Raw genomic sequence first — 55,159 nt, forward strand, 5'->3', positions numbered from 1 at the left:
AATTATTCTACCACAAAATAAACTTGAGTTATTTGAAAGTTCAATGTATAAAAGAATTTTATTATATATTTATTAAACGAGTATTAAATAATTATTAGATATCACTTATTTATAGAATGCTATGTAAAATAATAAATAAATGAAACATAAATTTAAAATATTTAAATGTACTTTTGCTGAGAAAAGACAATAATAAAACCATTTAAAATTCAATCTTTGAAAACAAATTCTTTAGATGGAACAAAAGTAATATAAATTTAAATATAACTAATTGTAATTATATACACTTTAAACATAAAATTAATAAAATGGTAAATTTAAAAATCGTCATTTTTTAATTAAAAATTATATATTGTTATTCCATAAATAATTATAAAAATTAATTTCTTATTAAATTCGTAAAAATTATTGTATTCTTTAAATATTTAAGTTAAGAAGATAAATTGATACATTTTATGCTATTATTTTCATTTATTTTATTTGTAATTACTATGGCCATATTTTAATTTCAAATTCTATTTGTATTATCCGTTATTTGTCAATTACTTGAAAAATTACGGAAATTACGGAATATGTGTTATGAGGGAGTATATATTTAAGTTACCATTATATTTTATATATACATTTATCGTTGAATACTTTTATGCGTATATATCTCTTTTAATCACAATTGAATATACACTTAAATACTTTAAGAGTTTCGACTTGCATTTTTCGCATTTCACTTTTATCATAACTAAATGTTTTATTAATATGTAATTTTTACATTTAATTATTTATTAGAAATGTATTTATTATACAATTACTATATTTATAAATTATTAAACGATGAAATTAAATTTACTTTATGTAATCAATATTACATTCTAAAATGATCTTATTTTATTCTGTTTTACATATATTAGGTTTTTTACTATATATTATTATTATATATTATATATATTATAGTTTAATATAAAAGATTGAATACGTAGTGCATTCAGAATAATTTAAATAACATTTTTCTAAAATAAAATAATTATAATTATTATTTATATTTAAATGATTATCCTTACATTATTTAATATTTACTGCATATTTGAAAATAAAAAATGTACGCATACCCTGAAAACGAACATAATTTGAATATATCAGGGATGTATGTTCATAAGGCATTCTACGTCATATTTTTCAAGGACAGTTATACGTTCTTATTCTACCAAGATTATGATCTATATATACGCTATAATCAAATTTTTACATTATATTTTCAGGCATTATAAATTTAGCATTAGTATGAAATTTAGTGGTTTGATAAAAAATACTACTTAAATGGTTAACTTAAGGAAAATATTGTATGTCCACATTAAATTAACTGCTTATTAAAAAAATAGAATTCATAATTAATATATTCAATTAATAAATAGAAGATATAAATATATGTTTGACCTAAAAAATTAATCGTCATAATTTACATACATTATAAGCCAAACTTACTTTTGCTAACGTTGTACAATATTATTAGTCACTTGAATAAAACACAAATAAATAACTTCATAAATTAAATAGGCAGGTATGTCTTAATAAAAATTTATAAAATATACGTAAAATATAAATTGACTTAAAATGTCCAAAAAGGAAGAAGTTCTACTAAAAATTTATTATTAAATTATTAATTGAGTTACCAAATTATCAATTACAAATTTTAAGTCCAATATGTTAAATCTCTTATTCTGATTTTTAAGCACTTTTTTGCATTTTGTCATTTTCATAATCCTTACATTGTTATAACATTTAATTAAATTATACTGGTATGTTTTATTGATTAATATAAAACAACTATTATATATAATATTAATTACATTTTATTACATATAATACGGAATATATAAACATAAAATTATTGAATTTACATTTCGCTAATATCTCTGTATTTGGTTGTGGACATTTATTTTGCTTAGTTGTACTTATATTATTATACATTGCGTAAATAACAATAGTACATTAAATCTACTAAAGTTTATTTCACTCCTTCGGTTAATAACAGTAATATATTATAACTAGGATTATGTTGGAACAAAGGATCCTAAATAAGACTAAATCTTAGATGGTTTTATTACAATTTTTAATAAGAAAAGCATTTATTCTCGAATGATAAAATTAATTATTTTTTGTAATAAAACTTAATTTTTTAGATTTATTTATTATTAATTTACTTTCTATTTAGTTCTGGATGATTCGCAAAGTTTATTATATATATGTTCTTAAATTTCACAAATTATAATGATAAATTGCTATGTAAGTGAAATTTATCAAAATAAATTTTTTTAGCGTAAAAATTATCCTAATGAATAATAACAGAAAATGTTTGAATAATATAATTTTTACGTATTTCTATACTCTAGACAGTAGCTCTTGTGGCGGGAAGAGGAATACAATTTTTTTTCCATTATATTTTATTGAAATTTCTTAAATGATATTTAAAGGAAAAAATAACTCAAAAATTATATTTCGAAAATTAAAGTGAAAAATAGATTTATTTGCAATACATTACAAACTTATTTGCAGATAGGCATTAGCAATGTACAAAATTTTAATTTTTACTTATATGAAATATTCTTATAAATTTGAACTTTTAAAATAATGTATAATAATAAAGTTTTATTTTAGAAATTGACGCGAAATAAAAATACTGCCACTAATAATTGATGTTAGAAGTTTTCTATATAGTTGTGATCTTCAAATTTTACGTATAGTTTAAATCTTGCTGAGTGATGCATAACGTTATAGTATCAACTTTTAATTAGTATATACCCGTTTTCATTTCAAATTTCTTCCTCTTGTTGCACTGATTAGAAAATTTCATTAAAAAATTTTATTCATATTCAATTGAAAATAACTGTTAGATTTAACAATTAGTAAGTCAATACAACGAGTATTATTAAAGTATTTAATTTTTGAGATTCATAGACAAGTTCAAAATTTGTTATCTTATAAATTATTCGAATATAATTGTTTGTTTTATTCTACCGCTAGAAAATAAATGTAGAGATATTAATTTAATAATAAATTGAGAAAAACATTTTTCATGTTAAGCGTGATTGTTTGGTTAGTGAATACAAAATCCTCGAAAGCTTACAATGTTACATCTCCCGATTCGCTCTTAAATTTCAAAATTATTCACACTTATATAACGTTAATTTATAATGATTAAGATATAAACAATAATTAAAAATAGTGTTATCGTTACTTCTAATTTACTGTAAATTTCATGTATTTAAAAAAAGAAAAATAAGCTTCAATGGTAATCTTTTTCACATTATGAAATTACTTGGTTCAAACATACAACTTTTTCTTGTTACTACCATTATTAAAAATCTAAAATGGAAAAGATAGGTCATAATTTTACACATAATAAAGTTTTAATTATTTGAAACTGTATACTGCTGACTATATATGATAATCACTTAGGCATCGAGTATTTCAATATTTATTTATGTAATCATAATATAAAACTTGTAAAATTATAAATTATCAAAGTATTTTATCTCGTATATTTATTATATATTAATAAAAAAACTGCCAAAATAAATATGTAATAGTCAATCATCATTTTGCATTCTCATATTAAGTATATACATTAAAATAATATTCATTAAAATTATATACATTAAAATAATACTTAATAATTGAAGAACATAAATAAATAAAATACTAACAATATCCTTTTTATAAGAAATTTAAGATAAAAATAAAATATAGTTACTATTACGTACCAACCAAAATTTTACGTGGAAATAATTACATTGAATATCACATTAAAAGCTAAAATATACAATATATTAAATTATGAATATGTTTATATAATGTGAAGGACTTAATTTAAAAAAAAAATTTCAAGTACAAAAACATTGATTGTTAGTTGAATTTGTTCATTATAATCTATAAGTATTTTCAATATATTATAATTTATTATTTATAATATATTTTAGTAATATCCTTATTAATTTTCATTTGTAAAAGTATTTAAAAAACTATACATTATTATTATAGGACTATAAAAAAGAAAGCTAATAATTAGAAATTTTATGATAATATATATATATATATATATATTGGAAATTTTTATTTTCTTAGGTAATTTTTATTATTTCACTTTTACACTTTGCAGTTTCATTATATATATAAAAAAGAGATAATGTTACTGAAGAATAAATGAAATCTCAAGAGCAGTAGAGTCGAAACCAAAATGCAGAATTACTGTAATTTTTATTTTATTACAATACCGAAGTATTAACAATGTAGTTTTGTTAAATTGAATTTTATAATACATGTTTTTTCTTTTGGAATGCTTCAATTATATATTTCATTTTTTTTAAATCAACATGAGAAATTAATCTCATTTTATATTTAGATTTATAAATTAATGTATTTTAATTTAAATGTAAATTATTTTTTATAACATACAATTTTAATAACATGTAATGTCAAAATTTTTTAATTAATGTCCTTCGAAATCTATTCGTTATTTGTATACATAATGATCTATAAACTTGTATGATTGTAGATATATATACTTTTATATATGAGAAGAATAAAGTTTTATTAGTTTTTATTTATTTTATTAGTTTGAATACTTTTTGAATAATAAAAGAATAACAACGAAAATATTAAAATAATTCAGATCCTATGTCATAATATTTAGAAAGACGAGTCAATTATCTAAACTAGTACACATAAAATTTAATTGTAAGTCATGTATGCATAATTTATTAATAAACAATGTACAATATGTTTTTATATTTTCTAATTTCATAAGTGATGATATAATAAATGTAATATTTGTATGTAACAACATTTTCAACCTTAATATCACAATAGTTTCTAATAATAATATTATGCAATAGAGATGCAGTTAAAATTTAAAAAAATGAATAAAAATGCTAAAAAATTTCTTATTCAGTTTACTATTTGTGCCTCTGAAAATCACAAACTTTCTATTACAAAAAGCTTATTTTTTAAATGTACGTAATTGATGTGTATTTAGCAATGTTTTGTATAAAAAATAAATCAATATTAATAAATATAAAGTCTACAACATAAAGTAAAAATTTTTAAATTTACTTTTCCAAAGTAAACTGAAATTTCCTATAAAATTCATGTGTAATAAACTATTATTCAAAAGAGAAATATAATAATGACCGATACCTTAACAATTGTTTATTAAAAAAATTAAACCACAGTAATTAATTTTATATAAATCTAAATATAAAAATTAATCAAATACATGTATATTGGTATTATTGAATTTGTTAAAAAAAAAATTTTTATTATTATCTAAACTTTTCATCAAATATTAACTCGTATGTTAATTTTATTAAGATTAAATAATACTTTTATTTTTCCACATTAAATGAGGAATAATTCAAATATTTTTATGATTACATACATTATATATATATATATATATATATATATATATATACATACATATTGTATGGAGAATGTATAATTTCATAAGCGTAATCTGCAAAGTTAAAGTAGTAGCTAATCTCGTTTCTTAAAAAAGAGATCGAGAATTGATATAATAATACATGGAAAAAGAAAAATTATCATTTTGAGAGGAATACAGTATAAATGAAAAAGAAAATTTTTATTGAATATGAATATGTAATGATAATATGAAACTGTATGCGTTAGATAAAATAAAAAAAGTAAATCGACAATAGTACAGAAAGTTAAAATTTGAGAGAATGATAAAAAGATAAGATGATTGCCAAGATAAAGAAAAATAAAAAAAAGAGAAAAGTATGGACTTGGATAAAAAAATTAATAAATGAACACTGTGTTACGGATATATTTCAAATGTATCTCTATTCTGCACAAATTATATTTATCGTATTATAAATCTTTTGTTCTCTGTGAATTGACAATAGGTTTGTAAATTACTGAATAATAAGATTTTTCTATTCCAAAATATTTTTAAAATTTCATATCTTCTAATATCATTCTCAATTATTAGATTAAAAAGATTAAGCGTTAATATATATAAACATACAAATAAATATATATATATATAATTATTTATAATATTTAACACTTATTAGAAATTAAAAGAAAGTAATGACTTTGTAATATAATATTATGTAGTATGAGAAAATTTAATCTATAAACAAATATATTAAAATTATATGTTAAAGTTCTTTTCTTTGGATTTATTTGAAAATAATAGAACTTTGTATTTAAATTTATATAAATGCACTAATATATAAAATATTAATATTTGCATCGTAAAATGTAAGAGATATCATTGTGGTGATGGTATTATTCATATTACAATAAAATCAGTAATCTGATATATCAGTAATCTGATATTATTATTTACAGAAGCAGGAGGTAAACAAAAATAAAAAAATTAATAAAATAAGTTTATGAATATGCAGTAATCAACAAATGATTCCAACAAAAAATCAAGAATTAAAATATGGAAAATAACTTATATCTAAATCAAGTTTGATAGATATTAATTTATGTCTCATTGTTTTTTATATTTTATCAAACATGATAATATTACTTTTTGTGATTTTTAAAGAAGTTTTTGTGAAAATATAGTGTTGATATCAGAATATATTGATATAATTTCTTTGGTATAATCATATAAAATTATTTTAAAAATACATATATTTCTATACTATGGTGGCTTTATAATTAAATACGTAATTAATTATAATATAAGCAGTCAATAGTTTTATTTTCGATATACAGTAACCAATTATTAAATTAAACATTCTTTTTTATTTGCACATATGTATGTTTAGATAATGTTATAGAAATATAAATGATGGTTTATATAATGTATATTATTTATTTTTGTTCTAATATATTTTAAAAATAAAAATATTTTTTTTAGAATCATTCATTTCACCTTTTCTACTTTCATACTGGCTTTGCATTTCAATTTTAAACCATTGTTTTTTTTTTATTTTAGATAAATACTGAGAATGTGAATACTTTAAGCTTATTATTATACTTTGAGCTTATTTTCATCATTGTAATATTACAAAATACTTTCCATTTTAATTTATAAAGTTATTATTCTTATAAAATTGATTCTATGTATTTATTGAAATATATTTACGGTTATAATAAATAAATAACTGAACTAGCCTAATTTTTATTGTGGATAACAGTTCTTTTAAATGGTTACAGCCTCGTATTATACAAGTGTCATGTTGATTTTCATTATATATACATAAATACGTATAATTTAGTTTAATTGAATTTATTCCTCGAAATTATTCTAATAAATTATCATATTTAACACCACCATAAATTAATAATTTTCGAAATATTTTTTAATAACCCTTTGATTTTATTCATTTGGTAACGTGTATGTAGATTATATAAAAACAAAAATTTGTTGTAATAAATTTTAGACTCATGCTACCGAAAAAAATGTATTGTTTAGTTTACTTAGTGATTAATCAATCCAATAAAACAATAGCGGTTCATTCAAATAAAGATATTTAAATAATTTATTTCATACACAAATTGTTTAGTTTTGATATGCAAAATGTGACAATTTTAACAAAAAATATGTCAGCTACAATTTAATCATTCAAATTATAAAGGTTTACGAGTAGCTTAAAACTTAAACCTCTTTTAGTGTTGTTGAACAATTTTTTTTTCCAAAATAAAAAGTAGAGATCGCGATTAAAGTTTTAAGTTATGTAATATAACTTAAACAATATAATGATAAATAATAGCATGGGGTAATTAGAATTGATGGTATAGATATATATGATACGATGATTAGGTACAACAATTACAAATTATTTTATGTATACTTATATAACAATTTGTTTAAAACTTTTCTTGTAAATATATTATATCAATAATATTTACTAAAATTATTAAATTACTTCTAATACTTTGTGAATAAATTTTTATTCATTGTTTAAAAGAAGTATATATTTAATTAAATTAAAACTTAATTTAAGATAAACATATTTAAAATTTTTAATAATTTACTCATAGAGCAATATTTATTTATCCTTATTTTACAATTATTCTGTAGTTTTAAAAAAAATTAACATCGACTACTCATTTTTAGCTGAATTTTTAATCATCTAATAAATTTTAGACCTCCTGTTAGTAAACATTTCAAAAATAGAATGCAACGCATATTAGCATCTAATGATTCACAATCTACCTTTTGATAACTTATTATTGTATATTTTGATATTTAAAAAAGATTATAAAATACATCTATAACATTTAAAAAAGCTATTTCTGTTCAATGTTGTAAAAATTGGGTTCATTGTATTATAAATTTGTTTTGTGTGAATGAAAGTACTTATTTATTATTATTTAATACATTAGTTTTCACTCTTATAATAGAAATGATTAAGTTGGCCAGTGTCGATAGGGCATTTTTAACATGCATCTTTTCGTGTGCCAATAATTTATAAGAGAAAGGTATTCATGTTTAATTTTTAATTTTTTACTAATTTCATTGTTGATTTAATAATCTGTTTACTTATATGTTTATATACTTCTTTTCTTCTTTCTCATATATATGTTACATACGAATAATATAAACTTATTATTATGAATCATTCTATGATATGTTTTATTAAAAAATATTTTACATTGTAAATCTTTCAAGATCCTTTTGTAATGCGGTTATTTATTTATATTTTATATACTCGTCTATATATTTGATTTTTTTGAATGTGTAATTGCCTGTAATGAAACATTAATATTAATAACTTATAAATTAATACATTTATATGAAACATTTCTTAACTTTGTTATTTATAATATAATTTATTACATATTAAAAAACGAGAATGTGACTCGAACCGTAAATGAATAAAATGTGTGAAGAATAAAATGAATGAAAAATGGATATGTACATATGTATAACAGAATAATAATAACATTGTCTTCATTTCATTAAGTCGATTCATTCATCATTAATATATATATTTTTAACATTATAATAAATATTCATATCATTATATACTTATATACTAGAATTCTGTACTTGTTTTTAATCGTTGATGCGCATGCTTTTTCCTAAGTTTTAATGTTAGTAGTTCAATAACAAAACGTATAGTCTATTGAAAATATTAGAGGAATGTATGGTATACATTAGAAATTTTAAAAGAATAATTAAAAGAATTATGTACATTAGAGGATAAATAATATATTTATTAAAGAAATCGTGTACACTACAGGCTAATGAAGAAAGTTCATAATAATTTATAAATTAAAGCTTTAAATAAGCATTTAATTACAATAGCAATATATAAGGTGCCATTGTATCCACACAAAGCGAATTTACGATTTTCTTGTAAAAAACATAATTTTTTATTTAATTCTACTTTACCGTTTTTCTTCTATGAACCACCACTTTTACTTTGTTATCAATTCTTTCTCTTTCTTGTTTTATTCTTATTTGACATTATTTATTTTTATTTTTACATTTGTTATAGCTATGCTTGATGATTCTTTTTATTTATAATATCGTTGTATATTGCATTGCAAAGGAACCTTCGATTCGTCCTCTCAATCTTTATATAAGATCAATCTCTCATGTCAATTTTTCTATTGTCTATTATATTTAATAGATGTTATGTTTATGGCACATCATACCTCGTTATAAAAGATTCAAATTACTTTCTTCTGATATTTTCTTAACTTTATTGTTAATTTTCTTTCTATTATATATATATATATATATATATATTGTTTGGGATTTCCAAGACGGTTGGCTCTCGGCATCGCTAGTCTCTCTAGCTCTCAAGTTTCTGTAAAAACTTCGAATTTTTACCAGAATTTTCGAATACTTATTATGTTTTGGTTTCAAATGTCTTACAATGTTTTATATGGTCTTCGCATAGTAACGTCGCTTGGAATTCTCCAAATTTCTTAAGCCTTGTTTTTTCTTAGAATTCTCGAAACTTCTAGAGTATTCTTTCTACGTCTTATGTAAGATTCCAGTACAACAACAACGATGTTTTGTTGCTAGCTAAGTAAGCTGCCGCGCGGATATTTAAGGGCAGCACACTATGCCTAGACGCTCATTGTAATTTAGTCCGTCAAACAGTTATCAGTCAATACGCTATTCAGCCTGTGTTTTCTACCATATACCAGTCGTTCAGTGACACTCGCACAATGAAGCCATCGCAAGGAATATACGTTTTAATTATCATGTGTGCTACAACTCACAAGCAGTCAAGGGTGCTGATTGCATTACGAGAAATTATACTGCTACACAAGCATAGTTTCAAGGTATGTTGTCTGGGATCAGACTAAAAACCTCCTTAGATGTTGGGTAGAGGTGTTGCTAGCAAGTGGAAGGGGCAATGCAATTATACAATACTACATGCAGTGTTTCTTTTCTTTCCTTTATTAAATGGACTGGGTTTTTCCTACTTTTGTGTCGGTGCGTAAGAACTGCTGCTGTTGCACCTAAGCTTTCTAAAGGGGGACCGCTGCTGCTATCTTAGGGTCGGTGTAATCCGTTAATATATGTAGTATGCTTCGATAGTTTCACTTTTGATAAAGCTAGCACTATCGCGTTATTCGTTAAGTTTGATTAGCGGATTCTGAAATGTGCTTCACTATTGTATAGTCAAATTGCTTACTGTTTGAGCAATAACGTACGTGTGTATCTACTGTGAGTGATGACTGTAGAAAGAAGCTTGAAGACTGAATAGTGAGCTGCTGTGTTACTGCGTAATCATTATTACGCTAAGCTGAGACAAAGACTGGCAAGGGACAGACAAAGACTGACTGGCGCGAGGCACGCGCAGTTCTTAAGTATTCTCGTAGTAATTTTTAGGCGCCGGTGGCGATCCGGTGTCTATTACTATGCCGGTATTTGTCGTGACGTCAATAAGCCTAGTTTTTGTGAGTTTCATTGTTATAATTCTTCGAAATTCTAGTCCTATATTCGAGTTTCCGGTGTAGAAATATTACTCGAGTTCGTTGGCTAGTGTTTATAAACAATCGTTCGCGCATTTAAACCTCTCCCACTTTTGTCTTCCGCTTTCAACTGTTCAATCCGTAACATATGTCCATACATACATTTCAAGGTCACACATCCTACACAGGAGTATGAACATATTATTGCTAATTCTTGACAATATTAGCAGAAGCTACTTTATTGTACACACTTCCAAGGCTCATGTCCTATACAGGAGTGTGAGCATACTTACACTTTGAGGGCACACGTCCTATACAGGCGTGTGTGCATACATACTTTGAAGCCAAACGTCCTATACTGGAGTGTAAGCATATTTCTGCTAATCCTTACAATATTAGCAGAAATCACGACATCGTCACCATTAAGGAGCAACCACATCATTGAGATAATACAGAGCTTACACTCTTCTATGAGAACTGAATGCTGCTTATTATTAATGTAACTTTTAATAAACCATATCGTAACGAAATTTACACATATTACACCTTTCTACAACCCTTCCACATGATTCCAACCTAAGTATTTGCTAAGGCTGGCGGCAAAATATTAAAGCTATCGAAACATTGGCAGCTCGAGCGAGGAAATAATACGACTTTGGAACATATATATATATTAAAAAAAGGATTGAAATAATAAATATAGTAAGAAATGTATTCAGTGTATGAACAGCAGTTATTAGGCGGCCTGTAAACTATTTAAAAATATTTATACTTCGTTGTCTCCTTACATATTTAAAATAAATATTTTATTCTTAGTGCTTAACTAGATATTACATATGACTCCTGTTATAATTAATTGATTTTTAATATGAGTGATAATTTGTAATGTTTATTTTATAATATTTTGAGCAGTATTTATTACTTAATAATATAGCTTTTATAAGTAATTAATTTTTAATTCTGAAATATATATAGTACAATATAAATAATATTATTTTTTCAAATTATTTTACATTAATATAATAAAACTACGAATAAAAATGAATGCGTTTCACTTATGTTGCAGGACAATTACGTTTACCCCGTATAACCGAGCATCCATCGGATATTACAGTAGCAAAACATGAGCCGGTAACACTGAACTGTAAAGCTGAGGGTAAACCTAAACCGGAAATTGAGTGGTACAAAGATGGCGAACTCGTGCAGACGTCACCATCAGATTCACACAGGGTTCTTCTGCCTACCGGGTCGCTTTTTTTTCTTAGAGTTATCCACGGAAAAAAAGAACAAGACGGCGGCATTTATTGGTGTGTTGCAAAGAATCAAGTTGGAAGTGCAGCTAGCCGTAATGCAACACTTACTGTAGCAGGTATTACTTTTTTAATTTCCTGAATAAAATTATATTTTTTCCTTTAAAGCACTATTATTGTAGGTAATTTTTTCCCCAGAAACTATACAATACTTGGATTTCTTTTTATATAATCTTTATAATATCTACGTGAGTATTTAATGATATGAAGTATGAAAGTAATATATTTTATTAGTATATTAATTAATCTGAAATTTTTAAGTAATACAATCGAACAATTAAAACAGCTAACGCATACTAATAGTATATCGAGCCATTTTAATTTCGGTAACAATGTAAAATGATTTCGTTAAAATATCTAGCACGCTGTGAATTCAAAATTGTATCACAATCCTTGCTTCCAAAATGCAAAATAAAACTATTTATAACTATATTTGATGGTTTTATTATTTAATGATTGTTTATCCAATACATTTACTATTTTAGTAATTAAAATTCTCTTAATTTCACCAATATTAAAAGTAATTTTATTATTTATTTTAATATAAAATAAAAATATTTTAGAATATTATAATTGTTACCATAGTTTATGGAGCTTATATTGTTAAATATATTATATTGTGTACAAGTTGGTTTCTATCTTAAATTTATCTATTCATTTTTTTATAAGAAATGTTTTAAATATTTTTGAAAATTTATTTTGGAGCATTGTTATAAAACACTTAAAAATTGATGATATTGAAGCTCAATAATATTGAACTTTGTAACTTTTCTAAAATAATTTGTACACAAATTTATACGTATGACAGTGTATGTTATTTGTAAATATTTTATGATAAATTAATCTCATACAGAATCTCGAACTTTATATAATTGAATCATTATTCTTATTAAATAATGCTTATTCAAGAATTTTGTTATAAAAGTACCATCACAATGATAGTACAAAGTTAAGAGTTGTTATTTGGACATTGAATTTATTGAACTACTTAAAATCATTATTTTGTCTTAATATTAAAATATCAAAAACTGTAATATGATAATAAAACATTTAGTTCAATGTTTTTATCGAATATGAATAACAAATATACATTTTAATATGTTTTAGTTGATTTGTAATCTAGTAGAGATAGTTCATTAATGAATTTTATATATAAAAAATTAAAGATATCAATCAACATTATTTATTCATAAATAAAGTTATTATTAATTTTACAGTTATAAATATAGATACGTCAATTTAGTAAAAACAAATCAAACGAATTGTTTTTGAATATGTAATGAAAATAAGATTTTTAATTTAGAATCAAATATTATTTTATAGAATGATATAGAATTTTATATAATTTTTATATTACTAATCCTTATATTTATTATAATTAGATAATAATTATTTAATTTTTTTAATTTATGTAAATATAAAAAAAATAGTGAACCAAATTATTTATACCGTTTCCATAGTATAAACTAGTACGGTAATCTGAATTCTCCGCAATTAGATATAGTAGATAGATTGGTAATCTGGATATGTATTGAAATATATTTAAATATTCTACTAAAACGATAAAATGAGTAAAATTCTTAGTATTATAAAAACAAATTTCTATATATATAATATTTTTATAGAAAAGTAACTTAAAATGATCTGAGACAATAATTATATATATAATATATTAATGTATATAAATATATCCCAAACATATATATTTTATATCCCTTTTACTTTTTCTTTTATTTTTTTATTTTTTATATTTTACTCTCTTTTTTGTCCTTTTATATTGATTATAGTTACATAGACAAATATGTATATATCAATACATATTTTTATTAATAATAATTGGACATTTTTAATTATAAAATGTTTTTCATATCTTTGCTTAAAAAAATGGATACTATAAAGTGAGCTAAAATATTCTAAAGTAGATGAGTTCTTCTAAATCCAATTATTAAGCGAAATAAAATAATATTCTACATATGATTTGACAATCTCGTATGAAAATAAAAAATAACTTTAAAAAACTGATTATGAGTATGTCTGAGTGCAATTGATTGAATGTTTTTAATATTTTGTGATTTAGCTTATCCGATGAATGTGATTTTTTTATTTCGGTTCCCTATCATGAATTTATCGATTGGAAAATGAAAGTTAAGACATATATTTAATAACAGATATATTGGTACATTATTAAATTATATAAACATATAACATTGATATTTCTAAAATTATAGACAATAATGTATATGCTCTTAAATATTTTATAAGAATCTAAAAAAAATAAATATGTTACTGTACTTCTTATGTATTTTAGTTGTAGTTAATTTACTGGTTGTTTGTTCGACTTTTTGTATAATCAATAGGCGAAAAATATAAACAATTATTAGCTGCTTGATAATAGTCACGATATAAGCATATTTTAATATTAAAAATAGTAAATAATACTTGAGAATAATTAATATTGCAAAGTAAAAGATTGTAATTATTCTACTCCATTAATCTGAAGGAACACCCCATTATAACTTTATTATTATCCCATAATAATTTTTTGGAAGTTGTTGGTACGATTTTATTATTCTTGATCATTTATAGTGTCCATTATGTATAATTAGTAATATCTATTTAAAATGAAAGTTTTTTTTAATAATGTTAAACATATATTTGCATTATTATAACATTTGGTCATTGCAAATAATCAATGTTATAATTAAATAATATTTTTAATGCTATAGATTTCGATAGAATCAATTTATTTTGAATTAATAAAAAAAAAAACTAAAAAATTGAATAAATAGGTTTAGTAACAATTATAATTTTAATATTTATTAACAATTATTATGTTTAAAAATAGTGATAAGTGAATTAAATAATAAATTTCCATTCCTACCAATGTTAATTTAAGACACTGTCAATTGTGTTATTATTACTTTAACCAATTTGGTTAAATTAACTTGAAATTCATTGACTATATTCTGATCTTAGAAAAACTTGTAAGCTATCTACGTAGTATTTGCAAGATATTTTATAAAATAATAGATATATTTATAAGTTTGTATAAGCTTGTTAATAGATAATTATTTGAATTAAATAAACTGTTAATAAACTGTTCCTGAAATAAATTATCCTACATTCATTATCCTACAGTAAACAAAAGGCGTACAAAGTACGTAATTTCTGAATCATCAGCCATCTGTAAAACTGATTTCTTTAAAATATTTTTCTTGAAAAATATGAGTCCTTCATTTCTTCCTTTCATAATATTTCATCAATATTGTTGTTTTTCGGTTGAAAAATTTTTTTTAATAACTTTGAAATAATTCCTCATATTTTATTCGATTTTTTTCACTTCAATGTTTGATAATCTTATATAGAAGCGCAATAATTTTATACAGGTGTATAGTAATTGTTAATTGGAAGGTACTATTTAAATAAATAGATAATAGTAATAATTAAAAATAAAATAACAGGTGTACTGTATTACAGAATTAAAGAAGATTGTTTTGATTGATTGAATTGAAAAATTTAATAAATTTAATATTATTGGTTAAATTAGTATTCACTTAATTATTGTTTCAAATTGAATTTGTAATTTAAATAAGTTAAGTACCATATTAATTAAGTTTGTTGCGATTGGGATAAACATTTATTTCCTGAAATTGTTTACTATCAATAAATTTGATACAAAAAATCAAGATTTTATTCATATTCCTTTAGAAAATTGTATTATATTGTATATTTTCAATACCAATTCATATACGAGAAGTCGAAAAATAATTATTGTAATATTTAAAGTTGAATTAGAATATAATTTTCTACATCTATATTAACCTATATTAATCATCTTAATTTATCTAAAATTGCAAATTTTTACTGAATATTGTATGTACACTCTACAAGAATACTTGTATTTTATTTGAATTTTTTTTATTTGTATTTTATTTGAAATTGAACTAAGGTTAAAACTATAAGTAAAAATGGCGCATGAACTATTATAGAGTACATTTCAAAAACTTAAAATTTAAATTTGAATTGATAATTATTATTAAAATTACTTTGGTTTGTTATAGTTATATTCAATACAGCTTTTACCAAAAGAATTGAATCTAATTTAAAAATTAGTAGTATTTTAAAATATAAAGATGCGAAAAAAATGATGAAATGTAATGGGAATATAGTTTCGCTATTATTAAATAAAATTATTTTATTAAGTAACTTGGTTTTTATAATTTCCAGTAATTCAAAAAATTGTATATAATCAGATCAGTTATAGAGACATTTATTTATTAATAGAACGAATAAAATATTGATTTGTCAAAAAGAATTAATAAAAATAACTTGAGTAAGTTATTAAGTTTCTCACATAAATGAACAATTATATGAATCACTATATTTATTAATTTGATCGATATTAACAATCTAAACATATCCAAACAATTTTATTAACAAATTACCATTACAGTAACACATACATTATTTCTTTTTTTTACATATTTTTTTTCTAAATCTCTTTTTAACTATCTACACTTTTGCACGAAAATAAATATAAAAGTATATTTATTGAATCTAGTAGACAACGTAGGCGTAAGTTATCTAAAATGTTATTATTTATAAACTATTTTTTATGGTTTGTTATATTATAATGTATTCTAATGTAGAATTAAAAATGTTCTTTGTGGTAGATATAATTTCATGCCCTCGCTTCATTAGAATAATTCTACAATTTACGATTACATTTTTAAATAATTAGAAATACTATTTTAATATAATAATAATATAAATTATTCCTTGTCAAATAAAGATAACATTAAATTAAAGTATTTAGATCATTTAGATATTTATATGAATTTATGTAGATAATGAAGTTTAATGGAATGAAAATGAGAGAAAAAAGTGAAATATTTAACTATAAAAATAACGTTCGAATGAGTGACTTTTTGGTTTTATTCAATGCTTTAAATATTATATTTGTTTAGTATCGACATAAATTATATTATGTAATATCAATTATTTGTGTAATAAATTGAATTTTTATATATTTATATAACAGCATATGTTCGAAATTATAGTGATGTGGCTCGATTATAGTGATTATAGTGATATATAAGTATCGAAATAAATTATATTATGTAATATCAATTATTTGTGTAATAAATTGAATTTTTATATATTTATATAACAGCATATGTTCGAAATTATAGTGATGTGGCTCGATTATAGTGATTATAGTGATATATAAGTATCGAAATAAATTATATTATGTAATATCAATTATTTGTGTAATAAATTGAATTTTTATATATTTATATAACAGCATATGTTCGAAATTATAGTGACTTGGCTCGAACTGCCAATCCTTCAATAGCTTAGTTTGCCGCCCGCCCTAGCAGACGCTCGGGATGGAGTGAGATATAGGGGCTATACAAGAGTCGTGAGAGTTGGTTAATTATACTTTTGTTATACAATTTATTACACAATTTACATATGGGTGTTGTAGAATTGTCTTAAATCTTATGTGAAGATACGATTTCTTGAATGGCTTCTTATATAGGATGAATTACTACACAAGATGCTTTGAAATCGTTGAATTGATGTTGAATTGAAAATTGCACAGGTAAATAATTACTGCGCACTTCTTGCCAGAGTGTGAGATAATGCTAATGGTTTTCTTGAGCCGGTTTTGCCGCCGGCTAACAATAATTGAATAGATAAAGTGTATTAGCGTACTCACAGCAATATCGTAGTTTAAATCTGATCCATCGGTGTGTTGGACACAATTGCACGCGGCAAAGCTAGCGCCCGCGGCGTGACTCTTATACTCACAGGGATGCAATAATCTTCATTTGATCCAGCGGTGAGTTGGACATAATTGCACTCGGTAGAGCAAGCGCATGCGGCGTGACTCTTATACTCACCAGGATGCAGTAATCTTGATCTGATTACTAGCACTTATTTTTTCGTTGAATGATCTTTAGACTTGGCTTCTATGGACATTTAATTTCTATTACTTGACTTTTCTTAAGATAGCCCTAGACTGCCCACTCGAGCCTTTTCTTGATTTATCTCTGCGGACAGTACTTGGCTGCCCACGTGGACAGCGTGTTCCAATTGTCCCCCGCGGAAAGCGACTTTTCGCTGCCTTGTTCCCATCTTTAAGGGCTCTTGCCATGTGTCCCCACTCAAGGAGCTTCTGGTCTTAGTTTTCCAATTAGGGCGCGCCGCTTTTCGGCGGGATGGTGAATGTGCACGCCCTTTTCCCACTTACTAAGTGTCTAAATACAAAGTCTAAATAAGAAATTAGGCTTAGACAATGAGAATATCGAAGGGGTATCTCTGGCGGCAATGCGTGAAGTGGAAGATTTGCCCCTCTCCGGGACTCATCGCGGTGGGGGTGGTCTTTGGTCATGCGTCTTCGCTTGGTCTATGCAAGCAGCAATATTTGACAACTTGACAACAATGCATGCTTGCTGTTGGCATTGAAGGCACACGTGCGACGCAGATTGTCGAGCGTCGCGCGTGCCGAGTTTCGGGTTGCAACAGATTTTAAGAAATGTTTTTCATTCAATTGTTTTGAAATATTTTAATCCTCAAAATATAATCTTGTAAACAAGCTAGTCGGGTTTTGATGGTAAGTCGCAAGGGTCTTCATTGCATTCAAAACAATTACTACGTCTTTAGTACAAAACGCAATAAATGGCTGTTTACGAGTTCACAGATGTATAAACCTTTTCGAGTCTCATGCAACCTTAGCGAGACTTTCTTAGATTATTGTATCCGTTCGATAATTCTCTTTTATCAGCTGTTGAAAGTTTTTCTAGTAAACATAATTCGAGAGATTTTATTTCCACTCTCGAACAGCATATGTTTTTTAAAACTTGATTCTTACAATAAAATCAATTAAAATTTATATGGTTTAAAAAATCCAATAAATGGGATAAGGATAACTATGTATTAATCAAATAATCATATCTTACTTCAGCACAATAGTTACTTCGCAACAATAGGTTGATATAAGTATTTGATTATATCAAAATAAGTATTTGATTTGAAATGAAGTTTAATAACGAAATAAAAATCATAATAGACAACAAAATAGACGGAATCATATGAATATGTTTAATAATTCTAATGGTGAAAGACTAACTTATTAACTAAACTAACTAGATTAACTTATATTGAGAACAAATATAAATAACTAATATTTTTATCGACATGAAAGCGTCAGATTTTATTCAAAACCCATTTTGTCTGTATAGTTTTATAGATTTTTACAATTCTTAAAGTACTTATTCCATATAAAATTAATCAAGAAATATAAAGAAACCAAAATTTATTTATGAAGCTAAGCAATAAAATACCTAAATATACATAAAATTAAAAATAAAAATTGGACACGAAGAATATTTTGTGAATTCATACATTTTTGAAATTGAAAATATAGATAGAAGAAACACTACCCGCTCTATAATTGATGTTAGCATTCGTCAGTGTTTTTTTTATTATACTTGTATATATATATTTTTTTTTTGCAGGTCTTGAAATTTCTTTAACAAAAAATTTTATTTTTGAAAAATATTTCATTATGCTTTATTGCATTGCCAATGATACAGTTTAAGTTTTTTTTATTTAAAATAATTTAATTTAATTTTTAAGATTTAACTCAAGTAAATATTAACTTTACAAACTAAATTAAAATTAAAAAGTTTTTATTATAATTGAATATATTTATTATACAATAATGTAACATAAATCGTTCGTTTCTTGTTCTTAAATGTGTTTGTCATTTAGACTTGTTTTTAATATTTATATATTTATTTTTGAATTATCAATTAACGGTGCACTAAATTTTGCAGATAACACTTTATGATTTTCTCTGGGATATCGATTTTACCTATGTTTATTATAGTGATAAAATTTATAGTTTTTAAAAAGTTAAGAACAATTATTTAAAAACATATAAGTATATTGTTGCTTAATTCGAAAATTAAAATAAAATTTATGTAAAAATATTACTCTGCTTATACTCAGAGGAATCGGATGTAACTATACAAATAACATGTTTATATGTAATATGTAAATAATAAAATTTTTATTAAAATAACTTTTATGTATATTTAATCAGACTTTTATATTTTAGATTTGTTACAATCAATATCAATATTGTATTTTTTAAAAAATATTGAGAAACAAATTCATTTTAATTAAAATTTTTTTATACTTAACACATTGATTTGAAAACTTGAACGTATTTTAAGTTAATTCTACATATGCCTACATTGAATGAAACATAAATATATATATAGATTAAACCATTCTTTTTATAATTGGTGTAGTATTGCGAGATGAATTTCGCCAAGAACCTCAGAATACCCGAGTAGCTGCCGGAGAGACATCTTTGTTAGAATGTAGTCCACCACGAGGACATCCCGAGCCTATAGTACAATGGAAAAAAAACGATCATTTTATAGATTTTGATAGCAATAAACGGTAAGCTGGAAATATCGCTGTTACAAATATCATTAGCAACATATATTTTTGAAAAATATCTTTTTATTCTAAGTAACATTTTTGTTCATATGATTATGATTACATTTTTACTCTTATTTAATACAAAAATGAAGTCAATAAAAAAAAAAGTAAGTTATTCATTTAAATATACAAAATTAAATTGCATATATAAAATTGAATAAAATAAACAAAATTAAATTGAATATATAAAATTAAATTAAATATATTAAATTAAATATACAACATTATCAAGAGGTTTTATAATATTTCAGTAATATATAATTATATATAGGAAAAATAAACTAATGCTGGATTAAAATTTTAAGAATATAGTAATTTTTATACTTATTTATGGCTTTATTTATATTTACTATATCTATATTTATTTTATATTATTTAAATAGATAATATATGTAATATTTAGAAAATGTATTTTATTTAGTGTAAAAAATTGTTTTTTATATATGAATACTTAATATTTATTATAATTCACAATAATAATAAGAATAATTCAAATTTATATAATATATTTTATTTTATTATTATTAGATTATTAATATTATAATTTATCATTACAATAGAAATATAACTAATAGATAACTAATACATAATAGGTTAATTTATACTCTTTAGGATGTCACTTGTTGATGCAGGAAATCTTTTAATGTCTGATGTTAAGCAATCCGATCAAGGACAATATCAATGCATTGCTTCAAATATTGTTGGTGTTCGTGAATCAACTATTGCAACACTAACTGTAAATGGTAATTACCATCACACTAATTCTGAAATTTAATTATATTAGGATTCTTCATATCATTAAAATATTTTTATCTATACCAAAAATAACTAGGAAACTTCTTTAATTTTAAAATATATGCTATAAAAATTATTCTGCATTATTAATTGTAATAAAAATAACTTATTTTCTAAAATGTAATTATTTTTTAGTGAAACCATATTTTATAAAAACGCCATTAAGCCAAACGATCTTATTAGATCAAACAGTAGAATTCGCATGTCGAGTTGGAGGTGACCCTTCACCAGAAATACTTTGGCGTAGACAAGATGGAAAAATGCCGATTGGACGAGGGCATATTCTAGATGATAAGAGTCTAAGGATTGATAGAGTTTTGTCAACAGATCAAGGCACATATATTTGTGAAGCTGATAATGGAGTTGGTACCATATCTGCTAATGCTACTCTCACTGTATTCTGTAAGTATTTGTTAATACATGGAATAATAGACACATAAAAAAGTATAATAATTATGGATTTAATTTTTCATTTTTAATTGATAATGCAATATTAATTTTCAAAATAATCATTTCAAAGATAAAACATTATACAATTGATTGAGATATTTCTTATTCATATTAACAAATGATAGATAGTATAATAAAAATATTAATAACTATGCAAAATTATGTAGAAATCCACAATTTTTTAAATAATATGATAATACAAATACTACAATAAATATAAAAAGTTTCATTAATGGATAAAATTATGTAAATTATATTATGTATATCTACTAATTGTATTATATTAAAGTTATATTTGAAAATGAAAATGAATAATAATAAAAACCGAAAATATTAAAATTTTAATTGTAAAGTAGTAAATAGAAAAATAAAAAAAAATACATTTGCAGTTTTAATATAAAAAATGTTAATTGAATTACATTAAAAAATGTAAGAATTAATTTATATAATTGATAAAAATATATTTTATAGCTCGGCCGAGTTTTATAAACATTCCAAAAGATGAATCGGTAGCTCAAGGTGCAGATGTGACATTTGCGTGCTCGGCACATGGTGTTCCATTGCCTTCAATTTTCTGGACACGAGAGGGTTCCCAAGAACTCATGTTTCCCGGTCATTATTATCAGGAGCGATATGTTGTTAATGAAAATGGCAGCTTACAAATTAAACAGATCGTACGTAAAGACGAAGGACACTATGTCTGTAGTGCCATCAGTCAAGTTGGTGCGACTACTGCTACTGTTTTTCTCTCAGTTAGTGTCTATTACTTTTTTAAATTTTGTTATTTTAATTTCAAAGATTATTAACTATATATATTTTGAAAATAATTTATATTATTTATAATTTTTTCAACATGTAATATGTTTTACATATTTTTTAAAATGGTATTTTAAAAAAATTAGAATTTTTGTATTAAATATTTTACAGCTATATAATAAAATTATTCTGGTAAAAAAATTAATTAAATAAAAATTTAAATTTTATAATTAGTAAAAACAAGTCTGTTAAATATATGCTAACATTTTTTAGCGTGAGTTAATTGAAATTTATTTATTAACTTTAAAAATATTACAAATTTAATTTAAAATATTTTTAAAAACTTGATTGGTTATTAAAAATATTTGTATTTAATATGTTCTTACAACAATATTTTATAAATTACTAAAATGAATTTTTTTAATAAAATACATAATGAAATAATTAGTTTAATTACATTATAGATATTTATATTTCGACAAAGATGTAAACAATACAAAATAATTTTTTGAAAGTAATATAAACTAATACTTATACATTAAAAATAAGATACTTCAAAAATATATTTTTTTTGAAACAAATACTATCAATAAATATTTAACTTTATATCACTATATCAAATTACTTTCATATCTTGTAATTATTGCTAAATCGGCCGGTAGAGTGATCATATTTTTCTCATATAACTGAATGTGTAGCTATAAATACTTTTTAATTAACTACACTTTATACATAATTAATGTATTTTTAAATTAACAGGTAACATCAACTGAAGAAATTCCTCCACCTATAATTGAGTTAGGCCCGACCAATCAAACTTTAATTCTTAAAAGTACTGCTTTCTTTCCGTGTCGCGCAATTGGGAATCCAATGCCTAAGATTAATTGGCATAAAAACGGGCAACCCATTCGACTAGATCCTCGAATTACGATTTTAAACAATGGTACCCTTGTTATTAATGATTTACAGAAAAATGATATGGGAATATATACGTGCACCGCTTCTTCTGATACTGGCAATACTTCATGGTCTGCAGCATTAAAAGTCAGTTCTATAATTACACTACATCCTACACCCAACATTTCTGATTTACCACAGAACCCTAGTAAACCAAGAATTGTTAATACTACCAGTAATTCTATCACTATCACTTGGAGCCCTGGGCGTGAAGGATCTAGTAAAATCATTGGTTATCATGTAGAATATTTTAGTAGTAACTTAAATACTGGATGGGTTATAGCGACAAATAGAATTATTGAAGATACATATATAGTAAGAATCAAAAGATTATTTATATTAACTTTAAAATATTTTTAATTTTATAATAATTGAGTATTGAAATTTTGAAGTTTCAAATTGCATTTGTATATGCGTTAAAAAGATTTTTAAATAATATTTAAAGATTTTTTATTACTGTAATAAATCTAACAAATATAAAACAATATATTAATTTACTATTTTTAATTATTCTATATCTTTTTAATGTAAAAAATATTTATTTTACTATAAAATTAATATAATAAATTATTTATATTTATTATTGCAAAATAACAGTCATTAAAACAATAAAAAAATTAAAACAATTATAATAAAAGAAACGTATTACTAGTTAAATATAAAATGTAAGTGTGAAAATAATGTTTTTAATCAATAATAAAAATTTGCTTATTATTGTTATTATCAATAATAAAAATAACATTATTAATCAAACTATAATATTTGTTTGTTTATGTAATTTAAATTATATTATTACATAATTTATAACTTTATTGTATAATAATTTTACAATACCTATTTCAATCAAGTTAAATAAAAAATATTAATTAGCATTATGAATTTTATATATAATTAATAAAAATAAATAATGTATATTTTGCATAATATCAAATGTTCTATGCGATCAAATTTTTTATTATATTTTAAAATCATTATCACGTTTATTTTTATTATACTAATTAAAACAAATTTTAATTACAAACAGGTAACTGATTTAAGGCCTGATACCAATTACGTTTTCTTAGTTCGAGTAGAAAATGATCATGGTTTGTCTCTTCCTGGACCATTATCTGACGTTGCTCATACATTGAGCAATGATCAACATACCTTATCTCAAAATGAACTAATTCGTGCTCGTGACCGTTTAAACAACGAAATTTTACAACTAAATGAAGTAATCCCTTTAAGCAGTACAACTATGAAAATTATTTGGAATGTAAGTGTAATTTTATTTTTTATTTTATAAATTTTTTTTAACAAATTATAAAACTGATATTTTTAGATACTTGGTGCACCAGATTTAGTCGATGGAATGTATATTCGTTATCGTGAAATGTCAGATAAGCCACCCGAATATCAAATGGTTACTGTTATGAATGCAGGAGCGACTAGCTACGTTTTGACAAACTTAAAGAAATACACACGTTATGAATTCTTCCTTGTACCATTCTATAAGACCATTGAGGGTCGACCAAGTAACGTTAAATTAGCTATGACTCAAGAAGATATTCCTTCCAGTCCACCCGAAAATGTTCACGTAGGAATGATTAATTCTACTTCTGCCTTTGTTAGATGGGCGCCACCACCAAAATCTCAACTTAATGGGCAACTCATTGGTTATAAGGTAATTAATAGAGATCAGTGATCTGTACAATATTCTAGGAGGCTAACTCGCATATTTATGACTGATATTTTTATATACAAATTTTACAAACTTAGAAGAACATGCAATTATATAAAGACTATCCAAGTCCATCCAATTACAATAACAAAATTAATGAATATGAGATCTTCACAGATATGTAGTATATAAAACCTTATCATTAACTGTTTATTCAAATGTTCATACATGTATAATTTGTAATATTTTGAAAACTAATTTTAATATTTTTTTTTTAATAAAATTTTTGTTATTTTTAGATCCAAATTAAGAGTAATAGCAGTAATAAAATTCTGGGTCAAATGTCTTTAAATGCATCAACAACATCTGTAATAATTAATAGTTTGAACAGTGGGGGCATCTATACTGCTCGTGTAGCTGGATTAACACATATTGGTTCTGGTCCCTTCTCTATTCCCACACTTCTGAATATGGATTTAGAGCAGTTACACCAACAGCCACCTCGAAGTAATTCGAATCGCGGCAATAGCTCCATCGTTAGTGAGACTTGGTTCCTCATGCTTATGATAATGATGATTTTGAGTATAATAGCTGCACTTATGGGAACATTTTATTTAAGACGCCGACAAGCAGTTAACAAGCAGCTTGGACATCTCAATGTACCAGTTAGCACTGCGAACGATATTTGTCAATTGAATAAAGATTCGTTATGGTTGGAACGTGGATGGCGACCAACGAACAGTCTTCAACACACTGGTGATAAGGACTGCGAAACTAAACTTCTAAATAACCACATGATTGGATCAAATGTTATTGGCATACCTAGTTCAGAATATGCTGAAGTTAATCTTACGACTTTTTATAATACGAGAAAACCTTCAGCCCCACCCGAACCTTATGCCACTACAACTCTTTGTGTCACCAACTGTACTTCTGAGTCTATAGAAACAAGTGGCCAGAAGTCTAATTCTAGTGACTCATGTGTTAAACCTGATTATTCAAGTCTTGAATCTGCACAAGAACACAACAAATCCACCATGTCTCCGAGTAGTGATAATGCAAGTAGTATATATACCGATGATACTATAGAATATCAACGTCGTCAACCACATCATGGTTTCCTGTCCCAAATTCAACAACAGCAACAAGATTTGCAGTCAATTCCACTACCCAATTGGTGTGATATGCTACCACCACCTCCAGAACACCCACCAACTCCTGAAAATTCGCTCCCAAATCGTGTGCACCAACAAAGTATTGCTACTTTTAGTCCACACTTTAGCAAACGCCCCAATACTCAAAATATCCTTGACTGTACCACCAGTAAAATTGAAAGTCCACCTACTCCTCCAATTAGATTACCTAGTAATAATTTTTTGCTTTTACCCACATCATGGAATAGTAGCCATGATTCGACAAATCATCAGCAAATTAGATACACTAGTCTACCACCTCAAACTAATCCTCCACCAGTGCCATCCTTTCCACAAGGTTTTAGTCATTACGATGTATACAAAGCTCAAGAAAATGAATATGAAAGTGGCTCACTTATTTATGGGCATCATAATAGTCTTATAAAAACCAGAGATTGCCATACCCATGATACATTTGATAGAATCAAACAAAATGAAGAATCTTTTCATACTGATAATCATTATCCAAAGGAAAATGACGACTGGGACCGCAAATCTTGTGAATCTAATACTCACTCAGATGTTTGTTATTCCTGCTCAGAATCAAGCTGCTTATACGCTGATACAATAGAGTATAATAATAAGTTTGTACCAGCACATCTTCAAATAAATTCTTCGTTATGTGCAAGTCATTCAAATAATTGCAGTGTTAACCCTCGAGTATGTGACAATGCGAGTCCTATAAAACAAACTGGATTACCTTCACCAACTTTCAGTGTTGATAGTAATTACTCTAGAGTCCCTCAAGATGCTTGCCTATCTCTCAAATCTAAGAATATGCACAGGCATAACCATTGTAAAGGTAAGTTGTTAAATAGAGGAAAGCTAAATCTGTTTATACAGCATTTCTAATAAATATGAAACATTCAATTAATGATATTTGTTGTAAATTGCACTTAAAAAATTTGCTGATAGATTTAATCAATATTTTCCAAAAAATACTACTTTTCTTGATTAAAAATTCCTATGAGATACATATTTATAAAAATGTATTTAATTTTTGAAATATTGAAAAAATACATGCATAATAAACTATTATAATTTTAATTTGAATTAAATTTTATAGTTTAATTTATTTAATTAAGAATGAATTTTAATTTCATATATCAACTTTTTCAAAAGGTAAAAATTGCATAAATTTGAAATTAAATTGGCATCTACAAATAAAAAGTTCTTTATTTTGCATATCATAATAAAGTTATATATATTTTAATAAAATTTAAATGACTTGTTATAACAAATTTAATGATTCAAAATTTGAATGCGTTTAAGTTGTAATAAATTAGCGTAATTAGTGTAATTAATTTGAATGTTTCAGAAAATTTATAGTTTTATAAAATTGGATGTTTATTCACAGCACAAAACATCAAGAATTAACTCGATAAGCAGTTCTGAAAACCAACGTTATCAATTAAATAGACTTGTTATGACCAGAAATAGTAACTGCTAGAACAGAATTGTCTGAGTGATCACAAGAGTTAAATTTGTCTTTACTTTCACTTTGCAAATCTTGATATATCATTCATTATCATAAACTTTAAACATCTTCATTTTTCAACTAATTAAATTTACTAGAGGAAAAACGAATGATGATTATAATGAAAAGAATAAAGAGTAACACTTATTGTAAATAGACATTTTTTAAATGCTTATACTATTCTATACTATTCTTGCTGTAATAAATAGAAAATACTATATATTCGTGAAATATCAGTGTAATATTAGTGAAAACTTAACCATTATTCAATCTGATATAAACAGTTATAAAACGACTCTAAATTTAATTCAAAATTTAAAAAAATAATATTGTAAATATTTATTTTTTAATAATGTACAAATTTTCATTTATGTATTATAAATAATATACCATAAAGTAATAGTGACATGTATAATTGTAGATATAGTTTTTTGAAATTATTATTATATTATTTTTTGTTAGCCATTCCGATTCAACTCATACAAATTAGTAGACATTAATCTTAAGATTATGCCACCGAAAGTTTGCATATTATCATAAAAATAAATGTTCCTAAAAGTTTTTATCAAAAGTGATTTGCAAATTTGTAATAATGACAACATTTGTTTATAACTCTTTAAAATAGTAATTAAAAAATAGTAAATTCCCAGAATGTAAATTAAGGAAATAAGAGAAGAAATGATTAAAATACATTTCATAACACCCTTTTTGTAAACATTGTAAATTAAGAACAAAATATAATATAGTCATAGATACTAATTTACATATAATTTACATACTATATTATAATATACATGTAAAATACTTATGTAAGGTTTAAAAGGTAACAAAAATGAAAAATGTTGAATAATCAATTATTATAGTTTCTGTGATGATAAAATGAGATATTTAATTTTTGATAATAAAACTGAATATTATTTTCTGTTAATTTGTATAATTTAAAGTGATAACTTTAGCCTATTAAAGTCATAGAGTAAAAATATTAATATTTGAATTTTTATTTATTTTACATACAATATTAACAAATCTAATATTATGCAATTTAATTTTTAAATTTTTTATGAATATTCATTAAAAATTAAAGAATATATATTGATAGAAAAATATAAATTGCAACAGTATTTTTGCTCAGTATAATAATAATTGAGATGTATGAGACAGTGAAATTCAAATTAATATTGATATGTTAAGTATAACCATATTTAATATAAGAGAAAGCTATAGATAAGAAATTATTTAAATATATGATTAATCGTTTAGTAGACAAATTTAATTTAGATTACGTGAATAATTACAAAAAAAGATAAATATGTCTAGACTTGGAAATATTGTTCAAAAAATCGCTGCAAATACTATATGATCGGTAATGAAATATAAATTCTTGAAATACACGCATTTATACAGATCATAATATAAAGCTAACTCAATTTTTTTTTGTACATTAAAAATATAATTGAAAGTTTTTTATTGTACATGAAACTTTATTTCTCTTTAAGAAATCATTATGAATATAGTATTTTTATATAAATTCAATTTGAAATCTATAGGACATGGTATATTAATAAAGAAAATATAAAATTAATTGTGCAATTATAATACGTAATCCCGCATTCGAAATAAAAATTAAAAAAAGATTAATTTTCAAAAGTAATATAAATTGTTTAAATAATATGAAATTGTTCACTTTTTATATTAATTAAAAATTACGTTTTTAAAACTTTAAATTGGAAAACTATTAATTCTTGGAACATTGTAATCATGATTGTATCAAATAATAAGTCATGTAAGCATGTTCGTTAAAATTTTAAATATTAAATTTTTAATGAATTAATACTATAAAAATATCAAACAACCATACTAGTAGTATTTTTAATAAGTAATCATTAATTTAGATTGTCTCGAAATAAAATTTTATAAAAGTACAGAATATACAGTACATGATAAAAATACACATTTACCAGCAATAATATTGATATATAAATTATATTGCTTAATTTTGTATAAACATTCGTTTGTGAGTGGGTGTGTGTAAATATACATTCTTAATTGCATATATATATATATATATATATATATATATATATATATAAATAAAAATTTGCGACACGCAACAGCATATATGTATTGAATAATATTACTTGAAAAATATATTATGACTGACTTTAATATTATTTGAACATATATGTAAAATAGTCTTGAAACTAAATTATATTATTAATTCGGGTATTTATAAAAATATCCATTTTCTATTTAAAATTTTTACAAAATATATTTTAATAAATAATAAAATTAAAAATATTTCATTTAATGAAGTACTAAAATTTTTTACATTTTGTAAATAGAAGCATGAGAATGATGCTATCGATAAATAAAAATAGAAACTATATCTACTTTAGTAAATAATGAATGATCGACATTGATGAAAAAATTACTTGAATGTAAAATAACTCAATTTTAGTTATATGATTATTAATATTATAGTTTTAAAAATGCATCATATAACTGTAAATAATACGTGGCGATCACTATTGTCTAATAGTATATTCATATATTACTAAGTATATTATATATTAATTATAAGTAATAAAGTAATATTAAAATAATGTATTGACTTATATTTATTGAGTACTTATGTTTTATTAATTATATTATTTTAAATATATAAAAATTAAAAAATTATTGTAAAATTTAGTAAATATTTAAAGTAAAAAGTTAACTAAAAATTACATGTATTCGTTGTAATAAATATTTATTACATTATTGATTTTGAAATTTATATTATGATTATTAAGTTAATATATTTTACGATGTTAACAATCTAATATATCTCTTATATAAATTAGTAGAATACTCGAAATAAATTATGAAGTCAATTATCAAAGATAATTTTTGCCTTATGCTTACTACGTCTTTAATGTAATTGTTTATTATTGTTTATTTACAATTGGATTATTAATGTGTTGGATTTATGCGATGGAAAGGTGTATTATACTTTGTTCAATCACTACGATTCAGTTGGTTGGAACTGATCCTGTGGTGAATAGTTTACCTAGTACGAAATGCTGCTTGATGCTGATGATGTTGTTGATTTTGTAAGGATCAGCGACTGATCATGCACACTCCGTATTATTGAGTATGTTTTTCTATTTATAATTGCCTTTCCTAATCGTGTAAGGATTAGCAATCATTTATTATATTTATGTTTTACTTACAGAGATACGGTAGCATTGGCCTGATATTATGATGATTGTGGTAGTTTTTTTATACGTAGGAGATATTGTCAAACCCTTATCTTGTAATACAGAAGAATTGACGCGTTCTTCTTCGTTCATGGCTTGCTAGCCGACTAGCCCCTCATAGGTGAACGCATGGCTGACTAGCATTACTGACTGGCTTACTCAGTGACTGAAAATCTACTACTCTGGGCCTCGTAGTGCGCTTGCCTTAAATATTCAAGTGGCATCTTGATTAACTGACAACAATGGAAACAATTATGGTGCTAGAAATAATGGATGCGACTGTGGTGCCAGAATCAATGGAGGTGATTGTGTAGTTAGTTTTCCTAGAAGTTATAACCGCTGGCGTTTTCTCAGAATTGATAACATTCGACAGATTCTTGGAATCTCGAATAAAGATAGATTTAATATTGATACAATTTCTTCGACAAAAATTCTGTAAATCTGCTATTCTTGTTATTTTTATATATTCATTAATTATCCTACACAACTTAATTTTTAGTGATTTTTTAAGCCTAACTTTCCATTTCGAATGTTATGGAATATTGGAGCATCAACGCCGTCGTAACAATCTAGCTATCTATTACAATAAAGATTTTAATTTTTTCGAATTTTACTGCAAAATAACATAAGTATTTTTCACGTCTAAAATTGTATAAAAAGCAAAATTTTGTTCTTCTGAATTTCCTAGTACTATCTAAACTATATAAATTTGACATTCTTATATATAAATATTTAAGATATTTCCAATTTTTATTGAATTGTACTAGAATCAATATGATAATGAAATGAATACTTCAGTACTAAAAAATAAAAAAATCAAACATATTATCCCTTTCAATATAAGAAGTTCTTAGAATATTTTCTAAAATTTTATTCAATTAATTGTAAATAATCGTTACATATATAAGTTCTTCAGTTTTGATAATATTAATTATTAAAAAATATGTAAAAAAATAAATAAATATTTTATTAATTTATCTTATTATTTATTTATATCAAATTAAAATTGTATTTAAAAAAAATGAATATTTTGTAAATACTTCTTATAAGTTATTGTTATATATTTTTATTTTTAGAAATTAGATATCATATATATATATTAAACATCAAATTTTATATCAAATTATGTTTTTTTATTTATTTTAATCATCTTTTATTCAACAATTGTCCTAAATGTCTGACTAATTGTAGATCCAACAAGAAGTCACTATGTCTAGGAAAAGAAAGTAAAATATTATTGATGATATTGATATATCTTGTTATTGTATGGAAGGATTTCGGAGTCGTATTGTAAAGAACAAAGTCTATAATTTGAATAATATTGATAAATAATTTTTTATTAGAATTGAGTAGTTAAAATAAATTTTACATTTAATCATTTATGAGCATATCATTTTTATTCTATTTAGACTTCTGATACCACTGTATCATAATATATATATAATGAGAATGTAATAAATTAAGGTAAAAAGGAATGATGTAAAATTAATAAAACTTCATAAAACTTAATAACTCACAATCATGTTTTACATTTTCTTAATTTTTAAAATTAGCACTAAAACACAAAAATATTTCTACTTTACTAGAACACTTGTATAAAAATATATAGTATGAAAAGTGAAAAATGTATATTGCATATAAGAGGTTAAAAACTGTATTCGCAGCTTAATACAGTTAAATATAAATATGGATTACCATGTTCAGATGGCATTAAATATTTGTAAATAATGTTTACATTTTATTTTTTTCATAAATGTCAAATTTATTTTTCTCTTTTCCATTTCGAAAACATTTATTAATGACGGCATATTATGTCATGCCAATAATACATTTTAAGAATGTATAGTTTTATTAAGCTGTATACGACTGTTTCCTTATGTTCCTTGTTCTACCGAGCCTTAGTCTGTTCTGCTAAAATTTTGCTATATCTTATATAGTATTCTTCAGAATTTAAGATCGGACGTTCTGAACAATTTTCAAGCTACATTCGATATTTTACACATATATTAGCACCATTCATAGCAAGTGAAGCAAACTACTTAGTTAGAGTTAATAAGAATGCAACGAATACCAGTTAATGAATATTTTGGTGTCTTATTTATTTTCAAAAAAAGTATTTTATTATATTTATGAATCATAATTCGTTAACTTTTGCATTTAATAATATTCGAAAAAATGTTTAGCTCGAAAATTTAAAACTTTAAGTTTGATAAGTAAATTTGTATTAATATTGAATAGGTAAAAGGAATTGAAAGCAGTTAAAGTAGCAAAGTAGAAACTTAGATTCATTACATTTTAGATTTTCACAAAATTGTAAAAATGTATCATTTTTTAAAGTCATAACAATATAAATAAAAATACACATAGGAATAAGAATTGAGGCAGGATATAATAAAATAACAATAGCATTAAATTGTTAACTTTATTTAAGTTATTTTTTAAAAGTAATTTAAGAAAAAATTATATTTTTAACATGTATAACTGTTTAACATGTATAATCATGTATAAATCATAAATATTTGTGATTTTATAAATACATATTTGATACAAAATTCATATTTAAATACGTAAATCCATTATTGCGTTAAATAAATGTTTGAACGTAAAAGCAAGAAAAAAATTAAGTATTAATGTATCATCAGTTGAACTTTATAATAACAATTAATAACTTTTAAAATTTATTTGAATGGAATGAAATTAATATATTATTTTTATTATATATAATTTTATACTTTTACAATTTTAACTTGAGATTGGTTTTCTTATTATAATAGTGGATTAAATTAATCAATATTAAAACATTATGGAAAATCTTGATTCTCTAGATCAATTAAATTAAAATTTGGAAGTTATGAAATTATTTAGTTTATCGAAATCTTTATAAAAGTATATAAAAAATTACTAAAGAAGATAAAGTATAATAAAATAAGCGGCGATGGACCATTATCGATTTTAAATGAAACTATCAAATTACTCGATACCGATAAAGCAGCACATAATAGATTGGGTGAAAAAATGCTTATTATACTAAATTCGTTTTTGTAGAAATATGTTATATTTTTATTTCATTAAATAGAATGTATAATTAATAAAATTTTATAAGTTCGATAAAGCCAATAATCATAAATCTTAATTACGTAAGTTCCGAATTGAAAAATATATTTTTTCTCTAAATCGTAGTACCTATTTTCAAAATTTTATACGGGCTGTCTATATATTCTTTTAGGTTTATGGTTAAAATATAATTTATAGTCATAATATATTGTCATAATATATAATTATTGCCATTCTTTTCAAATAAATTAAAAATGTATAATTTAATATTTAATCTCTATACTAATAATAATGATATTTAATGTTTACCATCAACTATAATATCATAAGTTTATTAAAATGTGATTTGTACTGAAATCCAATTGGCTCGGTTTTTATTTTCAGAGTATTTGATTTTTATAAAATGAATTCATTACGGAAACTAATTAAAAAAGAAATTTCAATAACAAATTTAGCATTAATCATACCTTCTAATAATATCAATATACAAGTCTTTGATCGAAATTCTAAATTGTTACAAAGAGAACGAGCAGCAAAAGCTCTTGATGTAAAGATTTATGATTATATTAAAGATGAAATTGGATGCAGACTTTCTGATAGAATATTTGATATTAAACGAAAATTTAACAGTGTCTTGAACATAGGTTGTGGACGTGGTCATGTATCTAAATTCATTCCAAAAGAATCAGTTAATAAACTCATCTTGGCAGACTTAAGCCCAAGCTGGCTAGAACAAGCACAAGCTACTGAAGGAATAAAAATTGAAAAACAAATTCTTGATGAAGAAACATTTGTATTAGAACCTAATAGTTTAGATTTTGTTATAAGTTGTTTAAGCTTGCATTGGGTAAATAACTTACCCGGATGTTTTCGTTGTATAATAAATAGTCTTAAAAAAGATGGTGCTTTCATGGCTGCTATATTTGGAGCTGATACATTATATGAATTACGGTTAGTTACTATAATAAAATTAAATATTTATAATAATATTTGATTTTGAAAAAAAACAATAATTTAATAATATTGAAAGCAAATAATCAAAATTAAATAAATCTAACTATTAAAAATTTTAGTGGTTCCTTACAATTAGCAGAACTAGAAAGAGATGGAGGAATTTCACCACGTATATCACCATTTACACATATTAAAGATATTGGAGCTTTATTAACAGATGCAGGCTTTACGATGCTCACAGTTGATACCGAAGAATTAATTATTGGATATCCATCTATGTATGAACTTATGTGGGATTTAAAAGGTATTATATACATTTTTATTTTAATTGCAAAGATTTTTAGAATTTTGCAAATTATTTTTAAAAGGCATGGGAGAAAGTAATGCAGCAAGGAACCGAAAATTACATTTAAGTAGAGATACTTTATTTGCTGCTTCTGCAATTTATAATCAACTGTATGGAAAAATTAAAGAAAAAGATAAAAGTAGATATATTCCAGCTACTTTTCAAATAATTTATATGATTGGTTGGAAACCGGATGAATCACAACCAAAAATAATGAAACAAGGAACAGGAGAAATTTCTTTAAAAGATATGTATAGAATTGATGAAATTATTAAAGAAAAACAATAGAAAATTTAATGAATGAAAAAACCTATAAATTTATTATTAAAGCTAATAAAGGATTTTTTTTAATTATTTTTATATTTTACAATTCCTTTTTCAATAAGTTCTGGAATTTCTACAGCTAACCATGGTCCGAGCTAAAACAATAAATTTAAAATTGTATACTTTTATCTTGTTAATAGGTAAATCATCAAACAAATATAAGGCAAAAAATGTTTATGATATTTTAATATAATCCATACTTTATGCAATGTTCAATTTTTCTCACTATTTTTACTTAATTAAAATGTAGATATTAGAACTTTAAAGTATTTGTTACCAAATAATGAAAATAATTAAAAAAATTTATATATACAAATAAATTCCTTATGTCCAAATGTTATATCTTATTGAAAAAATATAAAAATAAATACAAATTACCCCCAATGCCATTGCATGACCTATACCAAATTTAGGGACATTTTTTGCCCATAAAGGTTTAAAATGATCTGTTAAACAAATTTTTCCTCCTCTATACATCTTTGCTGTTTTTCCATCAAGTTCAGGAAGTGCTATTTCAGGAGCTGTTGTTGGATATGTCACTGGAATCTGCAAAACATTTTGAAATAATTTATAATAGATATTATATACATGAATTTGAATAACTTATAATATTTTTCTTACATCAAATTCAATATTAAATTCATATTTTAAAAGATTATGAATATACCAACATTTTCCAAACCATTTAGTACCTTGTTCATTGGATTGTAAACGAAACCAATCATTATCAGCTTTTTTATTATTATCTACATACTGTAAAAACAAACAATAAATAAACTTCTTATTTAATAAAATACTATACTCTTATATTTACAAAATATAAATAAATCTTATAATTAATGTTTTGATAGTTTTAAGTACATTTAAGAATATTTAAGGTGGTAGCAGCTAAAAATTATTAGTATTTATAAAAGATTTGTTTTTACTTTTATCAATGACAAATACTCTTCCTTCAATCTTTGACTCCATGTTTCAGAATCTCGAGGCCCTGCATTTGATTTTAATAATGGAATGTTACTCAGTGTTTTTCTTATTGATTCATCTACCATTATAAGGTATTTAATCAACCTTATTTACATCAATAAATCTGTTAGGAAATATATTTAAATATTAAATTAATATTGATATTTTTATGTAATCATATTTTGTGTATTTCCATACAAATTTGTATAGTATCAGCCATAATTTGTTATTAAATACATAATAATAATTAATCTATGAAAAGAAAAATTCGAAAAATTATACAATTGTATTAACCTCTTTCTGATGCTGATGTAATCAAATACAGATATGAAGTATAGAACGTAGATAGTATGTAAACTTTTGAAATGCAAATAATACTGAAGATTTACATTATTGGCTGTGCTTGTCGTGCTTAAAAAATTTGAAATACATAAAATTAGATTTGTTATAACTTAAGTCTATAATTAAATACCAATATAAAACTAGAAAATATATTAATATATGATCGATTTTTTTCAGTTCGTTAATTTTTATTAATAAAACAATGTTTTCAAATTCTGCATTCTGCAAAATTTCATGCAGAAATTTTAAATATTTGAAAATCAATAAAATTAACTTTTATTACAACTTTTATTATATATATATATTAATAATATACTAATGTACTTGAAATGAAATTCAGCAAGCTATCAACTGTGTTAACATTTTCAATAATATAATACTATAATTAATTAATATAATTGAGGAATAACGAAGAATATTTTTTATATATTTTTTAATAAAATTAAATGAAAAGAAATAAATGTTCACTAATTAAATTTTGTTTTTGTATGTTCATTGCAACATAAAAGTCGTTAATAATACTGAATATGTTTAAATATATTTTATAACAAATTTTTTTAAGGAATAACAGGTTATAATAATAGTTTTTAAAGAACTATGTATATATATATATATATAATTCGGTTTTAATATTAAACACATTAATGATATCCAATAACCGTATAGTTTTATTATATTCGCTCTAAAGGTGCTTAAATTTTTCCATTTAAAAATAATTCATATTTTTATTTAATTTGCTATTTAATCATTCATTTAGCATATTATATAATTAATCAAAGCAGTTTTATTTTAATTTAAATCTATTTCATTTAAAAATATAGAATCACATTGGAATACAAATTATAGGAATCATTTAATAGTATATATGCTAAAAATGGTTCTAATTTAATTTTAATTTAAAACATTTTAATATAAATTTTTGCTAAGTAAATTATTTTAAATGAAAGTTTTACAGATACAATAAATTTAATGAAATTAGATATCTGTATTATAAATATTTAAACACACAGACTATCGCCACAAATAAATTAAAATTACCGCAATGTCTAATATTACTTATAGACAAGCACGTTGTAAAAGCCAATCAGTTTAGGTTGTACAGTGCATATAACATTTTTTGTATAATCTTAATTTAATTAAGTAAAATCATTTTTGATAAAATTTATAAATTTTAATTTTCAATTTTCGAACAAATTAAAGTTGTGATTTTAATTGAATTAATTTAGTGATAATAAATGTGTAAACAAATAATCAAAGTATAAATATATTTCACATTGAAACATGTCAGAAATGACGAGTTTAATATATTTTTATTTGTTTCTACTAATTTCAGTGGTATGCATTCTAATTGTAGATCATTTTCATATTGGATTGGAAAACGTATTTATAACAATATATTTTTCAACTACACAATTTAATCGTCATATTCTTTTAAAATTTGAATTATTTTTATTTTCAATCATGATTGATTAAAAAATTAAAAAATGATTGCACTTAATAAACATATCTATGTTTTTTATAATTCTTTTGATTTTCTGTTTTATTTTTAGACAGATGTATTATCAAATCTTTCAACCGAAGATTGCAAGAGTTTAGGTTATAATCAAGCAAATTTGTTTTGTTCTACTTGTGACAGATTTAAAAAATTTGAACTAAATGAGATTTTGTAAATTTTATTAAAAATAAGATATTATAATTAATATTACGTTTATTTTTAAATTTCAATAATAGTCTTAACTTTTAGTAATATATGCAAGGAATGCTGTTTAAAAGATGAAGATGACAACTTTAATTTAAAAAAGTGGCCAAAAGCTGTTCTTGAAGTTTGCACCTGTAAATTTGCAGCTTATCCCCAAATTCAAGGTAAAAATAATGGACGTTTATAAGTATTTAGAATATTAATAAACATAGATTTATTATTGTAAATTATTTTTAATTAAGTATCTTATTTACTTATTTATTAAAAATATAAAATATAATTTAAATATTGTTTTATTTCATTGCTTTAATATGTTTAAAGATATTGATTGAATCAATAAACATATAAATAAAATGTTTATAAATAATTATATTTTTTATATATATATTAAAAGATTATATTTATATACATTCTATTAATGAAATAATGTTAATTTATAACAATTAATTTTTAAATAACTTACATAAGATTAAATTTAAAATTATTAAAATGCTTATATTTTTAAATTAAATTGTAGTGTAATCTTTATTGATCTACTTGAAACAATAGTGACTAAAACTTAAAAATTAAATTTATTTAGAATGATTAGATTTATAAGAAAAACTATTTATTCAAGCAAAATTAAATATTTATTTAAGAATAAAATCATATATTCAACTAAATCAGAAAGATAATATCATATATGAAACTGAGTCAGAAAAGTAATATAAATTGGAACATACTTTATTACTATACGTGGTAAATATGTTCTATAAAAATATTTCTAAGGTACTGAATTGTTGAATAATTACCATAACAACAAAATGAAATTTAAATAAATTATATAAGTGATGGTATATATATATATTAATTTTATAATAAATACAAATTAAAACAAATCTTTTATATAATTTAAAAAATTGTTTTTTATTAACTAATTCATTTAATAAGAAAATGTAAAAATAATTTAAATGCTTCAATTCATTTTTTATCCTCATGTTTAGAATAAAATTATTAGATGGAGCTATATTAGTGCAATTTTAAATTTAATTAAATTGTTGCTTATTTATATATTGTAAAAAAATAGATTATTATGTGAAAATTAAAATAATTCTAAAAAAAATTTCTTAAAAATTTCTACAAGAAAATTGTTTATATTAATTGCCTATCTATATATTTTAATACATTAATATCATTCTATGAATAATTTTACTTCTAATCAGGTATTATAATAATAATTTTTATTTAAAAAATTTGAATTAGGTAAATATGTTTTTATTGTTCACTTTTATAATAAATATTTGGAATTTTTAAAAATACGTTTTATATTACATAAATTGTTAATGTTATAACCTGTTTACTTATTAAATAACTTGGTTAATCGTTAAATTAAATTAAATTAAATATTTTTTTATATTATATGCTTTTTTTTATTATTTTATTTGCTAATTAAGAAAAAATATACCAGTTCCTTCTTAAAATTAGACTATGAAATAAAGAAAATTGAACATAATCATGGGAATTTTGAGATTAATTATTATTAATAAAAACTATGAATATCAAACTAATATATATATATTTATTATCAATATATTTTTAAATATTGAGCGGTAATCTAAAGTGTGTTGTAATTTATCACTAAATTTTTTAGTTTAATAAAATCATTTTGTTAACAAACTTCATTATCTGTACAAAAGTGAATCATAATGCATGAAAACTTTATTTGCTATTGATAATTTATTTGACAATGTGCAAAACTTCTACTTGAAATAAATGAACTATTTTAAATAATATTACTTTTTAAGCATAAAAATGCATATAATATTGAACTGATATTTTGTGAATACTTACTACATTATTATGAATTTATAACTGTTGATATATTTTAATACTTATTTTATATTAAATAAATATTTAGTATATAAATTATATAATGATTTATTGATCAATTTTAATTTTTCCTTGTAGAGCAGTTTTTCGACAAAAATAAGTACAAAGTTAATATAATAATGTTCCGTATGTTATGTACAGATGTATATAGTAAAATATTAAATTTCAAATATACGTTATTTAAAAAAATATTACTAATTGATGTATATTTATTCTAATTATTTTTGAATATGTAATTAAATTTATTTCTTTTGATGAATAACTATATGTTAGATTCTTATGTGTAAAGAGGTCTATCAGAACATGTTTTAGAATTGATTAAGCATACTTCAATTCTTTTAGTATGTTCCCATTTGATTTTATTGATACAATATATTTCTTTTATAGATGTATGCGCGTGTTTACATGTATTTAATAATTGTAATTCGGCTTGATTATAATGCTTAAAACTTTTTAAAAATTGAAATTACTCATTTATTATTGTTTATACTTAATATTAATATGTGCATAAATGAGTATTTATAATTTTTATAATTTTTTATGAATCTATTAGATTATAAATATAATTATCTATTTCATTGACAATACTTGGAGTTAAATCTCAATTTATATATTATTTATGTAATAAAAATTGTATCTATTATATGCAAACAACTTATATTGTTATTAAAGCTATACTGACAAAATATAAATTAACATATTAAAAAAAAAAACAAACATTTAATTTAATTCAATAATTTTTGTCATTTTTATATTTTAATGGTACTTTAAGTGGAGCAAATCGTAATTTTCTTTAAAAACAACTACGCGAGACAAGAATAAAATAAAGCAAATACTTTATATCTGAATTTTTTAATTTCTAGTTTATTACTACTTCATCGAGTGTAGGTCAAATTAAATTTCATACTATAAAATATTTATACAAATTTTTGTATTTAAAGTTAAAAGAAAATGTATTTCAAAGTAATTCAAAAATATATAATATAGTTAAAATGTTTTAACCAATTTGTTTATTTAAATTTGTAAGAATTAAATTCATTTTAATTGAAATTGGTTTAAAATATTTAATTTGTACTAATTTATTATATTATTTATAATATTAAGCTATCTTATTCAATAGACAAAATACCCATAAATATTCCTATTAAACATTTTGGGATTATAATTTATTTATATTGATATTACTTATTTTCAGCTTTTATCAAAAGTGATCGACCAAATAAATATAAAAATTTACAAATTAGGTATGTTAGAGGTTTGGATCCAGTAATGAAATTATATGATGCTGAAAACAAATTAGAAGATATACTTGATATTCATAAATGGAATACAGATTCAGTAGATGAGTTTCTCATTACTCATTTATTAATGGATTGATGTAAATGGATAATGCTCAAGTTTAATTTTATATAAATTTAAATGTTTCGTATGACATATTGTTTATTTCATTTTACAGTAAATAACATACAGAAATATGTGTATCTGATTGGAATGGAAATTCTACACTTATTAATATAATGTAACAAAAATGATGCACTGATAAAATAAAGTTGAAATAACTTAACTAATATTTTATGTGTACCAATGCAGCTAATGTATACGTTTGTATGTATTAAATGTTATGTTAATCAATTATCAAAATACAGAAAATTATTTATAATATACAATTATTTTATAAAAGATCAACAATAAAAGTCGTATGAAGTCCACATTTTACATACACTGTAATTTTTCATTCTCAAATACTAAAATGAATAAAATTATTGTTTATTTACTATTAAATATACGTAATATGAATAAACTTTAAATATTTAGTTTTAAAATTGACATACATTTTTTTTTTTAATTTTTATAAAATGTACATCTTATCTACGAGATCTTCTAGCACGATTGCCACGTGCTCGTTGATTATAAACATTGCGCTGGGTAGTTCGTGAGCTAATTTGTATATTTTTTTGAGATAAGTCATCTTTATCATCGTTTTCATTTTCATTGCACTCTTCTAATATATTATCATCACATTCAGTTAATGATATTTCATTAGATTCATCATTTGGACAATCTTGATTTTCATCTTCAATAATTTCTTCGTCTGTTTCATCATTTACTTCTTCTGGATCATATTTATCATCCTCATCTTCATGTTTTTCTTCAATTTCATTAGTTGAAGTATCTTCGTTCTCATTCTTTAAAATTACACTTTCTTCGAGTTTTACACGTTTTGTATCAGGTTCATCATTACGTTGTATTTCGTCTGGATTATTAACCTGAAATTCATTAACATTTTTAAGCAAATGATAAATTCATAAAATACATGTATTTTTTCACTTCTATTTTAAAACTTAAAATAAATATATAAAAACATTAAATACAATTTATATACTAAATAATTTAATCACAGAATAGATTATAATAATAAAAAGGTAAATAATTTAAAATATCGAATCACCTCTTTATTTTCTTGTTCTGTTTTAGCAATAACTTCAGCAGCAGCTTGTAAAGTTTTTATTTCCTGAATAAAATTACGATAATGAGTAATACTGCGAAGATGAGCAGTCATATCTTCTTCTGTAAGCATAAATCGTCGACATCTTTCACAATGATAACCATTGACTTCCTTTACTAAAGATTTGCCAATAGACAATTGATGTGTTCTGCAATGCTTATATGATGGAATTTTCAATTTTGCATCAATTGGTTCATCAGGAATTTCTGTTACATAATCTGAAGCATCTGTAGCAGAATCGTCTAATTTATCATTTTTCATATCTATACCAATATCTTTTTCTTCATCTTCTGCATTTCGAATTTCAGACTCTCCTTTTGCAAGTTTATCTACAATTTTTAAAAAAAATATATTATTTAATTTATACTTTATGGTTTATAAATTATACCTTTTTTTTTATTTTTCCTTTGTTCTTCGTTTTGAACAGCATTTTTCATGTGTGTTGGTGTGAGACAATGCTCGTCGTATTCAATTCTAGAAGGAAATTCCTTAGCACATGGAAAACAACGGGGATGTAAAAATGTTTTTAGCTGTTGATGTTTTTCGCTTTTACGATGACTTGAAAGAGTGCCGTAAAAATTTAAATCGCACATGGTACAATATTCTCTAACACTCAAATCTACCGATAGCTATAAAATAAAATAAAAAATAAAAATAGTTATGTCGAATGCCCCGTTTGCTTAAAAATTAAATTCACTTTTAACTATAGTCTATACATACTTTTTTACCACGTCGTTTTGAATTAGTAAGACTGAGTTCACGTTGTTCTTCAGCAACTCTTAATTCATGTCTCATCAATTCTACTTTTAGTTTATAAGATTCATCAAGTTTATCCATCATTAGCTGATGGGCACGACCACGAAGATGATTTTCGAACGACTAAAATGTGTACATACTTTATTATATTGTTTCAATATTCAAAAGTATTACTAAAACCTACGATTTTATTCGTATGGCTATTATATTGCATATATAAAGTTACAATGTATAATTTTGAATTATATTAATTATTAATTTAAAATGAACAAAAATAAAATTTTAATCAAAAGATCCTATTCCAAATCTACTTGATTCGCCTATATTTAAAATTAATATAATATTAAAAAATTTGTATTGATATTAATTATATGTTAATTATATGAAAATTAATTATATGTAGCTTACGTTTCCATCCCACATGTATTTATTGCAAACATGACAAAACATGTTACTAATTGGAACATCTGCATAACGACTTTCTGCGTGTCTAGCGGCAGATTTTTTACCAGTGCCTTTGTCTCCTAGTGACTCGTCCTTGTCAACTGCAACATCTTCAATCTTTATGGAATCATCAGTTTTATCATTTGCAAGTTCTTTTTTCTCATCTTTCCATTCACGTTTCTTAGATTCTTCAGTTTCTTCATTCTCTTCGCTATTATAAATATAAAAATTTATGATATAAATTCAACATTTATAAAAGTAATATTTAAGATAGTTCTTGCATATAATTAAGGATTTTATTTAATTTGATAATACAATTTTTAAAAATGTATAAAATACGAAAATAGTTTATCAAATTAAAGAGCATATTAAACATCAATAATAGAAATCCCAACTCATTAAAAAAATATCTAAATTAACTTAACATATTTCATTTATAAAATTAAAAATTGTATACACTACTAAATTTTATGTTTATTTACAGATTATTCGAATATAAAATTTAAGATTTAATAATCTATAAATATAATTTGTAGGGAATATATAAAAAATAAAATCCAGACAAATGTAAAACTTATATGTCAAATTTAAACAAATTCATTGCATATAAATTTTCACTTACGTTTTAACAAGAATCTGTAACATTTATTCAAACATATATTAATTATATTCATAAATTAAAAATTTATTTAATAAAAATATTAATGAAATGCACATTAAAATTTTATATAGAATTTATACATAACATTATTATTAATAAAAGAATAATTTATATAAATAATATATTATTTATGAATTGATTTATTAAAAATAACAAAAAAATAAACAAATTCAACAGGCTTAAATTCTATTAAGAAATTCGAAATATATTTATATAATATAAACATTAATTAAAATAGCTTAACTAGGTTGTTTAATTTATGAATATAAATAAAATAATTAAATTAAATGCTATTATTATATTTATTGGATATACTTGAATTACACTAACAATAAATGGCAAAAATCAGATATCTTATGCTAAATAAAAAAAATGTATAAATCGAAGTGAAAATATTAGTTAAACAAATTGGTAATAAGTTTTTTTATTAATATATAATAAATTTTAAGTACAATATGATCGAATAAATGTTGATATTCATTTTTTGTATTTATTACAAAATCTTGAAACTCAGATTTTTTCACAAAATGATGTACTTCTATAATGTATAAATGTGCTGAATAAATTGTACCTTAATTATTAATAGATACTTATTTGAATTTTTAATTTTATTGATTTATAAAATTCACAGGCATAGTGATTTAATTTAATTTTATTATTCTTTATTTATCTTTCACAAATGATCTAAAATCTTTATCATAATTACATATCATTTATTAAGAAATAAACTAATAAAGTAGTACATCAATTATTTAAAGAATAAGATTATTATATAATCGCTATAATTAATGTAATTACTATGAAAATTATTTTAAGATTTTTATGTATGCAATTTTGATAACTTCTTAGATATTTAAGTTCATTACTTAGTTGTCTTTAAAATTGATTTGTAATTATTATACATTTTGTATATTTATAAAATAAGTAAAAATGTAATCACTAAACAAAAATAAAAATTTTCAAATGAATAATCATATACAAAATTATACTTTCGAACAATCTGTAATTAAAAAGACATTTCTAATAATTAGTAAATTGTTAAAAGTATTCATACACATATATATCTAAATATATTTTCTAAATTTACAACAAATTTATTAAATATATAATACATACTCCAATTGATAATATATTTTATAGTATTGTTATTGTTTTATAGTTTTTTTCATAAGAACAACGTTATTAACTAAATATATATATGTTAAAAATAATTACAACCTAACTAAATAATGAGAGTTGATAAAATATGTATTTGATTGAAGAATGTATCGCTCACCCAAGTAATAATTGCAATAATAAACCCACGGTAAGAATGTAATTGTCAATCTTGGAATTTAAAAAATTAATTATCGAAAGAATTGGCAATATTCTTAATACACAATGCAATGCAAGAATTATCTTATATTATTTAATATCAATTATCAATATCATGGTTCAAACTAATTTCTAAATATTGCATTTTTTAATAAAAATCCATATTGATATTTTTATGCAACAAAAATTTCTTCTAAAAACATGTAAAATTTTTTTCTTTATATATATTTTTTGTTCTACAAAACAGACAAAATATAGCTTTCACGTTACAAGCTTCACGATGAAGAAAAAAAACAAATATGACTCTTACAGCATCTCGTGTAAGCACTTTTAGAATGTATAATAAATCTAATATACGAGTGCTATACAAGTGTTGTGACTCTGAAATGGAAAATCCGTAGGAATACTTCGACGAACGTTGTTTGCCTCTTAGATTCAAGGATAACTTGAAACGAGACATCGCTTATAAATTTATAGATGGAGATGGGCAGAAATGTTCGAATCTTTTGCATAATACAAAATCTTAAAAAGTAGGTAATATGCATGTACAATGTCAAAAATAAAATGTTGAATTTCGTTAAGTCAGTAACATTGTACCTAATTGTATTATAAACATACTCCTGCAGGTTTATCCGGTATTTACTCTACTATCAATTTAAAATTTACTATTCGATTAAATAATTAATGTTACTCTTATAATTAGCCATATTGGTAAATAATTCTGAATTGTAAATAAATATCTTGATTAATTTATAATTAAAAATAATGTGCTTGAAAACATTAAGAAAAAAATCATTTATGTTAAGTACTATAAAACTACAAATTTTATACAAACTATACTAAATAATTATGTTTTTAATGGTATATTGAGAAAACATTGGTTTTTTTAACATAATTTTGAGTCGGCAAAAAATGTATACTATTAATATAAATATTCATATTTTACTTATACAAAAACAATCTCAATTTATGAACCTTAAATTCAATTAGAAATAGCTTTTATTTAAATTTTTTTAAATTCTATAAATAATGGCGTTGTTAAACATGATAATATGAATAATGATGATAATTATAATATTAATAAAGATGATGATGATGATGATGATGAAGACGACAACGACGACAATAATAATAACAATTATAATAATAATAACAACAATAATAATAATCATAAGCGATATCAATTATATTAGTATTAAAAATAACGATATTTGTTTAAGGAATATCAATTCATTAAATGATATTCATAACTAATAATTTTTAAAAAATTAGCTAGAATCTGGATGCAACAATTAATTTTTGTATCGTTTAAGCTTGATTTTATAGGTAATTATTGCTTATTATATTAATTAGTAAAAAAAAAAATCGGGCATAATTCATTAGAGTAACAATAAATATTCAAATAAATAGATAAAATCAAAAAGTTAGTAAAACAAATCCAGTATCTATCTAAAGAAGAAAATCGGAATCTTTATAATCTCTTTTTTCCATCTCTCGAGGGTACTTAAGAGAAGATACGAGAACATACTTTGAAGTTTGAAGAAACTATTTGCAATCTCCCACCAGCTTACCTTAAAGCAACAGGCACTTCAGCTTTTTCATTGGTCTTATCAGAGGTCTTATCCTGCTGTTCCTTTTTGATGGTCGGATTTTTCTTAGAGGCAGTATTTGCTTTAGAAGACTTATCGTTCCGCTGATTTTGGCTTCCATTCTGGCGTTGGTTGCCTGACTGGGGCGTACGAGATTGCGGGCCACGTCGCCCAACAATGCCGTCTCGGGCTCGATTGCCCATCTATTTGTGTAGGTCAAAACGACCAAACCATTTCATAAGAAGTTTCGTATACCATATGGCCATTATGTGTTTTGAGTTAAGCTTGATTTGCTTATATTTCCTCGTCAAGGGATGCTTACGAGGGAATAATAAAAAGAAAAGGCAACAAGACCTTTTTTACTTTGCTTATTTGGGTAGAAAGGAATGTATTATTTACAGTGGTAGATAATTTCCACATACACATCAAATACGAAATAATAAATTTCATGGCATTGATTTTTAAGACCAAGTTTTATCTTTAAACAGAAATTAAGGTATTAGATACTTTCCACTAAGAGATAGATGTATTTCATCTTGAAAAATATAAGGTGTACAAGAGATTTCATTGCATATAAAATATTTCCTTTTTTAGATTATTACTAGAATTACATTCACTAATGATCACCCTGATAATCCTTTTTATAGTTGATATAGAATATCTATAGGAGACTACAAATAAATGTGAAAAAAATAATCAAAATTGGTAAAAAGCGTTGAACTAACAACTTTATACAAGACTACTTTGATACAAGAATGATGCTTATTATTTGTTGTTTACAGATAATTATGAATGTGATATATGAAATTATATTTCCTCAAACTAGGATTTGTGTGATAAGTTTCTTCAAAACAAACATTATATCAAATATGTAATGTATATATAAATGCTTTACTAGATCTATTATTTTGGTTTATTTTTATTAAATTTTGCATGAAAATATTGAATTAGCTAAGTTATATCATTCAAACATAATCTTCTATTATTGTACAATTAAAAAAAAATCTATTCTTAATAGTAGTGAATAATAATCATAATAATTTATTTACAGATAAATATCTAATTGCAGAATTAGCATTAACAAAAAATAATATAAGGAAATTTATGCTTTTTTCATATATGCTTAGATATATTTATAAAAAAAACTATATCTTTAAAAAATGTAATGACATCGATTTTTGTACAAAAATTAAAATATCTCCAATTCCTCATACAAAAATAAGTTACTTCTTTTAAATTGCACAATATTAAATTAAATTAATTAATTATTGTCACTGATAATATATGCATACTGTTAAAACATATTAACCTAAAAAAATTACACACTTATTTTAATTTTTATAAATTTCTATGTGTATTAAAAATGTTTATTATTATTACTTATCAATCATATCTATATTTGTCTTTATCATTTCATATAAAATGTTATTTTAAAAACAAGATTAATTTATAATTAATCTAATAATTAATTGTTAGAAAATTTGAAATTTATAATTCAGATAAAACTATTTGTGATATTAAAATTTTCGTATATACTTATTGTGTTGAAAAGATAAATAAATAAAATCTAAAATTAAATTCTTAATTAACAAGAATAAATTTTAATTATTCTTTCGGAATGGAAGTTTTTAAAAATAATTTAAAATCATATTTACAAATCAATCATATGGTACAATACAAAATAATTCAAAGATTATAATACTTTTTATTTAATTTTCTTAAGATGTTAAACAATTAAAATTTTTTATATCTTTTATTTCAATGAACATAAACTCAATTTATAATAAGCATAACTGCTAAAATATATTTTCTTTATAAACTTATTACTGTATATCAATTTATTTGACAAAGAATTTATTTAATATTTGAACTATTTAAAATAAAAATTAAATAATTATAAGTGAAATTACTTGGCTCAAAAATTGTCAATTACATAATAAATGTACTTTATTATATATTAATATATTAATACTTATTGAAATTTTTATTATACCTAATATTAATCATACATACTTTGTTATATGGTTGAAGTCGTTGATTTTTAATATTATGACGACCAGCTCGGTCATTGAAACGACCTTGATTAAAGCTCTGTTGGTTAGAGAAATTAGGACCTGGACCACTATAATTATTACTCAAGCTGAGTAGTGATGGTACCTTCTTATCAAAAAAATTCTTAATTAGTTTGTAATTCTCTTTTAACTTTTATAAAGGAGTAAAAATTCCATAAAAATTCCTAAACATTTTAATACACAAAATAAATATAGTAGAATATTATAAAAAAAATTATGACCTATAAATTTCATAAATAAATACTGTTAATTCACAAATACAAATATTGAAAACTAATTTTATATGTAATAATATAAAATTTCCTATGTCATCCTATTAAATAAAATATTTGCAATTTTAATTGCAAAAGACAGCATATTTATAATAAGAACAATATTCAATAATATAATTAGTAATAATAATACAAAAACTGAGACTGTTTTATTTATTAATTACCATTAATTTATATTCTTTAAATAAAAAATTAAATTATTAACAAATTTTTATTATTATTATTATTAATTAAATTATTAACAAAATTATTTAGTTAATACTTAAAATCAATATTATATAGAGATGAATATCTAATATTTATTCTTAATAAAATAAAATTTATATTAACTATCTCAGTTGTCATACAATAAATATAGAAAACAAAAATAAAAGTACAAGAAATAAAGAAAAATTTTAAATATTTAATAGATACAATTTATAATATTTTACTGTAAACCAATTTCACTTTCTTGTTAAAATACAAGATTAAATCAACAACAAAATCATTTTTTTATTTAGTAAGGTATTTTATATTCATTAATTTACAATTTTCTATTTATAATTTTTATAATTAAAAATTATAATATATGTTTTACTTAAATATTATTAATATTAACCATGATCATGAATAACAAATAAGATATAATTAATTTAGTTAATAACTAAATCATTTTAATAACTTGACACCTAATAAAAAATCACACTCCACTTTTATTAGATTAATATTAACTCCAATATAATTATTATAAATTAGAAATTATTTCTTATAAATAATTTGGAATTTAAAACTCCTTATTCGATATTATATTTTTTAATAAAAATTACCTGTTGTGGAGGATCTTGCTGGTTTCTCAGAAGATTTGAAAGAAGGTTACTAGCAATAGCTAATTGGGCTTGTGGCGAAGCAAGGGAAAGATTATTGTTGGGAGTTGGCAAAATTCCACGACCAGGCATCATTCCACTCTCCCATGGATTCATACCTCCTCCAGTACCACCACCACTGCTTCCCATTCCGCCACTAAGATTTCCAATTCTTCCTCCACCACCACCACCCATGTTTCTATTGTTGAAATTGCGATTTCCAAAGGAATCACGTTTTATCCCTCGATTAAATGACATGACTGAAAAAAATTCAATTAATACAATCACAATTACAAGACATTTGTTATAATTAACGAACAAAATTTTATCTTAACTTGTAGAACAATAATTTTTTTAAGTTATAAATGAACATTGCTAATCTATTTATATAAGGCAAAAGTAGTTCCTTAATTTAAAATAAATAATTTATATTCTCGTATTTATAAAGTCATAATTGAAATTATGATTCCTAAAATTCACTCATGCTAAAAGACGCCGCGTTATGCACGCCCTAGTATTCCGGTATGTTTAAGGAATTCAAAAAATTTCTTTATTAATTTTATGCGAGCATTCTTATTATTAAAATTTGCTGTTTTTAATTATAAATTTAACTGATAATTTTGTTTAATAAACTTACCTTTACTTATTATTATTAGATATCAAATATATTCAAATAACTTATTAGCTCAAAATACGAAATGGAGTCGTGGAAACTCCTGAGCACAGAAAGGTCAAACACAGTTGAGAGAAAGAGAAGAAATGCCGCCCTAAACTAAGTATGCATACGAGTGCATGAACAAGCATGTATATACTATTGCTAAATACCATTTCCATAAATAGCATTAACACCTACACATAAGGAAGAAAAGAAAATTTGGGACTATCTGAAACAAGTAACGTGATTGGTTTAGTTAGATATATGGACGTTTTGTTTTTGATTCGGCAAATAAATTGATAATATTTATATAAATTTAAATATTTAATTTAAATATGTAAAACATGAGAAATAAACTACGTACCAATAAATCAATTGTATTTCAATTATTATATTTTTAGAATAATTTTGATTGTATAGAAAATGTAATGTTCATTATACAGCAATCAAATTATATGTGGTTTAACTTTTATTCCCAATAAAATGTTAAATATTAATATTCTTATCTATCAATATGCAGCTGAAAAATATGTAAATTGTATAATAAAAATATACAAATCAATACTTTTTCCACTGATTCAACTAAATTTACAGTCCTTTAATCTTTTCCAAAAAACAATCTAACAAATCCAAATTAGAAAATTTAAATATTAATATTTTATAAAATCTTATTAATTTTGTTTAACAAAAACTGTAATAAATTGTTCATAATTTAAAATATTTGACAGTTTGAAAAATGAACGAAGCGTTTAAAAATTTTTATAATTCAAAGAATAATTTAAATTTTTCCAAATTTTTGAAATTTTAACATACTGTGTATTGCACTTAAAAATAATTTATCTATATGACTAAATATCAAATACAAAATAAAAATTATAAATAAAATTTTAATACTATTGAGTAACATATTTATATATTATTCTCTTCATTTCGAGTTTTAATTTAGTTTAATTTACATAATTTACAAATTAAAAAACGAAAAATTCTAACAATATTACAAACTACAAATATACACTTACGGCGCATGTTCTACAATTTTGAAACTATACAAATCGTACTCAAAAGTGAAACATACAGTTTTTAGATAACATAAATATATAACAATGCGATTATTTAATATAATATACACAATCTTTAATTAATATTTTTCATGTGGAAAATATTAAAATTACAAAAATGAAAAGATTATACGTATCAATATTGTATATTACAAGTAATTGCATATTTTTGTAGTAAATACAACAAAATCAACTAATAAAATTAATGAAATTAATGACTGTTTAAAATATAAATTTTTAAAACGCAACATTACACATTATATTTAAAACGATTTCATTTCGATACTTCTAATTCTAGTGTTATAATAGTCGAAATGTCATAACATATATATAAGCTCACCACAAGATGGTCCTGTCACTTCATAAAATATTTAGTTTGAAAATTAATTAGATTAATAACGGTTTTAAGAATATTTCTAGTTGAATTTTTAATTTGGCAAATGATAAAAAGCGCAAAAACTCAATAAAATTTTTAATGAAATATTACATAATCTAAATGTGTTAACATATTAGTACCCCCATGCTGTCAAGTTTCAGATAACTTGTTTTGACATTAATTTTTCCATTAGAAGAGTATAAATGATATTTCTAGTTTATATAATTTGATTACAACATTTTATTTTAAACTAATGTAGTTTTAATAATTAAATTAATTAATCATTAACTGATTAGTAATTAATCACTATTAACTAATATTTTTTACACTTAATTGTTACAAATGTTTATATAAACTGTATTTGGCATTGCGTTATCAACGCTTTAAGAGTTCAGGAACCTGCAAGTATATGTTAATTATTTAGTTAGTAAATTTTTATGAGTTTAAGAGATTCGAAATAATTCAGAGCTTCAATATTATATTAGTGCTAAATATAAAATTACGTAACTAAAGATTAAAATCTGAATTGAAACTGAGTTATTGAGTTCATCAATTACTATAGTTACAATAAGATATTATATTTATTTATTATATTTAATCTTAAATAGATATATATTGTAAAGCTTATGTGACAAAAGTAAGGAAGCGAAAATATATATTATAAAAGAAAAATTAAAAAAATATTATTAAATTATAATTGGTTTTGTTAAGAACATGTTATTATTTCATATTAATACAAACCAGTCAAAGTTTCTGTGACAGCATTTTCATCTACATAGTGTAATTCCATTAAATCTATAGGATCATATTCTTCTTTGCTATCAAAGAGAATCTATGGTAATTGAGCATCTTACAGCTTAGAAGATAATACGTTCTACATTGCAAATCAATAAAATATATTATTTATACAATGATATCAATATTGGCATTAATTAACAATAAAAAGGCTTTATTTGTGTAGATATTAAAGCACAGAATTTGTATTTTTAGCGTACAGAATTGCAATAAGTAATGGTGAATAATTAGATATTTTGCTTTTTCAAAAAATATTTTATCACCATAATTCGACATTGTGATTCACATCTAAATCTTGACATTGGAATATTATAAGTTTTTATGCAAGTTATTACATGTTTATATTGTTACCTTTGAAAATACAAAATTATGAACTAGTTTATTTCAAAATTTTTAATTTCCCTTAATCAGTTTTATTAAAATTTTATTGGATTTAGTAATTTATTGCAATTACTAATCGTAACATATTATTTTTGTACAATTTTTCTAATATGTTTCTAATTCCTTATTTGAAACATGTTACAATTTTTACATAAATTAAAGAAATTTGCAATATATAAAAAAGAAAATCTACTAGATGTATATAAAAAGAAATAATTAATATAATTATTTAAAATACTAGCATTAACTATCACTCCAACATTTAAATTAATATATCATCACTGAATAGTGTAAAGAAAAGCATTTTAAAAAATTAAAAATTTTATTTAATTAATTTTATTCACCTTATTTATGACCAGTACTGATTAAGCTAGAATGGAACCCAATAGTATTAAAAATATAAATGATAAAATAGTGATGTACATTGCAGTGCTTAAGATATAAAATGAAAGGTACTTATGTTAAAAGGTACTTAAACAAGGTACTAAAGGTACTTATATATTATTGAAAGAAAAGAAAACAGGGTTTAAAGTAATGAATATAACGGTATAACTTAAAATTAATGAAGTTAAAGGAATTTACAATATTATAAACAATATTATGCCTGTATTTATGG

The 55,159-nt window shown here is 22.8% G+C and overlaps 6 protein-coding genes across 7 annotated transcripts; 4 read left to right on the plus strand and 2 right to left on the minus strand.

Annotated features, from left to right (window-relative positions):
- The first annotated feature begins 12,214 nt into the window (after window positions 1–12,214).
- LOC105365978 (roundabout homolog 2-like) lies at window positions 12,215–21,979 on the plus strand. The gene is made up of 3 exons (XM_011504277.1): window positions 12,215–12,283; window positions 21,357–21,487; window positions 21,675–21,979. The coding sequence occupies exons 2-3, from the start codon at window positions 21,358–21,360 to the stop codon at window positions 21,977–21,979; spliced, it is 435 nt and encodes a 144-aa protein (XP_011502579.1). The 5' UTR covers window positions 12,215–12,283; window position 21,357.
- A 530-nt stretch (window positions 21,980–22,509) lies between these two features.
- LOC105365930 (roundabout homolog 2-like) lies at window positions 22,510–28,004 on the plus strand. The gene is made up of 6 exons (XM_011504225.1): window positions 22,510–22,741; window positions 23,505–24,017; window positions 24,727–24,957; window positions 25,024–25,365; window positions 25,662–27,357; window positions 27,913–28,004. Exons 1-6 carry the CDS (start codon window positions 22,592–22,594, stop codon window positions 27,930–27,932), a joined length of 2,952 nt encoding a protein of 983 aa, XP_011502527.1. The 5' UTR covers window positions 22,510–22,591; the 3' UTR covers window positions 27,933–28,004.
- A 6,709-nt stretch (window positions 28,005–34,713) lies between these two features.
- LOC105365931 (NADH dehydrogenase [ubiquinone] 1 alpha subcomplex assembly factor 5) lies at window positions 34,714–35,913 on the plus strand. The gene is made up of 3 exons (XM_011504226.1): window positions 34,714–35,276; window positions 35,399–35,583; window positions 35,648–35,913. The coding sequence occupies exons 1-3, from the start codon at window positions 34,729–34,731 to the stop codon at window positions 35,911–35,913; spliced, it is 999 nt and encodes a 332-aa protein (XP_011502528.1). The 5' UTR covers window positions 34,714–34,728.
- A 46-nt stretch (window positions 35,914–35,959) lies between these two features.
- On the minus strand, window positions 35,960–37,065 carry Ufc1 (Ubiquitin-fold modifier conjugating enzyme 1). Of its 2 annotated transcripts, none has more exons than XM_011504228.1 (4): window positions 36,876–37,065; window positions 36,642–36,702; window positions 36,328–36,488; window positions 35,960–36,044 (listed from the first exon to the last, which is right to left on the minus strand). In XM_011504228.1, the coding sequence occupies exons 1-4, from the start codon at window positions 36,996–36,998 to the stop codon at window positions 35,973–35,975; spliced, it is 417 nt and encodes a 138-aa protein (XP_011502530.1). In that variant the 5' UTR covers window positions 36,999–37,065; the 3' UTR covers window positions 35,960–35,972. The 2 variants fall into 2 exon arrangements, with proteins under 2 accessions (XP_011502530.1, XP_011502529.1); XM_011504227.1 differs by having other exon boundaries at window positions 36,328–36,495; window positions 36,571–36,702; window positions 36,876–37,063.
- Window positions 37,066–38,535: 1,470 nt separating this feature from the next.
- LOC105365933 (15 kDa selenoprotein) lies at window positions 38,536–42,390 on the plus strand. The gene is made up of 5 exons (XM_011504229.1): window positions 38,536–38,589; window positions 38,805–38,920; window positions 38,999–39,117; window positions 42,018–42,200; window positions 42,279–42,390. Exons 1-4 carry the CDS (start codon window positions 38,536–38,538, stop codon window positions 42,197–42,199), a joined length of 471 nt encoding a protein of 156 aa, XP_011502531.1. The 3' UTR covers window position 42,200; window positions 42,279–42,390.
- A 230-nt stretch (window positions 42,391–42,620) lies between these two features.
- Window positions 42,621–52,071, minus strand: Pep (Protein on ecdysone puffs). Its single transcript, XM_011504230.1, has 9 exons — window positions 51,916–52,071; window positions 51,243–51,538; window positions 50,106–50,252; window positions 48,075–48,295; window positions 44,493–44,739; window positions 44,049–44,207; window positions 43,717–43,957; window positions 43,272–43,657; window positions 42,621–43,089 (listed from the first exon to the last, which is right to left on the minus strand). The coding sequence occupies exons 2-9, from the start codon at window positions 51,534–51,536 to the stop codon at window positions 42,688–42,690; spliced, it is 2,097 nt and encodes a 698-aa protein (XP_011502532.1). The 5' UTR covers window positions 51,537–51,538; window positions 51,916–52,071; the 3' UTR covers window positions 42,621–42,687.
- Between the last annotated feature and the right edge of the window lie 3,088 nt (window positions 52,072–55,159).

Source organism: Ceratosolen solmsi, unplaced genomic scaffold (assembly GCF_000503995.2).
Source record: "Ceratosolen solmsi marchali unplaced genomic scaffold, CerSol_1.0 scaffold19, whole genome shotgun sequence".
Lineage (NCBI taxonomy): Eukaryota > Metazoa > Arthropoda > Insecta > Hymenoptera > Agaonidae > Ceratosolen > Ceratosolen solmsi.

Bases quoted from the DNA above. Each gene is read 5' to 3' on its own strand.
- LOC105365978 (XM_011504277.1), top strand. From the start codon at position 21,358: ATGTCACTTGTTGATGCAGGAAATCTTTTAATGTCTGATGTTAAGCAA. The intron at 21,488-21,674 runs GTAATTACCATC...ATTATTTTTTAG, and splicing joins TGCAACACTAACTGTAAATG to TGAAACCATATTTTATAAAA.
- LOC105365930 (XM_011504225.1), top strand. From the start codon at position 22,592: ATGTTTCCCGGTCATTATTATCAGGAGCGATATGTTGTTAATGAAAAT. The intron at 24,018-24,726 runs GTAAGAATCAAA...AATTACAAACAG, and splicing joins TTATTGAAGATACATATATA to GTAACTGATTTAAGGCCTGA. The intron at 25,366-25,661 runs GTAATTAATAGA...TGTTATTTTTAG, and splicing joins GGCAACTCATTGGTTATAAG to ATCCAAATTAAGAGTAATAG.
- LOC105365931 (XM_011504226.1), top strand. From the start codon at position 34,729: ATGAATTCATTACGGAAACTAATTAAAAAAGAAATTTCAATAACAAAT. The intron at 35,277-35,398 runs GTTAGTTACTAT...TAAAAATTTTAG, and splicing joins GATACATTATATGAATTACG to TGGTTCCTTACAATTAGCAG. The intron at 35,584-35,647 runs GTATTATATACA...TATTTTTAAAAG, and splicing joins ACTTATGTGGGATTTAAAAG to GCATGGGAGAAAGTAATGCA.
- Ufc1 (XM_011504227.1), bottom strand. From the start codon at position 36,998: ATGGTAGATGAATCAATAAGAAAAACACTGAGTAACATTCCATTATTA. The intron at 36,496-36,570 runs GTAAGAAAAATA...AATGTTTTGCAG, and splicing joins AATTTAATATTGAATTTGAT to ATTCCAGTGACATATCCAAC. The intron at 36,045-36,327 runs GTAATTTGTATT...TTATTGTTTTAG, and splicing joins GTCATGCAATGGCATTGGGG to CTCGGACCATGGTTAGCTGT.
- LOC105365933 (XM_011504229.1), top strand. From the start codon at position 38,536: ATGTCAGAAATGACGAGTTTAATATATTTTTATTTGTTTCTACTAATT. The intron at 38,590-38,804 runs GTATGCATTCTA...TTTTATTTTTAG, and splicing joins TGTTTCTACTAATTTCAGTG to ACAGATGTATTATCAAATCT. The intron at 39,118-42,017 runs GTAAAAATAATG...ACTTATTTTCAG, and splicing joins AGCTTATCCCCAAATTCAAG to CTTTTATCAAAAGTGATCGA.
- Pep (XM_011504230.1), bottom strand. From the start codon at position 51,536: ATGTCATTTAATCGAGGGATAAAACGTGATTCCTTTGGAAATCGCAAT. The intron at 48,296-50,105 runs GTATGTATGATT...CTACACAAATAG, and splicing joins GACTTCAACCATATAACAAA to ATGGGCAATCGAGCCCGAGA. The intron at 43,658-43,716 runs GTATAATTTATA...TAAAAATTGTAG, and splicing joins AAGGAAAAATAAAAAAAAAG to ATAAACTTGCAAAAGGAGAG.